Source organism: Notechis scutatus, chromosome 2 (assembly GCF_049901735.1).
Source record: "Notechis scutatus isolate UNSWTSFEM ecotype Mainland chromosome 2, rNotScu1.2, whole genome shotgun sequence".
Classification (NCBI taxonomy): Eukaryota; Metazoa; Chordata; class Lepidosauria; order Squamata; family Elapidae; genus Notechis; species Notechis scutatus.
Genome location: NC_142010.1, coordinates 210545444 through 210617532, shown reverse-complemented (window position 1 = coordinate 210617532; position 72089 = coordinate 210545444). Strand labels below are relative to the sequence as shown.

The window sequence follows — 72089 nt, the reverse complement described above, 5'->3', positions numbered from 1 at the left end:
AATTCCCGAGCTAACATGACTGGAGGAGGAATTCTGGGGTTGAAGTCCACAAGTCTTAAAGCTGTCAAGTTTGAAGACCCCCGGCCCCTAGACGACTGGAAAGCGTGGGAAAACGGGTTTATGACGGTCAAGCTCTCCTTTGCCGAAAGGACCAGTAGTATTAAACTTTTTAATATTGTATTAACGGATATGATTATACCTAGTTTCTATTTAAGCATCCAAACAACCATTGTATACACAGATATACGTTGTTTCTTTTCAAACATTCAGGTCTTGTTTACTGGCTTAGCTTTGTCAAGACAGCAATCTCCCACGTCATCTGAAAGATACCGCGTATCTCTCTTTCTCTCTCTGTCTCTTTCCGTTTGTTAACTGGCTTTCTCCTCGCAACCAATTTGCTTGTTCTCTTCGCTTTTTGCCCCGCCTTCCTCATAAGGAAATCTAAAAGTTAACCCTTCAATTGCACAACTGTGAAGCCGCCCTCTCCTACCGCATCCCGGCCGGGGCACTCGCTCTGTGTTCCCGGTCGGACTAAGGAGGTCCCTCCGCCCTCCTGCCCGGCCTGGGCGCTCCAAGGAGAGCCAGCCAGCCAGCGCTGCTTGCATCCATCCGCTCGCCCTTCTTTGTCCGGGATTCGCCGGCTTCGTTCGAACAGCCCGAGCCGAACCGGTTGGAGAGCAGCGGAGCGGGAAACGGCCCTGCACCGCCAAGCGACAGGAAGAAGCGGAGGGCGGTGCGGCGGTGGAGTCGCCTCCCCTTACTCCCCGCGCCTGCCTTCCAAGCCCGCGTACAGACTCCTCGTAGCAGCCGCCTCTTCGGCATCCACCGAGCAGGAGGGGTGGACTCGCTCTTCCGAGCTGCAGAAGGCGAGAAACTGCGAGGCGGCGGCGGCGGCGCCGAAAAGCAGCAGCAAGAGAGGAAGCGAGACAAAAGAGGGCGAGGAGGTGAGGGACAGGCGGAGAGCGGGTTGTAAGCTCAGCTTTTCTGCGCCTCGGGCTTCACTGCTAACCGGGGGTGGGGGGCGAGGCCAGGTAAACGTGTTCTTCTCTCCCCGCCATCCCGCTGCCGATCCTCCCGCCTCAGCTTGCAGCCGCTGAAGGACGGGAGCACTCGCGGTCCTTCCCAGCTAAAGGCGATCGGGGACAGCGCCGGGTGGTTATGGAAGGGGGTGGCGGCGGCGTGGTTGCAAGGCTGGACACGTGAAAACAGAAAGTGCTTTTCGGAGGAGGAAGAAAACCAGCCCTGGCTGATAGCCGCATGATAAAGTGCGAAAGGCCTTCCTGCATGCCTGTCTGTTACTGCACTAAGTGTGTGACTTACGCCTCTAAGAACCACGCTGGGGCCGATTTATGTTTTCCCGTGTGTTTCAGTTGATTTAATAAATGCGGGGTGGATTTTTGTTTTGTTTTTTTTGCCCCGTGGCGCTGAATGAGAAATACTGAGGTAGCCTGGCGTGAAGTCGCGAAAAAGCATCGAACCACCTCAGGAAAACACTAGAAACAAATAATAATAATAATAATAATAATAATAATAATAATAATAATAATAATAATAATAATAATAATAATAATAATAATAATAATAATAATAATAATAATAATAATAATAATAATAATAGGTTTGGTTGATGGGGGGTGGGTGGAAATGCACAGCTGCTAAACTAGCCAGCCATAGGGATGGAAGCAAGAGAAGGTGGGGGTGTCTCGCAGTGGCAAAGAAGAGGAAATGCCATTTTTTGCAGAAAGCAAAGCCTCATGAATAGGTGGTTAAAAATGTAAGCCTTTGAACGTTTAACTAAGGATGAACAGTGGCCTGTGTGGTTTCCTAACGATGAGTTCAAGCACTGAGAGAGCATGTTGCTCTCCTACATAGATAGTGTTATTTATCATCAGTATAGGAACTAGATTAGTATTTTGGCATTTTGTTATGGATTTAAAGCAAGTGAAAGCACAGAGCATGCTTCTCCCCGTGATATATGGGTACTCTTAATAGGAATTTCAGTCTGGTAAATTGGAAGAAAATGAGAATCTTTGGATACTATGATGTTTATATTTGGTGGGAAGGTACAGTCACCCTTCTTGATACTTTTAGGAGGATATTTTAAAAATTGCTTCTTCTGTCTGTGTAAAAGCAGATAGGAAAAGCTAGCTTTAACAGGTTGTTCAGCACTACAGTAGTATTTATTGGGCTCAAGGACCAATGGTAGCTTTACTTTTCTCTCTCTCTGTTTTAAAAGAGGGTGCGGTACCTGCTCTGTAATGCCGCACTGCTAGCAGCAGATAGCAACCAGAGCTTCTATGCAAGTACGGAATAATATTTCTGCCCCTCTTTCAGACTCTTGTCAGAAGAACAGAGAAATGTTGCCTTGGGCATAATACTTTAAATTTCCTAAGAAATTTTTTTATGAACTTCTGCATAAAATTGAATGCTGAATTAAACCATAACAGAAAATATACAATATGTTTTTTTAATGTTCAAATATAATAATTTTCTTAAAATTATTTTTCTGGTCAACTTTAATCTTCCTCAGCCTTCCATGTCTGTAATAGTCTAGTACTTAAGTGCCTTTATCAATGTTAAAATGTATTAAAACTAATAAACTTTAGTTTTACCATATACTGCCTTTCTGTGATAGGTTTTGCCTAATACTGTTGATTTCAGTGTGATATAGTAGATTTTAGTTTGACAGTGGCCCATTTGCTAGAAGGTTTTGAGATTTATATGCTTTGAAATCAGTGTTCTCATTTAAAAATAAGCACATTTACGTCATGATAGAGAGACTCTGTTGCAAGTACACTTTTGGCCATGGAAGCATGCTGAGTGACTATGGGCCAGTTTCTCTTTCTCAATTCAACCTACTTCCAGGGTGGTTGTATGGAAAAATTGGAAGAATGATTTCAGGATTCATTGAGTACTGATTATATATTGATAAATAGTGACAAGCACTTAGTTAGGAAGAAATGTTGACTATATCACAGCATGGTGCATGCTTATTTTTCTGTCCACTATATTGATTGGGATTTTTTATTCCCCAGTGTTTGCTTAGAAATTGGATGAGAAATATATTGCATTTGTGTAGGGCTCACTGGAGAACAGCCTAATGCTACCCTGTTTCTCCAACAATACGGCCTCCCCCAATAGGAAGTCCCAGCATGTTTTATAGGCATGAAATGAAATTAAGCCCCTCCCCCCCCCAAATTAAGGCCTATATTAAAACATGTGAAATGGGGGGGAATGGTGGGGAGGCTTGCCGTTAGGAAGTACTTTTGTTGCACACCTGGATATGGTGCTGCCTGCGTTGACCCCGATGCAAAGTGCCCCACCAACGCCGAGGTCAACATCCAAGCCGTCGCCGCCCACCCGAAGATGCACGGGGGGTGGGAATTAAGTCACCCCCGAAAAGACGACCTAGCCATTTTTTCGGGGCTCAAAAAAAAAAAGACCCGGCCTTATTATATGAGAAACACGGCAGGAAAGATTGAGGGCAATAGAAGAATGGGACGGCAGAGAATGAGGTGGCTGGATGGAGTCACTGAAGCAGTAGGCGTGAGCTTAAATGGACTCCAGAAGATGGTAGAGGACAGGAAGGCCTGGAGCAACATTGTCCATGGGGTTGTGATGGGTCGGATACGACTTTGCAATTAACAACAACATATGAGATATGCCTACTGTATATAGTCGGGCAAAAAATGATTCTTTGATATGGAACCAGGATTTGGGGTGGATTGCACTAGTTTTATGTTGGAATAAAACATAATGGAAGAAGGCAGTGGCATTTTCATGCTGCTCCCTTCAAAACATGAATATTTCTGTGAAATCACCATGAGATGAGCTGGTGACTTTACTGTTTTTACACAATAACAGGACCTAATCTTTCTGTAATAAGAATAAATGGTTCTTCAAATTAATATTTTTCCAGGAGAGAAAGAAAGCTAGATAAATTCTTAATATGGCCTAAGTCCTGAGAAAGGACATTGGAAACATAAAAGCCTTCTCTGTTAATTGCAATCCAACAAAGTTGCCTTTAAATTTTAATAATGCATTATACATTTGTTGGTAAATGGAGGTAGGGACATCCTCAGCTTTTTTCTTTTGTTGAGTCAATTCTCATTGTGCCCTCATTTTACCTTTTGGCCCTATGTTACGCATAACATTCATGTGATGTGTCTATTGTTGGCAGTGTAAAAGTAACTCATGCTGTTTTTCAGGGATGCCATGCCATGTTCTGGTTTATCTCTAAGCCCAGCACATGATCCCACATGGGTAGAACATTTATTTCCAACTTAGTAGCTTTATTAGCATGGTCTTCCAGTTAGTATATTAGACATGCAAACATTAACCTTAAACTTATGCTTGGTTTAATTTCAACTCAAAGGACATGATGTTCTACCCCTATGTTTTCACTTTTGAGCCCTCTCACCTCTATTCTGATCTGTTCCATTGAAACTATTCATCTGAATATTTAATCTCTAACTGAGTTTTCTACCTCTAATATTACCACCATAAAGTCTTTACTTATGCCAGCTACTACACAATAAAAGTCATTTCTGTTTTTACTTCCTCTCTAGCAGATTTTTTATTTTAACTGAGTTTGCACCATTGTTTCTCTGCAAAGTGCCAAAATGGTGCTAAATATTAATAACCAAACTAGAATTTGATCACAGATTTGATTTACTAATATAGTTTTCATCTGTGTAATAGCGATTGATATATTAATATCAATAAATGCCTCTACAAAAGTTTATGTTTTGTTTACATTTTTGTAATTGTAAAACATTTTTGCTAGCTTCAGTTTAATTTCCATGATTTACTAGGTTTGAACATTTCTGATAGGGTCAATATTTTTCAGAACTTGTAGTATTTCTTCTACTTTTTTTCCCCTTTAGTCTGTCTTGCCTTTTTAAAAAACTGACATCTCCACTTCCTCTTTGCTAGAACATGCAAAGTTGAAGTGTTATAAATCTCAAGTTGTGAAATATTTGCATTTGAATTCTATAATGGAAAATGGATCAGTCAATTAATAATCTCTGTCTTATGCATGAAAGTCTGGTTGTGATAGAGATTACCAATTACTGTATTCTTTACATAATTTTTTAAATATGTGAGTTTTGCTCCCTCCCCCTTTATTATTTCCTTCTTAATTTGTTAAAGTGCATTACCAATCATTTGGAAACTAGATCAGTAATATGACATCTTCATTTATTTATATTAGAATTTTAAACAAGATCTGTAATAACGTTTCAAGTAATTATGCCTGCTTTACAATAAAAGGATTTATGATTGAAAATGAGGTATGAAGTTGAGAGGTCATTAAGAAATAAATAATATTTCACTTCTGTATAAGTATTCTCAGTGATTATCTTTGGCAGCCTGATTTTTTTTTAATTATCTTTTTCTTTCCATTATATAGTACTTATTCTGAATTTGTTTCAATTAATCGTGACAGTAATGCAAAGTACTTTCTTGTTTGATCTACTATGTCAGTCAGTTTTTAAGATTATTGCCAAATGTACATTCATTCTGTCTAACAAAACATTTAAAAACTTCTAAATTCTATTTGATGCTTCACCTGAATTTGTGTATCTGGATAATTTGTGAAATAATCCAGAATGGATGGATATGGAAAGGTAGGTGCATGCTAATCTCTATCTAGCACCATATACCTTCTAATTTAGTTTAAGAATCTACAAGAATAAAACCAGATGGTCCCTGTCTACAGGGCTTGTAATCTGAAAAATACAATTCAGGTAGTCCTTGATTTATGACCACAATTGAGCCCAACATTTATGTTGCTAAGTGAGACATTTGTTAAGTGAGTTTTGCCCCATTTTAGGACCTTTCTAACTACAGTTGTTAAATGAATCATTGAAGTTGTTAAGTTAATAACATGGGTTGTTAAGTGATTCTGGTTTCCCATTGAAGTTGTTTGTCAGAAGGTCGCAAAAGCTGTTCATGTGATCCAGGGACACTGCAACCATCATAAATATGAACCGGTTGCCAAGCATCCGAAATTTGATCATGTGACCATGGGGATGCTGCTATGGTTGTATGTGTGAAAAATGGTTATAAATCACTTTTTCAAACTTTGAATAGTCACTAAACGAACTGTTTGTAAATCGAGAACTACCTGTAGATAAGGGACATTGAAAGAAGGGGAAGGGACAACCAAAGCAAGAAGGAGGAGGAGGAGGAGGAGGAAACTCATTCTTAATACTTCAGGGTTCTTTCCTAGACAGGTAGGATGGAAATGGCAGTATACAAGAAGACTTTGGAGATACTGTCATCCCTAGGAGCAGACAGTCCCCCTCTTTCATCATACAGTAGTTGGTTGTGAAGAGACAAAGATGCTGAGCCAAATAAAACACCTGCAGCAAGCCAGATAATGACATTTCATTGTCTGCTGCTTCTCTTCTTCAGATGGCTTTTGGTTCTGATCGCCTCTGTGAGAAATGAATGGACGTGTTGCTTTTGTTTGTGGAGTTTGTAGGATGATTAGCAGTAGAAGGCAACTGCAACTAATCTCTGTCTTAGTGGCTACTTTTGCCAATATGAAGTCTTCGAACTGAGCCTTATTCCTGGTGACCATGTTTTTCATTGGCATCTTCTGCGTTTTTTTCCTCCCCAGCTTTCAAAACTACTGCTTTTGGATTTTCCAGTGGTCCCCCATCCAAGTAGTTACACAGGTATAACTTGCTTAGTTCTTTTCCAAGAATTAGCTAAGTGCCTGTCTGAGATTTTTGCTGGGAAATTTGGTGACATTTACAAATGACTGGTATGTTCAAATGAACTGTAACTAGGGTACATCTAGAGGGAGACTCCTTTTGTCTTCAAGGCATGGCAGGGTAATTATCTTTTTTTAAGGCAGTTGCTAATGTGTAAGTTCTTGATAATCTACTGTGCTTCCAGCATAATGAAACAATATTTGTTGGTGCATTGTCTTATAATTGCAGGGGTGGAAGGAGTTTGAAAGGCTGTGTAAGATTCATTTGGGTTTAGAGATCAAGGTGTAAAATATAATGCTCTGACTGAGGAAGTGGGGTTTTCCAGGTTTCAGTGTTCATTAAAACAAAAAAAAATGCTGACAAATGTATGTACAGGTAATCCTTGATTTATGACCACAATTGAGCCAAAAATTTATGTTGCTAAGTGAGAAATTTGTTAAGTGAGTTTTGCCCCATTTTACAATTTTTTTTGCCACATTTGTTAGGTTGTTAAGTGAATCTGACTTCCCCATTAACTTTGCTTGTCAGAAAGTTGCAAAAGGGGATCACATGACCCCAGGACATGTGACTGTCATAAATATGAACCAGTTGTCGAGCATCCAAATATAAGTCACATGACCATGGGGAGACTGCAATGGCTATAAGTGTGAAAAATGGTCATAAGTCACTTTTTCAGTGCCATTTTAACTTCAAACAGTTGCTAAATGAACTATTTGTAAGTCAAAGACTACCTGTATTATTATTATTCAGGACTTTAAATGTCAAAAGGACTTTGTTGTTATTTAAGATTGTTTATCCTGAAAATTGGGCTTAGAATGCTGTTAATATTAAAACAGGAGAGTTATGAATTTCCAGTCTTCAAATGCCTTCTCCTGTCCGAGGTCAAAGATGAAAATTGAAGAAAAATGTTACAAAAGTAGTTTTATAGCTTAACGGGTTATTTAAAACTTGCATGTTAAATGGCTACAGTGGAGCGTGAAAATTCTGTAAAGTACAGAAACTGTGATCACGAAAACAGAAAATTGTAAAATGCATTTTGAAAGAGAACGATACCATATTCACATGACCTGCATGTGACTGGAGAGCTTTCTCCATTTCCAGCTGCCACTTACTTTGTTCAAGGTTATGCTTTCATTTGCCTACAACTCTTCATCTTCCCACTAACCAATGAAGGAAACACACAACAGCCAAAAGAGAAGACGACTAAGTTCTTCCCCCTATAAGGAGAACTTCCTACATCTTTGGCCTTCCCTTAAGGAGAAGTATGGTGTTTGCAAGTTGATTTTTGATATATGGTATTATCTGTTTATCTCCTACATTGTATGTCAGACATCTGTCCTTGCATGAAACCAGGCTTACGAAGTGAATATCCCAGATGACCTGCATTTAGCATAATAACATCAATTCTTTTGTGTGGGGAGGGTATGCATGCATGAATGCCATCAAATCAGCTTTAACTTCTGCCAACTGCCATGATAGGTCCATGCAGTTTGGGGGCATTTTCAATTGTGAATTACCATTACCTGAAGGAACGACTGATCCAAGGTTACTGGTGCCCAAGCTGGCTTTGTTTCTAAGGTACAACTAGAACTCATGACCCTGGTTTCTAGTCTGGCTTCTTTATCCATTACACCAAATTGTCTTTCAGCATTAGTTGCATTCTAGATAATTTCTCCAGAGGCCTGTTTCTTTTCCACTAGTCAAAGAGCAATTAATCTCTTGAAATGATGGTTGCACTGAATGGTGCACCAAGTGAAATTTAGCACTTTTGTTAGAAAGTGTGCAGGGTTTCTTCTTGCTTTTTGTAGTACTGTATGAGCCACCTTCTGGGACCTTGAATTAGTTTTTCCAGGGTATCATATGATTCTGCTTCAACTTGTTAATAAGCTAGACCAGGGGTGTCAAACTGGCTGCCTGCGGGCCGGATGCATTACATGCAGGCCACGCCCACCCCAGCTCCACGATGGGAAAAATGTTGCGAAACGTCACTTGACGGCAACAGGACATGGCGAATTTCACACCCATGATGTGGACTATCATTTAAGGCACCCCTCTGCATTCCTACCTGCTAGGAGTACAGATAATCCTTGATTTTCAACAGTTAATTTAGTGAAGGTTTAAAGACACTGAAAAAAATGACTTATGACCATTTTCCACACTTATGACCGTTGCAGCATCCCCGTGGTCTTGTGACCAGAATCCAGATGCTTGGCAACTGGTTCATATTTATGACAGTTGCAATGTCCCAGGGACATGTGATCCCCTTTTACGACCGTCTGACAAGCAGAGTCAATGGTAAAGCCAGATTCACTTAACAACCAATAACTTAACAACTATAGTAATTCACTTAACAACTGTGGCAAGAAAGCTCATAAAGTGGAGCAAAATTCACTTAACTGTCTCACTTAGCAGCAGGAATTCTGGACTCAATGATGGCCATAAATTGAAGACTATCTATATGTGCACTGTAGGACTTCTATATGATGGAATAATGTTTTTGACTTGACACTTTTTAGATTCAAAGGACAGTAATTCTCCACTAGTGGGTTATGGTCTGCTAATTTTTGTTTCAGTTTTCTTCATCTCAGAAATAGAACACTGGCGTTTTCACACTTTGGCTATTTGTAGGTCCATAAGCTCTTCATATAATGAATTAATGTGTTGGTGCTAAGACAGTAGTCCCTTTATTTTCTATAGGCTGGGGAGACATGGGCAAACTTAGAACCCTAATATACTGGCATTGGAGAGGAGAGTATTTAGCTTGTAGTTCAAGACCTGGCCAGTTTTTTTCAGGGTTTCAACTCATTCTTTTGTTTAGAATAACAGAGTTGGAAGGGACCTTGTAGGTCATCTAGTCCAACCCCCTGCTCAAGCAGGAGACCCTATATCATTTCTGACAGATAGCTGACCAGTCTCTTCTTGAAAGCTTCCAGTGATGAAGCATCCATACAGTGGTGGGATTCAAAATTTCTTACTACCGGTTTTGTGGGCGTGGCTTGGTGGGTGTAGCAGGGGAAAGATACTGTAAAATCTCCAGTCAGAGATTTTTCCGGTTCTCTGAACTACTCAAAATTTCTGCTACCGGTTCTCCAGAACTGGTCAGAACCTACTAAATACCACCTCTGCACCCACAACCTCTGAAGGCAAGCTGTTCCATTGGTTAATTGTTCTCAATGTCAGAAAAATTCTCATTTCTAGGTTGAATCTCTCCTTGATCGGTTTTCATCCATTATTGAGAGAAGCCACAGTTTATGGCAGTGGTCGCCAGTGGTCCATGAGAAAATTTTGGTGGTCCGCAGAAAAATGTCACCCCCAAAGCAATTAATCCAGGCTGCATGGGAACACAAGCCTCCCACATGGCCCGTGGGAACACAAGGCTTGAATCGCTTGCATTGCAAACAACTCGAGGTAGTGGGGGAGGGTGGAAAGGGAGGAGGGTGGAACTTGTCCCACTCACCCCACGTGCCTGGCCTAGCCACTGGGCTGCTTCTTTCTGCTTCTTTCTTCTTCTGCTTTTGGCTGCACGCAAGGAAAGCAGCAAAAGACTTCTGCTGCTTTTTTTGCTTTCCTTGCATGAAGCCAAAAGTCTTTCTCTCCCTCTGAGAACAGCTGTATCCTGCCATCCCAAATAAAGAATGATCAATCGGTAGGAAAATGAGGTAGGCAATTTTCCTGCAGACTTTTTTTTTTGAGATTTTCCCAGGCTTTCTATTGCTTCTGCTTTTTCTGCAGAGACCCTGGGAAAATCCCCCCAAAAATCTGCAGGAAAATTCCCCACCCCGTTTTTCTACCGATCAATCATTCAGGATGACCAAAGGGCCAGTCTTATGACTACCGCAGCTCTGGAATATGGGATCGACTTTCCTACCAACATCAGCAAGCCACCGTCCATCAAAATTCATATTAGTGGTCCGCGGGATTTAAAATTACAAGTTTGGTGGTCCCTGAGATCCAAAAGGTTGGCAACCCCTGGTTTATGGGACCCAGGAATCTACTATCTTCTGCAGGATAACTATGGGATGGTCTTTGAGCCTTTTTCCACTGCTTGTCAAAACAATATCAGCTAATGTGCTTGCTTTTACATCCAAAGCATTTCTTTGCCTTCAGGTACAATGAATAACCCGAATAGCCAATACTATGGATTGATATCAGGAAGAGAAGGTCCTAACTTAACTACAGAAGTTTCAGAAGAGCAGTTTGCTATATAGATGCTCCATGTTTCAAATGTGTGAAAGTGGTGATATATAAAACAGAACAATTATATATTAAAAGGGCATTGATATGAGGTGGCTTTGGCTCCTTATTAATTTTGGGCATACTGGTTGGGTTTTTTTGTACAAGTTCTGAATATATTTTAGTGTTCTAGCAAATAGATCATTTTTGGACCTTTTCTCTGACAATTTGATTCAATCTACCCATGTATATTTACTACTTTTTCTATCTCTGTGCATCTAATGAAACAAGCTCTTGTCCTACAAAAATTCTGGCCACACTAAACTGAGTAGCCTCTATGGTACACTGATATTTATAGCTCTGTTGTGGGCCACTGGCTTCCATGAACTAATGTTATTTTTCTGGAGGGGTAGCTTGCTCAGAATTACCACTTAGTACTTGTACTGAACGTTATGGTATGTATCTTCACAATAGAGTAATTGCAATAGTACTTTAAGACACAAGTAGGGGCAAAATATTTAATTCTCTGCAGCTATTTTACAGCAGAACAATAAGCTACTTGTTTAAAACAGGATCCAAAAACAGCAAGTCATTTGTTTGCCGAATAACTGAAGGTCACACATGGATTCTAAACCTACTAAAGCATTATATGTTTACCATTTAAAAATATTTTTGGGGGAAGGATAAATTTATTTTTTCCCATGCTTCTCCCCAGATTCAGTTTTTGTAGCAAACCAAATCAGTAAAGCTAAAATCTTCAGAAAGAAAGTAGGCGGTGATATGTATGTGACATAACATTAACATTCTATCAAATACATCCATTTTAAGATGTGTATATGGTGATTTAGGTATACTGTATATTAAATGAGATAATAAAACATATTTCCAGATATCCATTGATATTTTAGATACTGTTGTGTTAGAAAAATGTTGTCATGGGTCTATTAAGTTTTAAAAGTTTGAGCCAGTGCTGTGCTTGTAACTAGTAGAGTTGTACCAAGCTTTCAGAGGAGTCTTATGCCCCTCCTGAAAGTTTTAAGACGGCCGCACCTTTCAAAATGCTGCCCATGTGCATCCATAGGCTCTTTGCTTCCCTGGCAGTCCCAGTAAAATAACTCTACAAAGGACTCAAGAAGACTCCTTAAGCAGCAACATATAACTTTCTGAAGGACACTGTTACCATGTGGCTTTGAACACAGGACAATCCATCAGAAGTTTTGCACATCTGTCCTTAATATCATATTTAGTCTGATAAAAGTTACTTTGTTCATAATGTCACTGATGGTGCTACATCAACAATTAGAATGTCAATTTATTGTAGAAGTTTCTGTTGTATAGATAGTTACAACCACAATTGAACCCAAAATTTATGTCACTAAGCGGAACATTTGTTGACTTTTGCCCCATTTTATGACCTTTCTTGCCACCGTTGTTAAGTGAATCACTGCAGTGGCTAAGTTAGTAACAAGGTTGTTAAGTGAATCTGGCTTCCCCATTGACTTTGCTTGTTAGAAAGTGACAAAAGCTGATCACATGACCCCAGGATATTGCTTGTCAGAAGGTCGCAAAAGGGGATCACATGACCCCAGGATAAATATGAACCAGTTGCCAAGCGTCTGAATTTTGATCATGTGACTATGGGGATGCTACAGTCCTAAGTCACTTTTTTCAGTGCCCCCCCCTACACACACACATTGATGAGTAGAACTCCAGGACTGAACCTGAACCTTATGTTACTCCCACTGTTACCCCACTTCTGTTTGATGAGAAATCATTGATAAACACTTGTTGCATATAATTTGCAAGCTGCAGTATCTGTAGGCAGACTATCCTGAGCTTCTACATGATTTGGGGAAAATGCATTCAGTTAGAGGTGCAGGCATGTGCTAGTTTCATATCCACGTGTACTCTGATTTCTTTGAAAATGAAATGCTGTACAACTCTACTAAGTACCTACCAAATTATCATTTCAGCCAGCCTATAATTAAATTTCTTAAGAGCCAGAATGTTATGGACTACTTTGCTAAATGCTTTGCTTAAATCAAGACATATTTATTGCATTTCCATAATTTACTAAAGAAGTATGAGATAAGTCTGGCAAGATTGAAAAATGCCTGCTGGTTTCTGATAATTGTTCCCAGTTTATTTAATCTCTTTACAGTACAACCTGCTTTACAATCTTCCGAGATGTCAGTATCAAAATGACTCGTCTGAATTTTCTGAGATCCTTTTCTCCCTGTGATTGGAAATTATGAACATTTGTTTTCTGTTCATCTGATAGTTCACAGGTCTCTAGAATTTTTACAAATAATATGTCTAGCCAGGCATCATCAAATTCGTTAGGATGCAGCTTGTCCAAAGGAATAGATATTTATTTATAGATATTTATCATATTTTTGTTAATCTTAAATTTTAAGACTTTTTTTTATTCCCGTGTTCATACTGGCTTTTTAATTTTATTAAAGTTCATAAATACAAAGATAAAAAAGTGAATACAAATTAAAGAAAATATAACAGGAAAGAAAAAGAAAAGTGAAAAGTAGAAAAAAAGAAAAAATAAAGGTATATAAGAGATGACTTCCTCTGTCCCCCAGATAAGTATGAACAGTTTAGATAACATCTTCACTAAAACTTCAATTTAAAAATGGCTTCTTCCCATATCTCATCCCTTAGCAATAATCAAATTGCAAAAAACATCATTCAGACATAATCATCTAAAGTTCATTAAGAACTACCCCAAATATTAACATCATTTAATTTTTAAAAAATGAATTTTATAATCTAAATTTACCACTTTTTCTTAAAAAAATAGAACAAAAGAAATTTCTTTCTGGCCTTCATAATAGCTTAATTGAACTCATGCCTTTCTGTTTGAGGAGACTGAGCCGAATAAGACTGAAGTAACTATATCTTAAGTATACTTAATGGACGACTAATATGATTTTGTAGTGTTTTGTCATTTTTAAAATAGTAGATTCTACAATGCTTTCATGGCTTAGTTTGAATTACTAAATGTGAAAGTGTGCAACTTCCACAAAATCTCATGCTTGTGCTTTCTCATCTTTCTTGGGAAGAGAGAGAAACAAAGAAAATTGAGTCCTATTTTTGCAGATTTTTAACTTGTCATATGTTCTGTGACTGATGTTTTAAAAACAACTTAGTTCAATCTTTAAAAAGTCCCCGGTAGCTTAATTGGAATATATGAACTTTTTTTCCCAAATAGACAGCCTTGGTGGCGCAGTGGTTAGAGTACAGTACTGCAAGCTACTTATTTATTTATTTGATTTGCCAATTGTTTACAAGATAATAAGTATAAGTGTATACATAGTTGTGAATACATGAAATGGGTACATATAAGAAAAATAAAAGAATAAGAGAAACAATAGGACAGGGACGGTAGGCACGATGGTGCGCTTATGCACGCCCCCTACAGACCTCTTAGGAAAGGGGTGAGGTCAATAGTAGACAGTCTAAGGTTAAAGTTTTTGGGGTTTGGGGAAGAGACTACAGAGTCGGGTAGAGTATTCCAGACATTGACCACTCTATTGCTGAAGTCGTATTTCCTGCAATCAAGTTTGGTGCGGTTTACTTTGAGTTTGTATCTATTGTGTGCTCTTGTGTTGTTATGGTTGAAGCTGAAGTATTCATTGACAGGTAGGACATTGCAATGTATGATTTTATATACCATGCTTAGGTCAGACCGAAGACGGCGTAATTCAAGGTTTTCTAGTTTTAGAATTTCAAGTCTGGTGGCATAAGGTATTCTACAACGAGTAGAAGAGTGGAGAACTCTTCTTGTGAAATATTTCTGGACTTTCTCAATTGTGCTAATATCAGATACGTAATGAGGGTTCCAGACTGATGAACTGTATTCGAGTATTGGTCTAGCAAATGTTTTGTATGCTCTGGTTAGTAGTGTGATATTACCAGAGAAAAAGCTACGTAGGATTAGGTTAACAACTCTTAATGCCTTTTTGGCTATGTAGTTGCAGTGGGCTCTAGCACTTAGATCATTAGAGGTGAGTATTCCAAGGTCCTTTACAGAGCTTGGGTCATCAACAAGATCTTGACTATTCAGCTTGTATTTTATTTTCTGATTTTTTTGCCATTATGTAAGACAGAGCATTTATTTGTTGAGATTTGAAGTTGCCATTTGTTTGACCATTCAGATACATAGTCAAGATCTTTTTGTAAGGTAGCAGTATTGTCTGTGGTATTGAACAGCTTTACATCATCAGCGAAGAGAACGCAATTGCTCTTAATATGATCACAGAGGTCGTTTATGTAGAGTATGAAGAGAGTTGGTCCTAGAACACTGCCCTGGGGACACCGCTATTGACAGGTACTGGATTTGATAGAACGCTCCCGATTTTGACCATTTGTTGTCTGTTTGACAGGAATGCTTCTATCCAGTTATTCAGTTGTCCAGAGATACCATAGGATTTTTATTTTTAGGAGTAGTTTGTCGTGTACCACTGAATCAAAGGCTTTACAGAAGTCTATGTAGATTGCGTCAATTGCTTTGCCCTGGTCGAGTTGTTTCGTCCATATGTTTTTGCAGTGTAAGAGTTGCAGATTACAGGATAGTTTTTTCTGAAACCAAATTGTTTATTGGAGAGTAGGTTGTTTGACTCTAAGTGGAGGATGATGGATTGGTTAATAATTGATTCCATGACTTTACAGGTGACGCAGCATAAGGAGATTGGCCTGTAATTTTCAACTAGGCTTGGGTCTCCTTTTTGAAGATGGGGATGACTGTGGCTTGTGACCATAGGTTAGGCAAGGAGCTGGTCCTGAAAGATTTTTCAAAGATTATGCTTAGAGGTTTGGCTATGGCAGTGGATAGCTTTCTTAAGAAGTAGGCACATATTCCATCCGGTCCAATAGATAGAGATGGTTTTAGATTGCGTAGTGATTTTTCGACATTGTCTTCTGTGAAATCGATATGTATTAGATCATTGTTGTTATCTGTGGTACGGCTAGGAAATACTGGGCATGATCCATTGCTGTTTACAAATACTGAGCGAAGAATGTGTTAAAGATGTTGGCTTTAATGGTGTCCGTGCAGTCTTTACCATCAGGTCCTATCAAGGGAGGGATGGACCTTGAGTCTTTTAGTTTGTTGTTTACAAAATTGTAAAAAGCTCGGGTGGAATTGGTGCTTAGAAGGTTTTCCTCTTGTTTAATGTGATAATTGGTGCATTCAGTCTTTATCTGGTGGCATAAATTTTTGTATCGGTTTTTGAAATTGGCAACGTGACCAGATTTGTTTTTCCGCCAGAGTGATCTCTTTTGGATTGAAGTTTCCTTATTGATATGGGTAATCTGCTTTTTGTTTTGTTTTGGGAGTTGTTGTTGGAACATATAGTTTGATGACTCTTTTGACTTCAAGTAAAAATATGTTATAATGGTCTTCAACGGTATTGCATCCAGTGAATAGAGATTGCCAATCAAGGGATGAGAGATCGTTGTCAATAAGATCATAGTTGCCTTTTTGAAGTTACAATGGGGATTACATCATTGTGGTGATTTTTGTGTGGATGTATGTTGAGACAAAAGTCGATCATATTGTGGTCACTACTGGAAAAGGGTTCTTTAGTTTGTATTCCGTAAATTAGGTTCAAACTGTTGCAGAAGATGAGATCGAGGCAGTTGTTTAGTGTTGTTGGTTACTAGTTGTTCCAGTCCCAGATTTGTAATAGCATTGTAGAAGGTTGTGTGTATGATTTCAGTTGTACAATCATTTAGGGTCCAGTTAATATGAGGTAGATTGAAATCACCAAGAAGGATAAAAGGGTATGGGCAGGATGCAGCCCATGTTAGTAATGTATTTAGCTTGTTTACATGTTCGATGTCATAATCAGGTACTCTGTAACATAGTAAGAATCGAATTGTGATATTTGAGGATAGTTCACAGATGATGGTTTCAGGAAGGCAAGCTCCTGGGTAACTTGGATATTTTTAGATGTAAGGATTTTTTATAGAATATAGCAACACCACCTCCTCGACGATTTTCACGATCTGATCTGTAAACATGATAGTCTCTTACTGTGGTAATGGAGTCGGGGAGAGATGCATTGAGCCATGTTTTACAGACTTCTACTGCAATTTGGCAGATTGAATCACACCAGGCTCAAGGTTGACTCAGCCTTCCATCCTTCCGAGGTGGGTAAAATGAGGACCCAAATTGTTGGGGGCAAACCGCTTAGGGAGGGCTGTAAAGCACTATAAGTATATAAGTCTAAGTGCTATTGCTATTTGAAGTTACAATTGCCGGAACAACATCTTAGGGAGATATTTACATGACCGAGATTCGAACAGCTTGACACAATGGTCAGATATGGGAGATTCCATTCTATACCTTACAATGGACACCTGCATTTGTGGAGCAGCAGAGGAAGAAGACCTGGCTCACATCCTATTTGATGGTTGCCTATATAAGAGATGAGAGACAGGTACCATGGTCTGTATACCGAACGAATGACCCATTGGGATTCCCATATCAAAACAGCTTGCTTTATGTGCAACCAGAATCTGAAAATAACATTTAACATAGCACAGTACTTAAGCAAAATGGTTCGGTTGAGATCTGCATATGCAGGACTGATTGGGATCGATTGTAGGGATAACACAGAAATACAATTTCATCATATTTTATCTATATCTTAAATTGTTGTATTTTATTTCATTTTAATCTTAGAATGTATTTTATTCCAATTTCATTTTAAGTCTTATGTTATTCCAATGTCATTTTAAATTGTATCTTATCCAATTCAATTTTAAATTGCTTTTATCAAATTTCAGTAATAATTTGTTTCTAGAACTCTGCACTTTGATATGGCCCAAGGGCTAATCAATCAATCAATATAAATATGTATAAAGAACATATTGTTATTGTTATTTTAGAATCTCGAAGACCTTATGTATTTCCATTCCCTTTTTATTTGTACTTACTTGTTAAACGCATACCTGCCCTACACCGAGACATTTAAGATAACATATTCACTACTCAACAGTCCTATGAGTTAGTTGAGATTGAGAAAGAGGATCAGCCAAATTACCATTTGATGAGTTTCTGTGATTTAGCATGAAATTGGCCCTATGCCTTTGTGATCATAATCCAAGCCTCCTGACTTTCCCTAATTTCATTTTCTGCAATAGGCAGATAAAGCTCAAAGAATTTTATAATCCATTTTTTTAACACTGTCATTTTCAGAATTATTTGGATCTCTATCTGAAAAGCTTTCTTAATTATGTACCTGTGTCGAAAATATCTGTTGGTTCTTGTCTGCAGCATGTCTCCTTTAATAAATCCCCATTCCAAAAGCATATCACCCATTATCTGAGCTCCTGTCCCCCCCCCCACCAGAATTAATGTGTACAAGTCACTATGGGTAGCCTTATCTATGCTTTGCAGATTATAGGTTCTAGAGGTAAGTGCTCTGTTTGGGCAATGAAAGCATGTGTAAGTGCTTGATTTATTAAATACCACACAATCCTCTTGCTGAGTGATGAGACTGCTCAGCTAACATTTGCAGTGTTTTGCAAAACTTTTTCAAACTGACATTTAAAAGTTGGAAACTTTTATGGTGTCAGCTTCTCTAGGAGAGCTCCCAGTTTTTACTGAGTATCCATCAAATGTTCGCCCAGCTAATCTTCCAGTTTGAACATGTACAGAATCTGTGATACAGTCTGCACGAAAGAGATTATTTTGGCAAGCAGTATTTAATTTATTCAGGCATAGTGTTTCACATGAATAATATCAGACTATTCTTTTACTGGTTATGGTCTTTCCTGATAATCCCTGTACAATGATTTGGTGCTTATGTCCAAGGTCAGTTGAAGATTTTTTGCTATATGTTCTGCCTGAAGTGAGCAGCACTCCCTCGTAGTGTTACAGGGCATGCTTGAATAAAAATTCCATGACAGGTATAAATACATGTTTTGAGATTTCAGTTCAAGTTAGTGTCATTGCAAGGCTTCTCAGGTGTACTTTAGAGTACTAAATTAATTGTCATGCAAGCAATTGGGGGTTTCTTTGTTTTTTGCACATTTAGCCCCACCAGTTGTGTAGCAAGGCATGCTATACAATTTTCCTTGGGCACTGGGTAGAATGCAGATTATATTTGTATTATTATAAAGACATGGTCATTGAGACAATATTCAAGAACTTAGTTTGGATCTCATTAGTTTCTTTAATATAGCCTAACCTGGATTTTTAAAACATAGTTTATTAAATAAGCTACAGTGACTGAACTCACAAAGTACCAAAATATAACCCATGAATGAAATGCCGCAATATCTGGGTGCCTTGTTCTTCTATTATATTAAACCATTATGTAGTTAATTTTATTTGGGAGTGTATAGAGTACCATTCCCCAACCTTTCCAACTTGGCAGACCAGCGGAGGCAGGGTGAAGGGGAGAGGGGATGATTTCACGCGTGTGTGTATGCCACTTTTACAAATGCAGCTTCTCACGCCTGCCACTTCCACAGCCCAGTTCTGAACGGATATGGCCCATCAACAGGCTGCAGTCTAGGAGTTGGGTGCCCCTGGTATAGAGGGAACCCAAGTACGGTAGTTTATAAATCATGGTTTATATAAACTTGTGTGAACCATTGGTTATTCAAACCATGACACAACCACGACCTAACCATGTTTTTTGCAGGTTTTGGAAATCAGAATGGAAATGTGTTACATGTGTTTGATTTTTTTTCTTGATTTTTCTTAAACTGCTCCCTTTATTTATGTTATCACTTGTTTACAATTTATTATAGGGCTCAATCACAGTTGTAATAATTAGCTTAGACTACTGTGTCTCATTGGAAGTTGTTTTTTCCAGTTCTTTAAAATCTTTCTGTGTAGCAAATGATAATATTAGCACATTACCGCAACTGTTTGAGGAATTGTCTGACATTCTGCATAGGCACTGTATTCTTTAAGCTGCTAAATAATGTTAAAATAATATTCGGATTCTTTCACTTTATCTAACAGTTAAGACACTCAGAGTTAGGAAGTTTGTGTCTTTTTGCTAATCCTGGAGCATAACGTCCTTAGTAACATATTGAATTGTCCATATATTATTATTTATCTTTTTCATTCAGATTACTTTGAGTGAAATACTGTGAACATATCTAACTTTTACATAATGCAAAAGTGTTGCATGTTTCATCAAATGTGATTCCTCTGTGACTTGGGATGTGACTGCTTCTTGTTGTACTTTAGCTTTTGAAAGAATAAGCCAGTATTACTGTTTGACCAGTGTTCAAGAAGGTAGATCTCATTGGGACATGGCAACATAGGCTGCCTGGTCAAGAGTGGCTTCAAATAGGTTTGATAGCTAGACAGAAAAAATATATATGTAAAGATAACACAGCTTGTGTGTATGTCTATTTATGAGAATATGTGTCTGTAAATAGTTGCCATAGGAGGCCTCAGTCATATATGACATATGAAGACCAATACAGTCTTTTTCTCACAAATCCAGTTTCTAATATTCCCCTACCTGCTAAAGACAAAATCCTGAAAGGGAAGCTGCTCACAAGGCAGACTGTAATCTCCTTTCCTTCATATTTAAATATTAATATCACTGTGATTCAAATTATGATAAAAGTTCATGACAGAACATAAATCATTAATAGTTAATTACTGTAGTTAATAACAGTTAACAGTAAATATAACATGATTAATATTAATTATATGCAGTTTGTTCTGTAAAATTCATTGTGGATTATTCAGTCAATTTTATTTTCAAGATGCTAATAAGGGTAACCACTGGCCACAAAATGATGGCTGTACCATTCTCCCACTGTGGGTCTTTTATGAATAATGAAGTGTTAAGATCTTACTGGAGTCAGTTGTCCCCTGTATATAAAAACTTTCTATATTGCATTCCTTCATTGAAAATGAATTGTGCACACACTCTTTTTAATGCAGATATATTCACCCATCTTTTCCAATCTTGCTGCATCTTTGTTGATGTACAACCATTAGCACATTAACTGCCTCTTATGCAGTTCTGAGGAGGATAGCAGTCTGCCATCTGTGCTTGATATTTTCCTGTTTGATCCCTGAATCAAACTTACTAGGAAAATCTGACACTCTCAACATCCTTTAGTAGCTTCCTAAGGTGCTTCTTTCGATATTGCTAAGATATTCCTGTCCTTTTTCTAAACAGGCATGATCAATGTCGCTTGTTCTGAAGGTAGTCCTTGCTTATTGACCATTCATTTAGCAACCCTTCAAAGTTATTACAGTGCTTAAAAATAACTTTATGGTGCCTTTACAAGCAATTAACAATATTTGCAGCATTCCTCAGTCACGTGATGGTGATTATTATTACCTTTATTGTCAGAGTACAACATGTGTACAATGAGATTGGCTGAGCCTCCCTTCCTGCACCCCCCCAACACAACTCACAGTGAGGACAGAAGTCCCTAACTCAGTCCCAATCTTATTACACTATGTGACCTTGTTGCTCAAGGTGCCAGCCCTGCAAGCCTATCATGCTATGAAGTTATTTTCCATTCAGAAGTCTGGTAGCCCACGGGTAGAAACTGTTCTTCAGCGTGTTGGTGTGGCTGGCTATACTTCTATATCTCCTACCCGATGGTAGGAAAGTGAAGCCAGGGATTGAGAATCGCAGGCATGCTACACAAACAGCTGACAGTATTCTCTTGAAATCTCATTCTCTTCAATCTCTTCCCTCTGGGGTGAGGTGGGGAAAGCAAGCGATTTCTGTAGGCATCTCTCCTTTGCCTAACCTTTTTCCCACCAACAGAGCAGAGGGATTGAGGAGAAAGAGATTTAAAGAGAACAAACTGTTTGGTCTTCTACGCATAAAGAGCAATGTGATTATGCCAACAGCTGGGAAGGTTAACTGAGAGCTTATAACATCATGTTACTTAAATACAGCTTGCTTCTTTCCCACAGTGAATGTACTTTACAGCTACTTTGAGTGCTTTATCCTTTTTATGTATATTTGACTAATCCATTTTTTTCACTTTCCCATTTTCATAATATTTAAATTTGTTCATAAATATATGTGTATATTTTACAATATACTTTTAAATAATTTTAAATAAAATATTTAAAAATATACTTTTCCTGTATTATATTATAAGTTACATGAGCAATTTATTAGTTTGATAAATGAATAAAAAATAGAAGAATCTAGGTATGTAGTTTTTAGCCTGGAGAAGATTAGATTATAAAGACCTGTGCAGAAGACATGTGACATACCTGAGCAGGAATTAACTGAGTTTTAAAAGCACCTGAAGATAAAGTAGATTATTACACTTGTATGGCAGCCCATCTCGGAACCAATCTCTTACAATAAGAGACCTTGATAACTAGTGTAGAATGTGTCTTAAATAAATAAAATAAAAGTATTCATTGTATACCCCTGTGAATATAAATATAAATCACTTTTAAGGTAATGCTCCATTTTAAAATTAGCTGGAAAATCCTTTGTTTTTGGTCTTTCTTTTGTCAGTAAAATATGAGAATGTTTTCCTTCACAAAATATTGAAGTCATTGGGTCTTCTGCGGAAAAGGATCAGAGTATCCAAATACCTTTATAAGGATTTGAGAATCACAAACTTCATCATCTAAGCCTGAAGCATTTCCTAGAAGGCTACTTGGGTCTAGTTAAGTTCACTTGGACCTTTCATTCCCATTGATTTACTGGTGGGAATATGAATATGCAGGATTGAAATTATTTAAATCTTAAATTAATGTTTCCAGACAAACAAACTATCATTTTCCTGCAACTTGATAGACTTCACACAAATGGGATTTTTTTTTCTAGCCTTTTCTTCAATCTCTTTCACACATTTCTGTTTTTTTAGCTTTTCAAAGCAGTACTTTGATGTATTAATGCATTTTTTTTCTGTAGTGTTTCCTCAGTGTAGGTTTTTCAATCAAAGAGAAGAGGGCCTGATTATTACTAAACTTTGCTGTTTATATTAGTTGGTTGAAGAACTATTTCCTTTTAATTCTGCAAATTATTCAATTAAATAGCAAGAACAGATGGGAAAGTACATTTATCATAGTACTGTGCTCATCAAGGCATGGCAGGGAATATAACCTTAAATAGATTGGATTTGGTTCCATGACATTCTTTCATGAATTTCTAAATAGTGCTTCAAGTATCCCTTAGGAAATGAACCCCTCAACAGCAGTATGTTGGAATTATGATATGCAAAATATCTTCTGTTTCTACAATAAGAACATACTTATTAATATTCATATATAATACAAACCTAAATTGACAGAAGGTCCAGGTGTTTCATGACCTTCGTTAATTGAATGAATTACTTTTGACAGTAATTAATGCTTCTGTTTCCCCACTAGCATTATTTATAGTATCCTGCCCTAAAATGTAGAAACATACATGATTCTGGGTTTCTGTTGCTTGTTTTTTGCAATGAGAGGAGCAATTCAATTGTCTATAGAAGACCGAAGTTCATTGCATATCTCAATATTTCTTTAAAGAAGAACTCTTCCATGATAACTTATTTTATGTTGCAACAAGTGTAATTTAATAGCGGGAATAAGGAAGAATTTAATATAAAAATGCTATTTTTGACTTGATTGTTACCAATTTTATTTTTTTAGAAAATTAGCTTCACATTAAATTTTTTTCTTTTTCCTTATTTCTGCCTTTGTAATTTAGAAAATGCAAGAGAAACTTCGTCAAAATATTAAATAAAAAGTAGGTCTCCTCCTGTCTTAGTATCAAGTTGTTAAATGAAAGTCATTGTCCCAATCAGTACATAAATGACTGTCTAGGACAAAACCAATAATAGCTCTGTTAGTTTGACAGAGTTGGAGAAAAACTAAAAGATCATGAGATCTGAACTGCCAGTCATAAGTGAAATGAGGCTTCCAAACAATCATCAAAATTATTCACTCTCTGGCATCTTGCTCTGATGTGTTTGCAAGTTGACTTTAGAATCGGTTATTTGAACACACTTCATAGATAATCTTGCCTTCCAGCTACGGATAGGCAGATCGGTTAACAATGCATATTTTTTTCTTATGTATAACTTTAGCCTTAATGCTAACTCTAAAGAATAATTGCTTTTTCTTTAGCTATCATTATTTATTCAGTGTTGTTTCTTCAGAAAATCCTGGTGCTAAAAAATAGTCTGATATTTACAAATTATGTTTATGCAAATATATAGAAATAGAACATGTACTATCTGCATCACAGTGTCCTATGATATTAGGACACTGTGATAATAATATTCTAAAAGAAACGAGGCCTATTCAATTTTTGTTGCAAAAATTCAGTCATCATTCTCATTTTACATCTAAAGTATTTGTTCATTTGCAAAACTGCGGTACGTCTCCAAGTGTGCTACACTGATGAACTTCCATTTTTCTTTTTACTTCCCCTATACTCATAATAACTTTTAAAATGACTAACAGTTGTCCTCAATGCCACTATTAAAGAAACACCAAGAATACTGGGTGAGCAGGCAAGCCTTCCCACTAGTTACCCAATTAAGGAGGATATGCTCCCTCCCAAAAAATCTGAGCATCCAACAGTTTCAGATCCTCATTTTTAATTTGTGTTACTTTTCTTCTTGGCCAATTTAAAATTAAAATTAATTTTGGCCATTTAAAAAAAACAAAACTAGTTCCTTAGGCTGAGGTATAAACCCTTCAAAACCGTTCAGCTGCTTGGTGTTAAAGGCACAAAGAGAAAGGAATGTCTTAGCAACTAATAAAAAAACAACATAAGAAATCAGGATATAGTTAGAAGGTGAAATGAAACAATTTCTTTTCAATAGGAACCTGCTTACTTCCAGTGTTCAATTGCAAAGTTATATTTGTAGCAATTTTTTGTACTTTAGCAAAGCTGGAATTTAATCAAATTTGCTGCTCTGAGGAGGAAACCACGAGCGGGGAGGGCATCTCCACTTACCAGTGATAGTATCATGTGTACAATGAGATTGGCTGAGCCCTTCCTGATGTGAGGACAGAAGTCCCTAACTCAGTCCCAATCTTATTACACTATGTGACCTTGTTGCTCAAGGTGCCAGCCCTGCAAGTCTATCATGCTATGAAGTTATTTTCCATTCAGAAGTCTGGTAGCCCACGGGTAGAAACTGTTCTTCAGCCATTGAGAATCGCAGGCATTGTGAAATCTCATTCTCTTCAATCTCTTCCCTCTGGGGTGAGGTGGGGAAAGTCAAGCGATTTCTGTAGGCATCTCTCCTTTGCCTAACCTTTTTCCCACCAACAGAGCAGAGGGATTGAGGAGAAAGAGATTTAAAGAGAACAAACTGTTTGGTCTTCTACGCATAAAGAGCAATGTGATTATGCCAACAGCTGGGAAGGTTAACTGAGAGCTTATAACATCATGTTACTTAAATACAGCTTGCTTCTTTCCCACAGTGAATGTACTTTACAGCTACTTTGAGTGCTTTATCCTTTTTATGTATATTTGACTAATCCATTTTTTTCACTTTCCCATTTTCATAATATTTAAATTTGTTCATAAATATATGTGTATATTTTACAATATACTTTTAAATAATTTTAAATAAAATATTTAAAAATATACTTTTCCTATATTATATTATAAGTTACATGAGCAATTTATTAGTTTGATAAATGAATAAAAAATAGAAGAATCTAGGTATGTAGTTTTTAGCCTGGAGAAGATTAGATTATAAAGACCTGTGCAGAAGACATGTGACATACCTGAGCAGGAATCAACTGAGTTTTAAAAGCACCTGAAGATAAAGTAGATTATTACACTTGTATGGCAGCCCATCTCGGAACCAATCTCTTACAATAAGAGACCTTGATAACTAGTGTAGAATGTGTCTTAAATAAATAAAATAAAAGTATTCATTGTATACCCCTGTGAATATAAATATAAATCACTTTTAAGGTAATGCTCCATTTTAAAATTAGCTGGAAAATCCTTTGTTTTTGGTCTTTCTTTTGTCAGTAAAATATGAGAATGTTTTCCTTCACAAAATATTGAAGTCATTGGGTCTTCCGCGGAAAAGGATCAGAGTATCCAAATACCTTTATAAGGATTTGAGAATCACAAACTTCATCATCTAAGCCTGAAGCATTTCCTAGAAGGCTACTTGGGTCTAGTTAAGTTCACTTGGACCTTTCATTCCCATTGATTTACTGGTGGGAATATGAATATGCAGGATTGAAATTATTTAAATCTTAAATTAATGTTTCCAGACAAACAAACTATCATTTTCCTGCAACTTGATAGACTTCACACAAATGGGATTTTTTTTTCTAGCCTTTTCTTCAATCTCTTTCACACATTTCTGTTTTTTTTAGCTTTTCAAAGCAGTACTTTGATGTATTAATGCATTTTTTTTCTGTAGTGCTTCCTCAGTGTAGGTTTTTCAATCAAAGAGAAGAGGGCCTGATTATTACTAAACTTTGCTGTTTATATTAGTTGGTTGAAGAACTATTTCCTTTTAATTCTGCAAATTATTCAATTAAATAGCAAGAACAGATGGGAAAGTACATTTATCATGGTACTGTGCTCATCAAGGCATGGCAGGGAATATAACCTTAAATAGATTGGATTTGGTTCCATGACATTCTTTCATGAATTTCTAAATAGTGCTTCAAGTATCCCTTAGGAAATGAACCCCTCAACAGCAGTATGTTGGAATTATGATATGCAAAATATCTTCTGTTTCTACAATAAGAACATACTTATTAATATTCATATATAATACAAACCTAAATTGACAGAAGGTCCAGGTGTTTCATGACCTTCGTTAATTGAATGAATTACTTTTGACAGTAATTAATGCTTCTGTTTCCCCACTAGCATTATTTATAGTATCCTGCCCTAAAATGTAGAAACATACATGATTCTGGGTTTCTGTTGCTTGTTTTTGCAATGAGAGGAGCAATTCAATTGTCTATAGAAGACCGAAGTTCATTGCATATCTCAATATTTCTTTAAAGAAGAACTCTTCCATGATAACTTATTTTATGTTGCAACAAGTGTAATTTAATAGCGGGAATAAGGAAGAATTTAATATAAAAATGCTATTTTTGACTTGATTGTTACCAATTTTATTTTTTAGAAAATTAGCTTCACATTAAATTTTTTTCTTTTTCCTTATTTCTGCCTTTGTAATTTAGAAAATGCAAGAGAAACTTCATCAAAATATTAAATAAAAAGTAGGTCTCCTCCTGTCTTAGTATCAAGTTGTTAAATGAAAGTCATTGTCCCAATCAGTACATAAATGACTGTCTAGGACAAAACCAATAATAGCTCTGTTAGTTTGACAGAGTTGGAGAAAAACTAAAAGATCATGAGATCTGAACTGCCAGTCATAAGTGAAATGAGGCTTCCAAACAATCATCAAAATTATTCACTTTCTGGCATCTTGCTCTGATGTGTTTGCAAGTTGACTTTAGAATCGGTTATTTGAACACACTTCATAGATAATCTTGCCTTCCAGCTACGGATAGGCAGATCGGTTAACAATGCATATTTTTTTCTTATGTATAACTTTAGCCTTAATGCTAACTCTAAAGAATAATTGCTTTTTCTTTAGCTATCATTATTTATTCAGTGTTGTTTCTTCAGAAAATCCTGGTGCTAAAAAAATAGTCTGATATTTACAAATTATGTTTATGCAAATATATAGAAATAGAACATGTACTATCTGCATCACAGTGTCCTATGATATTAGGACACTGTGATAATAATATTCTAAAAGAAACGAGGCCTATTCAATTTTTGTTGCAAAAATTCAGTCATCATTCTCATTTTACATCTAAAGTATTTGTTCATTTGCAAAACTGCGGTACGTCTCCAAGTGTGCTACACTGATGAACTTCCATTTTTCTTTTTACTTCCCCTACACTCATAATAACTTTTAAAATGACTAACAGTTGTCCTCAATGCCACTATTAAAGAAACACCAAGAATACTGGGTGAGCAGGCAAGCCTTCCCACTAGTTACCCAATTAAGGAGGATATGCTCCCTCCCAAAAAATCTGAGCATCCAACAGTTTCAGATCCTCATTTTTAATTTGTGTTACTTTTCTTCTTGGCCAATTTAAAATTAAAATTAATTTTGGCCATTTAAAAAAAAAAAAAAAACTAGTTCCTTAGGCTGAGGTATAAACCCTTCAAAACCGTTCAGCTGCTTGGTGTTAAAGGCACAAAGAGAAAAGAATGTCTTAGCAACTAATAAAAAAACAACATAAGAAATCAGGATATAGTTAGAAGGTGAAATGAAACAATTTCTTTTCAATAGGAACCTGCTTACTTCCAACGTTCAATTGCAAAGTTATATTTGTAGCAATTTTTTGTACTTTAGCAAAGCTGGAATTTAATCAAATTTGCTGCTCTGAGGAGGAAACCAGGAGCGGGGAGGGCATCTCCACTTACCAGTGATAGTATCCTTGGTGCCCTTTGATGAGATGTAATAGCCATTTGATTGTGAAGAAAAGCTTAAGTTCTATTTTACACTAATTGGCCTTATTTTACAAATGCAAGAAACCATCATACATAGAATGCAAATAGGCCTAAAATAATGAAATAAAATTTCATTTTTAACACATCTTAAAGATTTTCTATGTCCAGAAAAGGGGCTTGGTCCAAATTGGATGTAATGTGCAATGGACATAGGATGAATTTAAAGAACCCTCTAAATTCAAACATCTGTTCAATTTTATCCCAAGACATCTCATGCGATATCATTCCCAAGGTGATAGCAAAATTAAAACACAAAAACTCTTGAGAGAAAATGGAAGGAAAATAATAAATTAGATATGCAATAAATGCAAATATATTTGTGAGGAATGGAATGGTCATTTATTTAAAGTCTGCTTAATAGATTAATTGAGTTTTGTTGTTGTTAGAGGTCCATTAAACTGCTAATAATATACAACCATCTGTAACAATGTAATCTACAGGGATGTTCACAGCCATCTGTATTTGTGTTTTAAGAGGACTGTTGCATCTACCAATCAATCATTAGTTATTTATAAATCAGATAGATTATCTGGAGATGTGTATATTAGTATATGTTAAAATTAAAAAATACAAATGATAATATCAAATCATTGACTGTAAAAATGTTTAGATTTTAACCCATATATAATTTGGTGAATTATTTAAAAATAGCATATGGATGATTAGAAATTGGATCAGATAGAATTTAGCACATGTTAGTGGCTTTTAGTAGAAGCAAACTCACTTATTTTTCTTTCCCTGGATGAATTTTAGTATGGGGAGAGAGACTCCCAAATTCAGATGGAAATATTTTTTGCTACCATTAATGGAAACCTTTGAAACTTTACTTAAGTTATCCCTTCCTGTAATAGAAAGTATAACTCCTGTCATGAGGTAGGATTCAATCAAACTTGTCCATTTGTGATTTACATAATAAACAATTTCTCAGATATATTTTGAGTTTGATGGACTGCCATATGTTTTTCAATACCCTCTGAAGCATTTGTTTCAACTAAAGTTTAGTTTTGTTAGTGGTTTAAATGTACCTGGAACCTAATAATATTTGTAAATTTTGATATTACTGAAGAGAGATAAGGAAAAACCAAGCTTCAAGAGTTTTACAACCGATATGGATTTTGGAAAGGCTGAAATAAGACTTCCTAAATTCCTGAACAAAGACAAATAACTAAGGAGATTATCCATAGTTATTCCTGTGCTGTCCAAATCAGGACTTTCATGGCATTTAACTTAACATTAATTTGGACATTCTGTAATCTGATAGGCATTAATTTGTGGTATGTGTGTTTTAATTTATTATTTTACTGTTTTTAAAATGATGACAAAAAAGAAATGAAACACCCTCATGAAGATAATATATATATACATTGTAATAAATACTAATTTGTGTGTTTAATAACACCATTTTTTATTTCTTTGAAGATTTCAGAATTTTAGTATTAATATTAGAAGAAAACACCCATAATGTCCCATAGCAGCTTTTTTCCCTCAAAAGCCAACTGGAGTTTGTTTTTTGTTTTCCTTGACATTTCGTTTCTCATCCCAAAAACTTCTTCAGGAAAGTTACCTTTTGAAAGAAAGAAAAAAGCATCTTTGAGACAGCCATGACCTGAATGACTGAGAATATCCATAGACATAACACCTATAAATATGTTAATAGTTAAAAGGGAGCTCAGGCTGGACTTTAAGGATAATGTATTCACATTTTAAGTAGTCTTCCCAAATTATGATTAAGATAATTAATGTTTTAAAACTACATTTTAAGTCTCCATATATAAAATTCTTGCTTTGAACCAATTATTGAAACAAGTTATAGTATTATTGATGATAGTTTTAAATTTTTAAGATTACAGTTTCCAGTTAGCTGTGTCAGTGAAGAAAAAAGTATATAATTTCTATTTCATTGGTCCTAATTTTTGTTATTTTTCTTCCAAGTTACATACTTTCTACTCTTATTTCTCTTGAAAAATGGCCCTTTCCCTTTGTATTGTAGTTTTACCACTAGTACAAGTGAAAATTAACTGGTATTAATTTTAATTAATTGTAAGTGGTTAATATCTCTGATACAGTTATCTTTTCTGTTTACTTTGTTTTTTTTAATTTTTAACACATTTTTCTATGGTAGTCTTTGAAACCAATTAAACATTCTGTAAAAGTCTATTTTTGTCACTAATTTCTGTATTGCCCTTTTCAGGTTTTTTTATTATTAATGTGTGAGTTTGCCTGGTAAATTGTTTTCAAATATTTCTGCAAACTAATTTAAGTGCCATCTTATGGATGAAAAACGTCATGCCACTATTGTGTGTCTGGCTTTAACAGTAGCATTATTAACAACTGCATCTTTTTATTACAACATTTTAGAAATTATTTAACAATACATCAAGGTTGAAAATGTTAAAGTTGTTGGGTTCTTAATGAATGGACCTGAAGAGTGCTTTGATTTCTGAGAACAACTTGTAGCAGACACACGGTACAACTTTTGAAATTTGTACAGGTTGGGTTTTTTCCCCCTTCCATGGCTCTTCATATGTAAATGGGCATGATTGAGTGGTTGGAATTATTCAAGGGAGAGTGGGCCAGCAAGAGCTTCATTCTCTCCATGTGAGTGCTCTGAGAAAAGATAATGAAGCCCTTTGTACCCCCTTGAAAGATCTCCGTTTCAGCTGGAATTGGCTGAGCAGCTGGCACCTTAGCAACCAGACCTAGCAGAAAAGAATCAGAGCAGTCTTCCAGAGTGCTAGGCAGACAAAGTGGTCACAATTTGAGATGTTAAGCTTTATAGATAAGCAAGACCACCATCTTCTGAGGAGGGTAGATAGTAAATGTTGGAATTTTTAAAATCTGTTTTAGACAAATGAAATCATTTCTAATGACAGCTACTAGTGCCTTTAAAAATATTTATCAACTTGTAAGACTGAAGTGGAGCCTGAGGAGTTTGCGACAGCAGGAATTGAATTTATACTCATATAAAAGTTGGAAAATCCTTGGTTGATTTCAGGCGTTTTGTTTTGCTATTTGCTTTTAAATTTTCAGCAGCATGTAGGGCCATAGTTGTTTGAAGAAATTGACTAAAAATATTTCAGTAGGAATAAGATGTGTGTCCTCACTCATGTGATTTGCTGTTTGCAAAAGCTCTGATTTAATCAGAATAATGGTGCTGATGCGAATACAATAGACTTCATTAATCACCCAGCTGTTTAGAGTGATTCAGCTAGCTCCACCACAGTCTTGCTATGGGTGGGGGGGGAAGAAGACAGCGAATAAGAATACAGATTTTTTTCCCCTTAGACTAAGTTTCATATTTAGTAATGTGTATCAATTTTTTTATAGATTGGCACATAGGTAGATTTTTGGATGGTCAGTAGGAAGGGAGTCATGTATATGAAGTAGTATGTGATATACCCCCAAAATGATTCCTTATGCTGTCCTTCTAACAAGCAGGAAGTTGTGAATAACTTATAGCACAGATAAAAAAACTCCATCAAAGACCACATAAAGTAATATGTGGAGAGTTCTAGTCACATCCTAATGGTGGATAGGCCTGAAGAAAATGGTGGATGGAATCACCATTCTTTCTATTCCTACAACCAATTATCTTTGCCAGAGGATTTTTGAAATTAAACTGAAAATTGTGTACAAGCCTGGGATCATAGGCTTGTATCATCTAGATATAAACCTAAACTTTGTGAAATAGTTATTTGGATCTTAGATAAATGATCATTATTATTTGGGTTATTTTTCATAGTATCTGCTCAAAATCACACAGTGATTTGATCAACAACTGCCATTAATATTTGTAGTCTTCCTTGATGGTAAACATTTCTAATGCTTAATGTTGTGGATATTCTCACAAAAGGCAGCAATAGGAGCCTTTTCAAAGACGCTTGGGACTAAAAAAAAATAATGGGAGGCATTTCTATAAAATTGGGGGTATTGGAACAGCATGTAAACATTATTTGGCTTGCGTGATTCACTCATGTTTCATCATCAGGGCAAGAGCAACTTGTACAAATCATTACTATAAATTGTACCCTTATTGAATTAATGTGTTTAGCTGTCAGTGAAATCATTAATAAGAGATAATTTTTACAGGATATGGCAGCTTCTTTTGTACATTTCTATTCTGCACCCCAAAATTGGAATAATTTCCATTTAAAAAATGGGCTCTAGATTCGTAGTTAATGTATTCTAAATAACACTGTATACAAAATTTGTACCATTTTCAGGAAATGGTGAGCGGCATGATGAATGGTTCTGTGATATATTTAGTTCTTGAAAGACACAGAAGTTCAGAATCAGTGTGGTACAAAGGAAAAAAACTGAGGCAATTACTTCAAAGGGTGGAGGTGAGGGCTGTAATTTTAGATTAAACAACTTTGTTTCAAAAACAAAAAAAGACATTTGGTATTTATATATTGTATAGCATCACTCTAAAACAAAGATAAAGAAGAAAGGGGAAATCCATCTTTTTATTTTGTGCATATCACAAAATCTCTTTATAGTTAGGCTGAAAGCTGAAAATGTTCACAAAGCAAGAGAAATCCAAAAATAACCACATGCCTTACAAGGCCTTAAATAGTCATAGGCTTGTTAGCTGCAAAGGAAATTGCGTGGGAGTAACTGAGCATGATGTGTTTTCTGAAGGAGAGAGATCTTTAATTTGTAACTTTAAAATATATTAACTGCTAAATAACTTTAATGAGAAGAATTGCATTTATTATGCTTAAGGAGGAGCCGCACTTATCTAGTAATAATGAAAAACCACCGATTCAATCTTACCTTATACTCTAGTCTAGTGGTACAAAAATCTATTTATAGCTTTATGCAATATAGCAGCTCAAGAATGCTGCATTTTGTAATGGTTTATTTATCAGCATGTTTATGCCACAGAACAAAAACTTGCTGTCTGATGCCTTATTATGCATGGGTTATGCCAAGTATTTAATGGATATCAAATTAGGTGATATGATCCTAATAGGGAGCAGGAAATTTACATAACGGCAATTCATCTATGATAGTTAAAATAAATTGCATGACCCATTAACACTGGTACCATCTGACTCCAGAGGAAAAAAATACTGCTTGATATTACAATGGGAAATCCTAATTTTTGTTATGTGCCAGAACTGCAACAGAACAAATAAACTAAGTTATCTACTATCATTCTTACTACCCTCTTGCCGGTAAAGCAGTACCATCCCCAGATAATGCTAGTTTTACATGACTACAATGCAGCTTTTATATATCAATCAGAAAATAGATTTCTTATATGTCCAGCGGATGGCTTAAGAAATTATCAATATTACATGCTTATAGTAAAAACTCATACATAACATAATCAAGACATTAGGATGGTAAGATTTCTTAAAACATTTGTCATTTTCAGGTACTTCCTGTATATAGTTTATAAGAAATACAAGTTAAAACACATGTTCATATTCACATACTCAGTTTTCCACTCTTTTGAAAATACGGACTACATGATGTTTTCAAGCTCTCTCGCATGATAACCAGAAACAATACTGTATGTGTACATTTACATGTAATTAATTTTATTATAAAACTTTTAAAGCAACTACCTAAATAGGCGAGGAAACAGCAGACTTGTAATAAGGATACCTGCTAGTATGTTAGTCACAAAGAGATTTCCAAGCCCAATCAAAACTTCTTAGAGAAGAGTTGACTGCTTCAGATTTTTTTTTAGTAGTGCAACGTGATGATAGCATTGCAAAGGAAACAAGAATAGATAATGATGTCAACTCAAGAGACCATTACATCCTTGTATAAGAGTACCCCTCCAAATACAAGAACCTGCATGCTGTATTTTTCTGTGAGGAAAAAAAACCCTCAACCAGTTTACAAATTTAATTACTGAAAGAGAAATGTGTACCAAATGGATCATCTGAATTAAAGATTTCAAATGATTTAACATCAGCCTTCCTTAACTCAGGAATTCCCTAGCTTTTTTGAGCTATAGTCTCTACCATTCTCAAACCTACAGTTGCTGATAATGCTAAAATACCATATTTCAAAACTATTAAGTTGTAGACAGACTTCCACTTTTATTTTTGTTAAATGTTAGATGTTTTCTGGTTAGGGTTAGGTTTCCCCATTGATTTTGCTTGTGGGAAGCTGGCAGGGAGTGTCACAGAAGGTGAGATGCTGCAATCATAGCCTTCATCCAAAAGGGACTCACTATTAACCTTGCCCAAAAACCTAGGAAAATAACTACCGTATTTGCCGAGCGTATACAGGCGACTTTTTGCCCTAAAAAACATGCCTCCAAGTGGGGGGGTCGTCTTATGCGCCGGTAAACATCATTGTCACTCGGTGCAAGAGCGATGGGGGCGGAGCTCCGCAGCTTTGCGAAGCCCTTCAAGCCCAGCCGAAGTCTCTCTTCCTCCTCCTCCCACCCACCCACCCACCCTCCGCCCGGCTCGGGCGCTGCGAGCCAATCTGGAGGTGGGGTGGGGGTGGAGCGGGAGGGTCTCTGGCGGGCCGCTTCTCCCAGGCCAGCCCCGAGCCGCGCAGAATGGCCCGGGAGTGGGGGGAGAAGGTGGTGGGGTGGACTGTGGCGCCCCTCCTTCTGGGCAGCGGGCGGGGCGGCAATTTGCTCCTCCGCTTCTCCCTCCCTCTTTGAAAGACCGGGAGGGCTGTGCTTGGGGCGGGGGATGTCCTCAGGAAGTTCCTGATGGGACCCCGCTGGGCAGGGCCACCCGGCTCCCGAGCTGCTTTCCAGGGTCCCCTTGGGAAAAGGGTCCGGTGGGCGGTGGAAGAAAGGCGAGCGCCCTCCTCCCGCCCCTGTCCCGTCCCGTCCCTCCTCTTGTCCCTCCCCTCCCGCAGAGAAAGATCTGCCCTGCGAGCCCACCGCGCTCCCGGCCAGCGCCGACGGGACGCCGGAAAAACCGGCCGAGAGCGCCCCCACCCACCACACAAAGAGAGAGGTGCAGCTGTCCATCCCCACCTTGGGTCCCGAACGCCGGGGCGCACAAAAGAGAGGGCCAGCCTGAGAAAGGAGCTGCCTCTCTAAACATTTGGTGGCTTGTGTTGGGGAAGGGGTTGGGAATCAAAAATACCAGAAACCCCAAGGTTACAACTACGTCGGCGGAGCACTTTTTCTTGAAAAGCATGCCTCCAAAAAGTGGGGGTGGCTCGCAAGACAAAACATTGGGAAAGTTGGGGCTCTTACCCCAGTGCTTGACTAAGTCTTTATTAGCTTCCTGCGTATTATCACGATGGGTATAAACTTTCCTAATTTAAAGCTCAAGAGATTGTAAATTGGCCACACAACAGTTTAAGGGACTTTTAATCATACATTCTGATACTGTGTAGCTTTCTATAATATATTTTGACCATAGCATAAAAGAATATGGGAGAATATGCCAAGCAACTAAATAAAAGCAGTAGAATGCCTCATTAACTTTAAAAAAAAAATCTAGGTTAGAGATTAACTATCCCTTCAGTCTCACAAAAGTATGGATGGAATCTTGTGTGCTTCAATTTTTCCACTATAGGAGCTTATCACCTTTTAAGGTAGCAGTTCAAAAATAGACTATATTTTGAAAAGTCCCTTTCTTTCAGCAGTAGGGTAGCAATAGACAATTTATGTTCGTCTAATAGCATGTCAGCAAGAACACAGCCAGGTTGCTTAAATACACTTAAATGTACCTGGATTATTTAGCAGGCCAGTGACATAAACAAATACTATAGAGATAGAGGATATTCTAACAAAAACTTAACTGAAATAATAAATAAGGTTGCTGTTAAAGAATCAGGAGGACTATTACTGTGTCAAATTATGATATGCAGAATATGTTCACATGGGATATTTAATGTGGGCTTTTTTGGTGTTTGAGAAGTATGGAAAAGGAAGGAACATGCTCTGAATCTCTGCATATTTGCAATTTATTCCTTATGGGTTTTACTATAGAAAAAGCAATTTTATATTCAGTTCTGTATAGCATATAACTTTGTAGAATATGGAATGATTAGCAATTAAAACCCACAAACTATTATGTAACAAATTCTCATTGTGTTACGAGCAATACATATTACATTTCTTTCATTTTCTCTTTTTTGCTTTTCTTCCAGGATTTTACTAAAACGCTAATAAATGAAGGAAATTATTGGTTTGGTGATGCTGCAATCAATACCTTGAGAGATAAAGAGGAGAGCTACGTGGACACCAACTTAATTCATTTTGTAGACAAAGAAGCTTAAAGGAATTTTATTTAGCTACTGTGGGACCTCATGCATACTGATTATTAGGGCAAGATACCTTTCAGATTTGAAGTGTTGTGTCTTGCTCCTGAGATTTGCACTTTGAACTGTTAAAAAAATGAGTGAGTTCTGGTTGTGTTTCAACTGCTGTATTGCAGAACAGCCTCAGCCTGTAAGTATGGATTTCAGATTACTTTCCATGGTTGAATAATGTTCCTTACATTTTATTTTATTTTATTTTATTTTATTTTATTTCTTTTCTTTGTTTTTAATCATTTTAGAGATCAAAATATTCCTATTGAATTATAAGAGTAATTAGTTTGAAGCCATTTTGTGATGTATGCCTTTAATTGATCATTTCTATGGTAAATACTGCTAAATCTGATGAAAGGAACAGCAATTGACCCTTCACCTCATAAGATAATTTTGTATCTGTGGTATTCTTTAAACTTGAAAAAGTAGTAAATGTGGTTAGAAGTGTTCTCTTACAACCACAACTGAGCCTGGAATGTTAGTCATTGAATGAAGCAGTCATTAAGCAAAATGCTATGTAACTACCTCATTCAATAGCCACAATCCTGGCTCACCCAATCACAGTCATTAAATGACTGCACAGGTCCCTAATGGAACACCGGGGAGTGGGCTCAGCCCTCCTGGGCATGGTGAAACAGAGCACATGGGGCTCCCACTATACTTGGAAGGCCCAGGCCCTCTCCCTACCCCACTGGGGAGAATAATTATGAGAATGATGGTGTTTGGAGGGAAATCTCTCAGCACACTGAAGAAACAGATCTCAAATCTAGTGGAAAGTGAATCTCATTCAGTGCTGTCATTCCCTTGATTAGAGGACTGGAGGCCAAAACATGAATGGTTATAAGAGATTGGTATGTCTAGTTTAATAAAAAGAAGGACTAACAGTGTTCCAGTATCTAAGGGGCTGTCACAAAGAAAAGGGGGTCAACCTATTCTCCAAAGCAGCGGTTGCCAACCGGTGGGCCAAGAAAATTTTGGTGGGCCACAGAGAAATCTCGCCCCCAGAGCATCCCCCCAAAGCAATTAATCCAGGCTGCGCAGAAACACAAGACTGCGCCACCCACATGGCCCGCGGGAACCCTCCCCGCCCACTCACTCCTTACCTAGCAAACTTGCCTCCTAAATTGCTATTTTTCCTTTTTCCTACCATCAGATGTTCTGCTGTGCCGGGAGCTTTAGATTAGCTAGGAAGCAGGAAATGGTTGGATTTCTTGCTTTCTAACTAGTTTTTAGATGACAGACAGACAGACAGACAGACAGACAGACAGACAGACAGAAAGAAAGAAAGAAAGAAAGAAAGAAAGAAAGAAAGAAAGAAAGAAAGAAAGAAAGAAAGAAAGAATACTTTATTGGCCAAGTGTGATTGGACACACAAGGCATTTTAAGCACAGCAGAACCTCCCTTAGGACTGAAGGTTCTATTCAGTGCAGACTCACGGCAAGCTAGCTGATGGCAGATAGACAGATCACTGAATGATTCTGTGAGCAACTCAATCTGCCTGCCTGCTTTACCTGATTTTGGGTCTTTTTTATAAAAAAAAAAAATCAATATTTACATACATGTTGTGTTGTGAGTTAATTTTGTGAGTTTGCTTGCAAGCAAATTTTATGTGACAGACTGCGCTAGCCAATGGCAGATAGATCTCTGAATGAATCTGATTCTGTGAGCAACTCAGTCTGCCTGCTTGCCTGCTTTGCCTGATTTTGGGTAAAAGTTTCTCTTTTTTTATAAAAAAATTCAATATTTATATAAATATTTATAATATTAGATACAAGCCATGCCCAGCCAGTCACATGACCACCAAGCCATAACCACAAATTAGACCACACCCACAGACCCGGTTAATGGTCCCTGGGATTTAAAATTATGAGTTTGGTGGTCCCTGAGGTCCAAAAGTTTGGCGACCTCTGCCCCGAAGCACCTGAAGCCAGGACAAAAAGCACTGATGGAAAATAATCAAGGAGAGAACCAACTGAGAACTAAGAAGAAATTTCCTGATAATTAGAACAATTGGTCAGTGAAAGGACTTACCTCCAAAAGTTGTAGACGCTCCAATCTTGGAGATTTTTAAGAAGAGATTGGACAACCATTTGTCTGAAATGGTGTAGGTTTTCCTGCTGGAGCAGGGGGTTGGATTAGAAGATCTCCAAAGTCCCCTCCAATTTTGTATCCTGTTCTTCATTCTGGAAGGCTCAGATTAAATAATCAAGAGATTATTGTCTCCTGATAATAATCCTTGAAATAATCTTTTCAGTGTGATTGAAAGGATTGAACTCTATCAGGAGCAAAGATGAGAAGCACTTAAGTTAAATAAACAGGCAAAAAAGTCTGAGGTAATGACTCAAGTTTTAAGTTACACATAAGCTGTAAAACTGCTTTTAAAGTCAGAGTATTATGAGGAACCCCCAAAGCAATTTGAAGCTATTTTTAAATTAAGCTTTTCTCATGTTCATTAGTGGAAAGGTCAAAAAAATAACCTGTCACTCAGTTACAAACACATTTTTGTAAGACTAACTAGTATAGTAAAATAGATGCACAAATATTCTATGCAAATTTTTACAAAATATATGAGTCACTTTCAAGCTGAATAGAGAGAGGAACTAAATCCTGAGGCTGCTTGAACTTGTAACCAAAGTTCCATGGGTAGTAAAAGTTAGCAATACCTTTTTTCCCCCCTTGAAATATGATAGCATGAAAACAAAAATATATGAAGCAGTAAACTGTCTGACCTAAAGAAAACCTGAGCTGGGTTGGAATATTTGGCCTATGTCAGGTGAAGACAGATTATCAGAGGATATATTAAATAGGTTCACTGAAAGTTTGAACTGTATATTAGGTCCTTTCTGCTCCTGAAGGGGGATGGATCTGGCAAAGGTAAAATGAGATCTAGTAAGATAATTGATCTAGAAGATAAATAATCATTCAGTAAATGTCTATAAAAAATACCTTTGCGTTAATTTAATAATTTCTCAAATATTTTTGAAATTAAAGTTTAGATGCACTGCTGCGATTGGCAAAGAAAGTAATTTTAGGCATGCCAATATATTTTCTAAAATGTGAATATTTTTTATTAATTACCGGACAGGCTACTCCTCCACTCTTTAAACTGAAAATGTGACCAGATGCTCACTTTAATAAGAAAACTTTGGGAGGATTTCATATTTTGAATGCCTGAGTAGGGAGTAAATGCCCTCTTAAAAGTCAAGTGAAAGTTTAGAAATGTTAGGGCTGATCTATATATATATAAAATATTGTGCAGTCTTTTTAAAACTGTGTTGTTTCATATTACAGTTGATAATTTCATAGAGACATGCACTCAAACATTTCCAGTGGATTATTTAATGTTGCACAATATAAACTTTTGCAACATTAAATAATCCACTGGAAATGTTTGAGTTCCACATTCACATTTTCATTTTAAAAGTACAAAATAAGTGTTAAGTTCAGTGTCTTCACTTGTATTAATCTTCAAAGTTTCATTTTTGTAGTTTAGATGTTCAATTATTTAAAGCCTTTGTAAAGAATGTTTAACAAATGGTAAATTTATAAAATTATAAATGGTCATGAGGACATGTTTTTGCACAAGTTCTTCAAGCAAAATATTAGCAATGTTTTTAAAATAATAAAAATGCCAAATCCCATCTAAACATCTAGTTAACTGTGAGACGAACCATAATACTAAACTGTAATAACGAACACCAACAAGAAATTACTGAAAGTTTAGTTTTACACCATTAGGCTAGCAAAAGCCAAAAGGTTTTCCAAAGTTCTATGTAATTCATGCAGACTTATCGAGATATATAAAAAACTAGTTAGAGCGTAAAGCCTGAACAATGAGGCAAAAGTTAGTAACACAAGATGTAATAATAGGAAATGATAGGTAACCAGCAATAATTCTGGAATAGAAAGAAACTCATGGAATTACGGTACATTGGAGGATTAGAGAAAAGCTTCCATTGGTAATGCTAATCCTTTTTAGCGTCAATTCACTCTCAATACCTAGAAAAAAAAACTGAAAGCAAAGCATGCAAACTTGCAAACATCTTTTTTTTAAATCTGCAAACGATGGATTTTTTTGTTTGTTTGTTTTACTCTCATTATGTTTAAACATTTGAGCCTGGCTCATTTCCCGACATCCTTTATAAATATGCACACTCAAATTACACTGAAAAAGAAGGATGTGGATTGATTATTTAAACAATTTTCTTCAGATCAGGGGAAGTTATAATCAGGGAATTAGAACTTTGTATATGCAGTCACATCTCTTTTTAACTGTGATTCATCTTATGAATGATACAATTTACAACCATAATGGGCAGGCTCCATTTGGTTATAACTCAAGGACTATCTGTGCTGCACAGAGACTGTTCAACTTCAAGGACTGTTGTTGTAAGTACATTTATTCAGCACTTTCATAACTTTGAACAGTCGATCAATGCTGAGGACTAGCTGCAATAGGGAAGGAAATAGAAGTAACTGAAATATTGAGATAAATTGACCATTTAATATTTCTTGATTTTAGGGGACATTAAAACTGTCATTTTCCCCCTAAAATCAAAAAATGTTAATTAAATGGTCAATTTATCTCAATATTTCAATTACTTCTATTTCCTAGTGAGTAGATAAATAAGTACCACTTTGGTGGGAAGGTAACAGCATTCTTTGTGCCTTGGTGTATAGTCATGCTATCTGTACGACCACGGAAAGGATCTTCAGACAACTCTGGCTCCCTCCGCTAAGAAATAAAGATGAGCACTGCCCCCTAGAGTCAGATACAACTGGACAGGGAAAACCTTTACCTCTTTTTTTTTAAAAAAAAACTGTCATTGTACATTTATATTGGAGTTTGAAAAACTAGATAGAATAAACTCAAAACAACTATGGTCTGTGCCTGGAGATGGTAATAGGAGAAGAAGCTCAATATCGGTGAGTTCTTGAAAAAAGATAATAATAGCATAATTGCAAATAATTCAATAAGAAAAAAAAATAAAAGACAGCAGGAGAAGCTAATGTGTTTACACAAAGTTCAGTGAAAATCTGAAAATAAAGGAAGTTAGAGAGAGAAAAAATCACTATGGAAGAATACATAAGGGTAGTCTGGAATTGTTGAGATTGTAATAAAGATTAAATCTCAAAATGAACTGAGTTTGATGAAGTATGCAAGGACAATAAAGACAACATTTTAAGGTACAGTATTTTTCAAGTACATAAAAATGGAAAAGCAAATATGGTTATCTGCTAAGTGAAGATTTCAAATTCTAAAAGGGAATAAAGACAGAATTACTCTTGAGTCTATACCTTTCATCATGCAATTGTGAAAAGCATAAAAAAGAGGCACAATTGAAACTTGAGATTGATAGAAACATGGTTAAGAAATCCAAGTTTATTTTGAATGAGTTGAGTAAGTCTCCAGTGGCAGCTCCAATTGCATTTTAGGGTACTAAGAGAACATGATGATATATTTGAGAAATATCTTTTCATTATATTTGAGAAATCTTAGGAAAGAGGAGAAACCTGGATAACAGGAGGAGGGCAAGTGATACTCAACATAGAAAAGTCTAGAAATGTGATATTTTCTTATTTTATATTCTATAGAAAGCATAATTGGTAGTGGGTTAGAAAAAAACCAACTTTCCCCTGGTATTTTGTTTTAAAAAGCTTCTGGGAGAGTTTGTGAAAAATGCCATTTCATCCTAAGTGGTAAATTTACAATTGTTCTAGATAAGCATCGCTGGTAACAATGTGTATATTCATTTTTATTATTTTATTACCATTATTATTGTCCTTTGTGTTGATTAGAATCCACTGAGTATTGTATCCAGTTCATGGCATTATGAAGGAGTTTATAAAAAATGGAAAAAGTTAATACAACAGCAAACATGTTGTGAGCTAGAAACTAAGGCAACCTATTGGAATTGCCTCCTTGTCATAGGGCTTTTGTTAATTTGTAGAAGTTGAGCCAATTAACTCTTGGCTTAACTCTCTCTCCAGAGGAATCACTGCAAAAATGTGTGAGCATTTCCCATTATTTGGTACTTGACATATTTTCTTATTAATCCCTGTCATATCTCAGCTTTCTCTAAATAAACAGATCAAAGACTTCCCTATTTTGGTACAATCAGGGATCAAAAGTAATATGTCTGAGCAGATGCAATTATTGTGTAGGTGTTATACTTCTTTCTTAGGAAGCTAAACTGTCCTTTTTGTTCCACATAGCCAGTGTAGGTGGATGGGGTGGATTTTTAGACAGATACCAGCTCCTCCTTTATCTCCCTGTTGTCCAGTTAAAATTATATGTCTATACCTAATATCTAATCACTTTGATGAAATCTTACACTGTTGCACTCCTTTCTAGTTGATGAATTAAACCAATTGAATTCCTTGCCTGTTGAGCTGATAATTGAAACATCAAATTCCCTCTAGAGCAAAGAAATGTTTGAAAATAGCCTAGATATGCTGCAGTTCTTGACTTGTATTTATCTGTTGACACCAATTATGGGACAGAATAAATATTAAATATTCACTATATATCAGTAATTTTTAATATATTGTATTAGTTCAGCTTTTTGAGCTCTGCTTGAATTGAATTGTTGAGCAACTTCATCTGAATAAAGTAAGAATAAAGAATAAAGTTCTGTTTATAACTGAATTATATATCAGTTTGGCAGAGTAGCATAGCAGAGTATTAAGTGATGCTGTTGCTTAAATTTATCCTTTCATGTTAAAGGCCACACTCAAGAGAACTTCACTTGTAAGATTTTATTAACTCTTTTCACATTTCTTACAATATTGTTCTAGGAATCTTAGGAATTGAAAGTTGTGTGAGAAACATGCTAACTATACCACAACAGCTTGTATGGTAAATTTTCTATCAGCTGAGAGGGAAAAGTGTTTCAGCAAGTGTTATTACTCAAGTCTGAAGCAATAGACACATTTCAGACCATTTTTGTTCCAAATTTAATCTTTTTCCACTAGGCTGAAATTCCTTTTTCTGTGAGCTGAAAATCCTAAAAGCAATTGCATTTGAAGATTTAAGGGCTAAAAAATAGATTAGGGCTAAAAAAACAGTTTCCAGTTCCTATAATTTTCTGACTCTTATAGGAAAATGTTAAATATCAGTTATCTTCTATTAGAACAGGAGTTTAAAGAAACCAAATGTTTAACCATTTATGGAAAACAGCGAGGGCTTTGTTAAGGTTTCTTGCCTGGACAAATGGACAAATAGAGCATAAGGAGAGAATACCTGTGATCTGTTATACATGGAAACTCTTACAAACAACAATCTGAAATTTAGAGAACTATCCATAGAAAAGTCAGGCTGATAAAAATGAAAGAGATGGTGCTATCTCTGTCATGATTTATCCTATGGCTGCAAAAAACTGGATTACCACAAGATCATTGCAAAGAAGGTGAGTATCCTGTATGTCTTTGCTGCTATCTCATGGTAATCTGGACTGTTGCAGTCCAGATCGGGTTCTCCTAGCTTCCCTTTATCCTGTCTATAACTTTCAACAGCTTTACATCTACAATCTGACTGAGATTAAGATTAGGAAAATTGTAATACATAATTTAAATCACATACACAATCTTATTTTAAATAATTACATAAAGCTTTGTGTTTTATAATTCCTAATGAGTCTGTCGTATCTGGCTGCTCTAACATCGAAAATTTTGGTTTTCAGCTAAATATAGTATTTGTACCATATGAAAACCATAATCTAAAACATCTGCCAATGTAGTAGCCAACATGCTTATTTTTTGTACTGTGTAATTATATCTGCTCAAAAATGGGGAGAAGGCTAACTATGCAATTAATGGATTTCTATTTGGCTCCTGATACATATGAAGAACACATATGTGAAGGTGAGCCGCAGTCAAATAGAGAATTAGTGTACTAGGCTGTGGATCAGTTCCCAGAACTTTACTAGTTCAAGGATGACATTTATGAAGCAAAACAGTATTTACTCATAAATGGCAAGTAAATGTCCATGTTATTTGATAGTCATAAATATACTTAATTGCAATAATAAGATGGCTATTTGGCACATATTTATGATCCTTGCCTCAGAAGTCATATGACTTTTTCTTTTATATATATATATAGAAGAAAATATTTTAATTTCAAAAGTCTTTTAGAGAACTGTTGAAAATTAAATGCATTTCTATTCAACTTTTATTTAAAACCATATTAACTTTGTTTGTTTTTTTCTTATATAAAAGTAGGCAACTGAAAGAAATATTCAGAAAGGATCTTAAAATATGCTGAGGCTCAAAATGACCACTTTCTATGCATAACTTTTATGGAAACAGTTCCTTAATGAAGCATACGTATACAAGTAGTATAAGATGCAGGTAGTCTAGTATCAATGTAATTTGGACTGAGAACTCCAGCGCTAAGCAACACAGTCGCAAAGTGTAGCGTCCCATGACCACATCAATTTGCAGTTCTGTCATCCCCATTGCTCTGGTTAGGTAAATCCCATAGCCGCAGACCACAGTTACATGATCAGTATTTGTGACCTCCTGCTGGCTTCCCCATTGACTTTGCTTATCAAAGCCAGCAGAGAAGATCACAAATGTGATCATATGACCCCAGGATGCTTTGACATAATTGTGAGTAATCAACAAGCACCCAAATCACAATGGTGATTGTGGAGATGTTGCGATGACTGCAGCTACAAGGACCCATAATAAGTACTCCTCATTCAGCACCATCACAACTTTGAACAGTCACTGAATAAGTCGGCATTACATGAGGTCTACCTTTATTGGTTGACATCTAAGTAAATGAAAAAGCAAAACATTAACATACAAGAAACAAAAACACCTTTAACTACACTGCAACTTAACTCCAACCTTTCAAAGCATTGATACTTAAGAGTAAATGTTTTAAATACAAAAAAATTTCATTGCCAGATTTCAGGGACCAGTCCTACTGCTAATGGGTTCATGGGTCTGGCTGTGATAGCTGGCCACCTGAAGACCTTGGTTTGCCCAGCTTCACTTATCTGTTGTTCATTCAACAGCCATTTTTAGCACTTTGTAGGCTTTGAACTGTAGTGAAAAGTAGTTCAGGAAGAGAGCCTGTTTAAGTAATGTCTCCACTGGTGGTAGAGGAGGGTGAAAGGGTGGGAATCTGATAGGCACAGAGCAGTGTATACTTACTAATTATAATGGTGAATATGTAACTGAAAGAAAAATGCAAAGGTTATAAATGGGACAATTGATCACAGGCTTACTTTTTTCATCAGAATCATAACTGCAAATGGTCACTGTCAAAGAAAATCACTAAACAAGAACTACCTGTATGTATTTCTTATAGCAGCTTGTAATTAATTCTAGTATGACCTGCATCTCATACAGAAAGCTCATTTTCAACCTTCAGCACAATTAAGTGTTGTTTTTTTTCCCCTCCCAGTGCTTTTGTCAAATGAAACAACTCTAGAGAGTTTCTTATTCTGGGCTTAGTAACTTGTGAAATCTTAGTTTGCAATAAAAATTGATAGGATTATGATTGCCTGTCTGAAAATAATGTATTCTGATGATTGTAGAGAACATCCAAGTTTCATAGGTATTATCTAAGCCCATTAGACATCTGGGTATTCTCTAATAAATGTTACTTGGTATTTTACCTGTTAAACGTGACTACTGTGCAATGCTACTATTATGTTATCAAGTGACAAGATTAAACTGATCAGTTATTTAAAGAGGTCCAAAGCAAAGGGCCTTAAAGTGAGGCTTTCTGAATCTGATACTCTAATGCATCTCTAAACATTTGAAGGCAAACTGATCAAATATTGGCTGGTACTATCCCAGGTTTCCTTGATACATCATATATCGAGTATAGTATCCATTTTGTGAGTGTAGCCACATTATGCCTTCAAATCCTAAATGTGAACACTGATAGGAATCCCTGATATGCTATATCTGCTTGAATTGTGTAGATGATAAATAATGTGGCTCAGCAAGATCGTTTGTGAGTAATACAAGGTGGGCAAGAAGTAACATTCCACAGCTCTCTATTTGTGCATCTAGAAGTGACTTTTACAATCGGCTAAGTGATTCCCTTTAAAAACGTATTGCACACATGGAGAAGAAGCATGGACAGGCAGTTTCTGAGTTAAATTTTAGCCATACATTTCCCGTGAATGCAAGGCCAGTTCTCTGCTTCTTTTTCCCCTTTGCAATTGGAAGTGACATTTATTTAGCTGAATAGGAAGGGCTTCACATTGTAAGTACTGACACATATCCTGTCATGGAGCTGTAACATTTCATCATGTTAGTTGACCTCTCTCCAAATATTTCCTGTGTTACTTCCAAGAAGGACAGCAAGTGAAAAACAGGGTTTGCTATCTCCTATACCTATATCATGTTTAGAGACAGCTGCCATTGAACAACAGCCAAAATTATTTATAAATTACCATGTTTTACTTCAAGGTAACATTTCTAATCATTTAGACATTCAAGACTGTTTTTCTAACATTGGAGCATTTCTCATTTGGTCCCTGAGATTGCTCTCAAACAACTTGAGTTGCAGCATTTAAAATTCTATCCTTAAACATTGGGTTCCCTCAATTCTATTAGTTTTTACACCGTTTTGAAGAATAATACCATGCAAGCACTTAAGGATTTTGTAAACAAGCAGCCTAGATGTGGTGAGAAATAACTATAATTCCATGCTAAGCAGTTCCCAATCTGTATCTTTTACCACTGAGTTCTCCAACCTTTCTGGCCTTGTGGACCAGTGGGGGAGGAGACAGGATGGTTCCATGTTCGCGCAGTTCCATTTGCTTGAGTGGTAGGCACCCGCACCTGCTGCTCGTGCAAATGGAGCACTTTTACACACGCTAAGCCGCTGCTCTGGGGATACAAGTGCACAATCGCTCACCTCTTCTGCAGCCCGGTTCCGAATGGCTCAAGGCCCGGTAGTGGGCTGTGGCCCAGGCATTGGGGATCCCGTTTTACAAACATCAATTTGGGTGGGAAGATTTGCTATAGCATGGATAGAAAACTTCAGATTTAAATTATGCTTCCAGGAACACCAACCAACATGAATAGTTGCCACAGTTTACATGAATTACAGTCCAAAATATCTGTAAACCACCATGCTACCTACTGGTGTCTCATAGCATAGATTTTACAGTAATCAAAAACTCTGCAATATTTTGAAATGTTAGTAGTATTATGTGATGAGTAAAATAACATATATATCGTATCGTAATGGTACATTAGGAAGATGCATTATTTACTTTAAAAGATTGCTAAAATGATAATCTGCTAAGATGGCTGAAAAGAAAGAAATTGTGTGGTTTAGGTAAACAATATCCATTTCTGAGATCCAGTTGTTCAGCATCAATTACCAAGGTCAGTGTGATATAACTCAAAATAGATTTGTAATTAATATTCTTCCTATATTTACTATCACTGGGTGTTTCAGTACAAAAAGGGAAAGTCTCCTTGAGATTTTTTTTTTTTTTTTTGAATTTACAAAAGCAATTCTATGAAGTAAGATCCATTGTAAACCTAGGACAGAAAAGAGGATTGCTATGTGACACATTTCCACCAAATGTGTTTCCTGCTTGAATATTCCAGTGAGGGTGTGGCAATTGGTGGCAATTCTTGTGGATGGAGTTAATGCTGTATCCTGCTTTTGCACCAGGTAAGTAAGTGCTGTGAAAGGTCACCAATTAAAGTTGAAAGTTTAACTGAAAAATAGAGAATGGATTCACAGATCTAAGCTGCGAAAAGTGGGAATAAGGTTATGTGAAAACATCTATCCAGGTAGTCTTTGACTTATGAACTGACCCAAAATTTCTGTTAAGTGAGACATTTGTGAAGTGAGTTTGGCCCCCATTTTACAACTTTTCTTAACACAGTTGTTAAGTGAATCACTGCAGTTGATAAAGTTAGCAATTCTGTTCTTAAGTGAATCTGGACCTCCTCATTGACTTTGCTTGTCAGAAAGGTTGCAAAAGGTGATCACATGACCTTGGGACATAGCAACGGTCATAAGTATGAGTTGCCAAGCATCTGAATTTTGATCACATTATCATGGGGCTGCTACAAAGGTCATAAGTGTGAAAAATGGCCATAAGTCACTTTTTTCAGTGCAGTTGTAGTTTTGAACATCATAAATGAATTTCTGTAATTCGAGGACTATCTGTATTGCTAATGGAAAAAATAATCTAAGCTTATTTAGGAATATACACATAGTTTTCAGAGAAATGATAAAATAAGAACACAAATAATTTTTAAAGGATTGAAAAATCTTTATGTGACAAGGAGTAGAAAGGAAAATGTGTGGGAGCAAAAGAGAATACAAATACTTGGAAAAGATCAAACCAAATGAGGGGCCTGTATATATTCTGGCAATGCTGTGTGTGGGTGTAAAGTTTTGTACTTAGCAGTGTTGAAACTTCTGCTAATTTTTCTGTTGTCATAGAAACTAGAGCATCCAGTTTCAAAGATTCGATTTATTTTACTGTTTAGGGGAGGTGTAAACATGGAGAATTTTTTTAAAAAAAGATCAAAGTGGAAGGCTTAATTATTTTCCATTTTTGCCCCATATAATTTACCTAATGAATCCTCCAATTGTTCTCAGAGGACAAGAGTTACAAGGAAACCAAACCTGGCTGGTGTCTCTACAAAATTTCTCCAGGTGGACCAAAGGCAATTTTTCAAAGTTGTAACCAGCAGCTTCCTAAATAAGTTTCCAGTTTGTTCACAAAAAATGAAACCAAGACAGTTATTGAATATGGCAGCCTTTCTCAACTGTTCCCTATCAGATGTACTGTGACTGAAATTATGAACCAACATTGCCAAAGCAAGAAACTGGAAATGTAACCTAGTTTGTAGTAAACATGTTCAGCCTATTTATGTTTTAAATACATCAAAATTTTGCACTGGAAATACGATTTTAAAATAGCATGTCTTTCATTTTTTTTACTGGAAGATAATATTAGTCATAATTGCCAGATCCAATGAGGCACACTAGATAAGACTGCTGGGAGAATCTAAAACTCTCTGTTCTCCCAGCCTTTTCCTGTCTCCTCTGAGGATTGGAAGACTGCTGGCATTGGCTACTACTAGTAAGTTTGAGAAAGGAAGAAAGAAACCTCAAAATTAGGCAAGATGACTTTCACATTCAGAAAATACCACTACAACCCTATTGAATAGACATTTCCATTTATTTTCAAACAAATAAAAGTTGAAAATACTTTAAAATTTTAATATTCAATGCAAAAAGCTGACTCTGAGGGAAAGGAGCAAGTGTCGTATACATCTGGCTTTCCTGATCAGCATTTTATATACTTCTGAATATATTGATGGAAGAGAATATTTGTAGCTCAGAATTGAACTATGTGGTCCTCGGTGCTTTCTAGATTGATTGATTTCTTGCAGATGTTTCACTATCAAACAAAATAACATCATCAATACTAGAAGGGTATGGTGTTTGCTCTCATTTTATATACTAGTGGTTTCCTCTGTCAGTGTTGGTGGGTGTGATCTTAGTAGTTCCTTGATTTGGCTGTTGTTTATTGTTAGGTTACTTGAACCTGAGTTGGTAGTTTGTTGATTAGGGTATTGTTTACTTCTTGATTATTGGTCCAGTGCTAAGTTACAATGGCACTGAAAAAATGACTTATAATCATTTTTCACATGATCATTGCAGCATCTTGGTGGTCATGCGATTCAAATTCAGCTTCTTGGCAACTGGCATTATTTATGATAGTTGCAGTAACCCAGGATCTTGTAACCTTCAACTGCAGTGATTCACTAAACAATTGGCAAGAAAGGTTATAAAATGTGTCAAAGCTCAATTAACAACTGCCTTACTTAGCAACAGAAAATTGGGACTCAGTTGTGGTTGCAGCTGAGTCTGGAACACACATGGTACTAAGCCATAATAATCATTTACAAACCCCAATCAGGCAGTTCATACAAAATACATGATCATTTTGCACAATATAGCCTTTATATTTATTTTCAGCCATCTGATATTATGATGTTGATAGATACATATTTGAAGCAAGCAACGATGTCTGAAAAATTTCACCAGTCAGCTTATTATGTTTGTCTTTTTCAATTGAACTCAGTACATTGGGTTTAATGGGCTAATGTATGTATGTATATATGTACCGTATGTACGTACGTATGTATGTATGTATGTATGTATGTATATATGTATGTATGTATGTATATATGTATGGGCTTGGTTGATAGGGAATCATAGTTGATCATTCATAGACAATCAGCAATTTCTTGATAACATTTTATTACAAAGTCCAGAACGGTTAATGGTATTGGCTGGGTACTTTTAAGCATGTAAGAATTGCATTTTCATTGGAATCAATGGAATGCACATACATTTGTTTAGGATTTTGTGCTAGCACTTTCTTCTGCAGATTTGGCATATTTTTAAAGATGCTTGCTATTTATGAAAAAGGTTCAACTATCCTGGTGTGTTTGTTATTCAGAAAAAGTGGAAAGTCTATAGCATGGGCATGTCTGTTGTGGGCTTGAGATCATTCTTAACAGATCTTGCTTTTATGGGCTATAGACCATGATGTATTCTCAGCTGTGGCTTTGATTTGCAGTGACTCAACTAGGGCAGTGTTTGGACAGCAGAAATCCTGCTGATGAGATGAGTAAACTTCCCCCCAGAACTCTAGGTGGTATTACCAACTCCTCGCATACCATATGTAGGAGGATGCTGATTCCTTAAAATATGTGATGGAGAAAATGCTTATAGGGATAGTGCTGAAGGGGTCAAGAAACCTTTTCAGGGTAATGGAAAAACATTTAAACTCCTTTTAGTAATCACTTTTTTTAAAAAAAAATCATCTGTGTTATTTAAGACTGCAATTTTTGCTTTGTAAGGGAAAATTTTTTATTCGATATTAGGAAGAACTCTTAGGAGACCAATTACTTCTTGGGGGGCCAAAAGTATGAAGAAGAGAAGCTTAATTTTTTTTAAAAAAATGTCTAGTTCTCTTCTATCCTTTAAATTAGAAAGCTGGTTTCTGTTCAAGGAAGTTGATCTTGTACGGTTAGTATCAGCTTTATCTTAGAAAAATAAAAGAACATATCCTTTTGAAATCTCCCTAGCTCAGGGGTCTCCAACCTTGTGAACTTTAAGCCTGGAGGACTGCAACTCTCAGAATTCTGGGAGTTGAAGTCATCCAAGGCTTAAAGTTCACAAGGTTGGAGACCCCTGCCGTAGCTGACATTCCCAACTGGATTCCCTTCCTATATGTGAGAACCAAACTGGAAAAAAATACCCGTAATGGAAAAATGGATCATAAAAATATTAGAGCTTGCAGAAATGGCACAATAGCATGTTTGATTAAAGAAGGAACAACAATTAAGATTTAGAAGACTGTAAACCATTTATGGACTTTATGCCAAAACGGATTAAAATGAATTGATGCCTTTGGGATTCATTAATTTAAAAGGGTTGTTTATGGAAAGAAAAGAACCATGATACGTAATTTGGAAGGATGGAAATGTTTATAACTGCTGCAAAGGAAGATCAGAGGTTGCTTCTATAGATTTCTTTCTTTTTCCTGTCCTTTTCCTGTCCTTTTGTTGTCTTTCACTTTTACTTTCATTTTTTTAATATCAGTCTTTTTTTTTTTTTTTACTTTTTATGTTTCTGTAGTTTTTTTTCAATCTTATGTAAAATGTGCTTTGAATAAAAATTACATATAACAAACCCAAAGCCTCTAATGGAAATACCCACACATAAGTTTAAATGTTGTTTCCTTCTGAGTGGCACCATTGAGTTGTGTTTTGCTCCTTTTTCAGAAAAGGCGGCGGCGGATCGATCGGAGTATGATTGGTGAGCCAACAAACTTCGTTCATACTGCTCATGTTGGTTCAGGAGATCTCTTTAGTGGAATGAATTCGGTAAGTGCATTTGCCAAAAATCCAGCAGGGTTAGAGACCTTATTCTTGAATGTTATATTTTGAAATAATATTTCTGTCCTGCTGCCATGCAGATATGTTAGATTTCAATCTCCATAATTTCCAGATAGCTTTTGTCATACTTTCTGAAAATCATCAGTATTAAATTCCTACATCCAGATGGTTTCACAGTGGAAAAGGATGTTTTAGAACATTATACCTTTTAGATTTATAACTGTATCTAGAAGGGGAAAAAATGAAATCCTTTGCAAATGGGACAGGAATTATTAATAAAGAAAAGGAGAGAGGAATTTTCAGCGCAGTATAGGAATCCATTTATTTAGGAATAATGTGTTTCTAATCAAGAAATGCTTCTCCAGAGGCAACTAAAAAATATATCCATGATGTAATTGCATTTCAATTTTTTCCTTTTGTTTACTCTGTTGACATCACTGAGTTCAGTGGAGCTTACTCCAAGGAATTCTGCATCTGTGTGTGGTGTATTAAAATTGTTGTAAAAACATCTGATAATAAATTTGTATGCCAAAATTAGGGTATGCTACTATGTAGAGTAGCCTTCACATACAGCAAAGTCCTAAAAGGATACATTTCAATCATCATTTTTAATGGCATTATAAGTATGTTGAAAACAAGCCACAGCAAGTGAGTTCTTTTGCTCACCTCCTTTCGTGTAATATTGCCACAAGGAAGAATTTGAAAAGTTACCTGCTTGCTTCCCTAAAATGTTTACTTTTTTTGTTAGCAATATTTTTAAAAGTATGATTAATGTCATTTGGGATTTATAAAGTAAAATGTATATAGTTGGAGCCTAGCATATTTAAGAAAAATATCATTACATTAATCATAGTTTAGGGCTTGGAAACATGCTAGGATTTAAGAAATCTGTAGACTGCTGTCTGTCTGATATAACAGAGAAAGTGTTTTACAGCCCTATATCTGTTGTTTATGTTTATATATATAGTCTCTGGTTTCAATATCAGGGAATAAGGTGTTGGTGATAGGTCACACATCCAATAATCATATATATACTAAATCATCCCTCCTTGATTACAGTACTTACGTACATGAATTCAAAAGTTATCTAGCCATTCTTCTGGGACCATCTTTTAAAGTCATGCAGATTGGTGGCGTATAAAAAAATAATAAATAAAAATAAACAAATAAATATGTCCAGTGTGGCTATCAATAAGTTTTTGTGCAGTATCTTAGCCCACAAAATATATAAGAAAATTTATGTACAATAAAATCACTTGTTGAGTTCTTGAGGTCTCCCTCGCCGTTACATGTGCCCGACATATAGACAGTTAAGAAAGGAAACAAGGAAAACCCAGATGATCTTGCATGTTGAACCACCAGTCTGTCCCTTAACAAAACACTCATACAAATAGCATGCAAATAACCTTTAGTCATAAAATAACGTGCATGCAGCTGTTTGATAAAGCTGTAGAAGAGAAATTGCAATAGTAAGACATTACTTTGGAGCTAATTAAGTTTTGGGACAGCAAAACTATTAAGTTGAAATTACATGAAAAAGAAAAGCATAGAATTCTGCAGTATCCTTTTCTTACATGTTTGGCTGTATATATTAATGAGTAATATGGTTGACTTTGTACAAATTTTGCACTGATCTATGGAATTCAAGAAGTATCACATTATAGTAGACCACACTTTCTATAACAAACAAAACCATCGTGATTTTGTTTCTTAGGTGAACTCAATTCAAAACCAAATGCAGTCCAAAGGAGGCTATGGAGGAGGCATGAATGCAAATGTTCAAATGCAGCTCGTGGATACAAAGGCAGGATAACTGGGGCATCTTTCCAGTAAGTTTTACAAAGTCCACATTTTAACAGCTTTCTCTTCTGACTTCCAGAGACACAACAGTACAGGACAGCACAGTCATTCATAATTGTTATCTCAAAATTATATGCAATATACATTCTGGCGTATTAAGTACTGAATTCACATATACATTTATCAAAAACCAGCATTAGCTATTTGATCTTCTTATTTCTTCAGTATTTCTCTCATACCAAAATCACACGATCAAAATTAACGATGGAGGAAGTTGGGGGAGGCCATTGTAGTAAAACAGCATCATGTTGCAGACCTCCATGGCTTCTACATCATAGGAGCAAACTTTCAGCTACTTGCTTTGGTGTTGGCTTGCAGTTCTTGCTCCTCTTCCACTTTATTCACCCCCTCCCCAAAGGCAGCAAAGGCAGCTAAAAAATTCACTGCTGTAATGACATATTATCACCAGATGGATTTCTGCAGTTTCTAGCAAGTCAGGAGATGAAGTTGTACTCCTTAGCCACTCAATACAGGTAGTCCTTGACTTACAACCGTTCATTTAGTAACCATTCAAAATTACAACATCACTGAAAAAATTGACTTTCGGCCATTTTTCTCACTGCAGCATCCCCATGATCATGTGATCAAAATCCAGGATGCTTGGCGACTGACATGACGGTCACAGTGCCCGGGGTCACGTGATTCCCCTTTTGTGACCTTCTGACAAGCAAAGTCAATCTGGGGAAGTCAGATTAATTTAACAACTGTGCTCCTAACTCAACAACTGCAGTGATTCACTTAGTAACCGTGGCAAGAAATGGGGCAAAACTCACTTAACAAATGTCTCACTTAACAACAGAAATTTTGAGCTCAATTGTGGTTGTAAGTTGAGGACTATCTGTACTCTCCATTTCTGCCTTACATGGTAGCATAAAGACAATGCAAAGATTTTATACTTTCAGATAATAGAATCACATGACCATGTACCATGACAATATCCTATATACTTTCTTCCTCTTTTATATTGGGGGTGGAAGATGTCTGGCCTGTAGATTACTCCTATGTAGTTCAATTAAGTCAAGATGCAGGTCTCTCTAACTCCCCTTCTCAGAAAAGTTTGCTGCTGCATTTCTTCTCTGTGTATAGAGAAAGGGACTGTTTCTTCAAGGATACAAAGAAGAAGGAGGTCCTCATCTTGTCTTCCTCTGTCTTTAATTTGCTTCTGTATATACATCCCTGTTTGGAGAAATGAACTAGAATTTTCTTCACATACAAATACCATATTCAGCAATATTTTTGAACTATGTGTATAACATAGTATTGGACTCTAGCTCTGCGTACTGCTAGTACTTGGCCACTTTCTGCTTTTTCTGGATGCCACCATAATCATTTCGGCAAACTATTTGCCCAATCCATTCTCAATATATTACTTAGAGCGGGGAAATAGAAATTGTATAATATCATTGCAATGTGGAATAAGTCACAAATGGTACGACAAGGGGAAACCCAAGCTATCCTTGATGAACTTGAGGACTGTTAGGGTCATTGGCGCAATGAACGTGAGTTTGGGAAGACTCCAGGAGACAGTGGGGAACAGGGAGGCCTGGTATGTTGTGGACTAGGAGGTCATGAAGGGTTGGGCATGATTTAGCGACAGAACAACAACTACTATAGTTCTGCCCTACTTAAAATTGTTTTATTCATTCTTTGTTCTATTTTTCACAGGTACCTGCAAGTTTCTATACTTTGTTCCTGTGTCCCTCTCCTTTATGCCTTGGTGACTGCTTCCTGTGCTCATGATAAAAGAAGTTCATGGCCCATCATCCACCCTTTATGATTATTATGCCATTCAGACATTCCTGTTCTGTTGTGAGGCTGACATTTATCAGACTGGTTGTGCCTTTAAAGTGGCAAGCATACATTTCACTACCAAAACATCTGTGGACATAGTACTGGTTGACTTGTTTTTTTTGAGCTTCTAAAACTTTTACTCTCAATATTTCAAAACAATATTTTGAGCAATCTAAATTCTGAACAGACAGGTTTGGTGTTGGGTTGACCCTCATTTTGTACTTCCTCTACAAACCCTTGATTATAGCATTCTCATCTTTTTATTGTTGTTATTACTTCTTTCTTTGTAATTAGAAGCAAGCAAGTTTCTGTTAATATCTTGAGTCTGTCATTGTTGATATAGATCTATTTTTTTTAAAGGTCTGGGACCTGCAAGCACAACAAACATTTCACACAGTCAGAAATCAGGAGTATATGAGTGTATGACCGCATGCTATGTGAATTTGCTTGATATGGTGGCCTGTTGGATGCCAAAAACATTATTTTTATTTTTAATGCTTGTTCTTGGAGATGGGTGATGCTAAAGTTGGTGGAAAAAATGCAGTGGTTCCAGATTATGCCAATCTCTCTAGGGAAAAATGGACTTGTAACTCTTAGCTGCTTTGGAAATACGTCTTAGATTTTTAATCCAATTCATCTTGAAATAATAAAGAGAGAGTCTGCATTCAGAAGACATTTTGTTGTAAATGTTCAATATATTTATTTTGGAAGAGCTGACCTCAAGATTGTAAACCAGTGTGGTAACGTACAAAGTAAATATTGTGGTGGCGCTTTTGTCTAGTTAAGAGGCATTGTTATGTTGGCTGCTTTTTCTTTCTTCTTTTTCAGTGCTTAATTTTAGGCTGTTCCAGCATTACCAGTAGCAGCATGATGAACTGCCTTCAATATTATAGCTGGAATTTAGTTGAACTCTCTAAATAGTTGGCAGTTTCCACATACTAAATATTTAGGGGCCCATGTAAGTTGCTAAGAGCAACATAGTAACCTAGCAGGAATGGATATCAGTGAAAACAACATACAGGGTGGCTTTTTGCTATATTGGTGAAGAAGCCTTTTGCTCAGGTTCCAAAGCATGTTTCTTTCACAAAGTGTGAAAACTGTGTTTTAATATTGCACTGTTCATTTTTTGATGTTATTTTATATTTTGTTAAGTGGTCTATTTTTGTCTTCCCCATACTCATGCCTCCTTTGTCATATTAAATTAAAACAGTTGATTGAGTATTAACAACATAATTTTAAGACACATTTAGAATCTTCCTCATGCATCATTTTTTAATATCTTAACTGGCAAATAGAGTAACTGAGCCTAATTGGAGAAATTCTTAGCGTTACAAGTATTTGCTGCATATTTGGGGAAACAAGACCATGCAAGAACTTCATGCAGTTGTCCCTGAAACAAAAGATTATATAGTAGCATTGCCTTGTAGTTAATGCTTATTGCTACTTTCTCCACTGCCATTTATAGTTTGTAAAGGGAGACTAGAGAATGAGGGAACAACATACTTACAGCTTTTTATTAAAAAAAAATATCCCTAACAGTTTTGAAATCATTAACAATTGTTCAATGGAAATGGTAGAATATCCTTACCTACAACCACTTTTGAGCCCATACCCACTGAGGAAGTAATCTATGTAAATATATCAGAGTCAAAGCAGTAGTTGAACAAAATATATGAAGACTGCTGCTGCACAAAAATCCATATTTATGGGCTTGGTCCAGAAGACATTCCTGTTACAGGCAGCCAAATAATACAGGTGAAAATATAATTTTGTTGGGGAAATTTTCATTTCAGGGAGTCCAGGGAGATGCCTTTTATTGTTGGGGCCAAATACACAGGCAGCTTAGTAGTTGCCAAGATCAGGATGTCAAATGCATACATTTTCAAAAGTGCTCTTCAAAGTACTCTATGATATCTTTCCATGTAATAGCTATCTAAATATATTGGACTGCACATTATCCCTGAAATCATAAACATTAGCTACCAGTCAAGGGAACTGTAGTTCAAAAGAGAGCATCAGGTTGGGGAAGACTGTCCTGGGGTTTCAGACTAAATTTCACTTTATTCTTAACTGATAGAAAAGAATTCTGAGAAGAATTTTTGATCAAGAAAAAAATAGTCATCATCTTCAGCTCAGTCGCCAGAAAAGAGAGACATATTTTTATAACAAACATACATTTTTGTACATTATGTTCATTCTTAAATAATGTAAGTTCAATGTTGTCTTGTAGATATTAAAAGGAAAATATTGACCTTTGATTCAATAAATGTTTTCTTTCAGTTACTGGTTTTCCTATTTCTTTACCATAATCAGTACCTATTTGCTTGGACAAAGAGATCTGAAAAACGTCATTGTTTCAGATTTTTCTCAACTGATAGTATGGTAAAGGTGAGAACTGTATAGCTGTCCTCTTTTCACATATGTGGACACAGTAAATGGCACACATTTTTTAAGTGACCCTTAAAAGGAAGGAAGTTCAATAAACAGTAAGTCAGTTTCTTGAACATAAATTCTCAATATTTACAGATAGTCCTCGATTTACAACAGTTTGCTTAGTGACCATTCAAAGTTAGAACAACACTGGAAAAAATGATTTATGACCATTTTTCACACTTATGCCACTGCAGCATCCCCATGGTCATGTGATTTACATGCAGATGTTTGACAACTAACTCACATTTATGACGGTTGCATTGTCCCGGGGTCATGTGATCATACTTTACAACATTCTGACAAGCAAAGTCAATGGGGGAGCTAGTGTGATGACCCAGAGTGTAACATAAATGTAATAAAATCCAAAACGTAAATAAATGTCCAACTTGGCCCCACTGTTCAATTCAAATCCACAATCTCAGAAAATTAGAATATTGTGAAAAGGTTCAATATTCTAGGCTCAAAGTGTCCCACTCTGATCAGCTAATTAAGCCATAACATCTGCAAAGGGTTCCTGAGCCTTTAAATGGTCTCTCAGTCTGGTCGGTAGGAATCACAATCATGGGAAAGACTGCTGACCTGACAGTTGTACAGTAAAACATCATGGACACCCTCCATAAGGAGGGAAAGCCTCAAAAGATAATTGCAAAAGAAGTTGGATGTTCTCAAAGTGCTATATCAAAGCACATTAATAGAAGGTTATGTGGAAGGGAAAAGTGTGGAAGAAAAAGGTGCACAAGCAGCAGGGATGACCGCAGCCTGGAGGGGATTGTCAGGAAAAGGCCATTCAAAAGTGTTGAGGACTTTCACAAGGAGTGGACTGAGGCTGGAGTCAGTGCATCAAGAGCCACCACACACAGACGGATCCTGGACATGGGCTTCAAATGTCGTATTTCTCTTGTCAAGCTGTTCCTGAACAACAAACTGTCAGAAGCCTCTTACCTGGGCTAAAGAAAAACAGAACCGGTCTGTTGCTCAGTGGTCCAGTCCTCTTTTCTGATGAGAGCAACTTTTGCATCACATTTGGAAACCAAGGACCCAGAGTCTGGAGGAAGAATGGAGAGGTACACATTGCAAGATGCTTGAAGTCCAGTGTGAAGTTTTCATGTCATCTGCTGGTGTTAGTCCACTGTGCTTCATTAAGTCCAGGGTCAACACAGCTGTCTGCCAGGAGATTTGGGAGCACTTCATGCTTCCTTCCACAGACGAGCTTTATGGGGATGCTGACTTCATTTTCCAGCAGGACTTGGCACCTGCCCACACTGCCAAAAGCACCAAAACCTGGTTCAATGACCATGGGATTACTGTGCTTGATTGGCCAGCAAACTCGCCTGACCTGAACCCCATAGAGAATCTATGGGGCATTGCCAAGAGAAAGATGAGAGACATGAGACCGAACAATGCAGAAGAGCTGAAGGCCGCTATTGAAGCATCCTGGTCTTCCATAACACCTCAGCAGTGCCACAGGCTGATAGCTTCCATGCCACGCTGCATTGAGGCAGTATTTGCTGCAAAAGGGGCCCAAACCAAGTACTGAGTACATATGCATGCTTATACTTTTCAGAGGTCCGATATTGTTCTATGTGCAATCCTTGTTTTATTGATTGCATGTAATATTCTAATTTTCTGAGATTGTGGATTTGGGGTTTTCATGAGCTGTAAGCCATAATCATCACAATTATGACACATCACGGCTTGAACTATTTTGCGTTGCATGTAATGAGTCTATCTCATATATTAGTTTCACCTTTTAAGTTGCATTACTGAAATAAATGAACTTTTGCATGATATTCTAATTTTTCGAGTTTCACCTGTACAGCCTGCTAGATTGATAGGACTTCTCAGTGTTGGTGTGTTGGTGTCTTGAAGAGGCTGAGTTTTAAGTATGCTTCAAAAGAGCTAATAAAGCTTGAACAGTATAACCTCAGACCAGAGGGTAACTGATCAAGTTTAGTTTTACCATCAGTTTTGTACAGTATACATATTATATACCTGTACTCAGAATTTAAAACACAATATCATAGGAAGTACTCTTAAGGTCAATAAATAAAAGCTCCAGCCTTAGAATGGGGAAAGATATTATACAAGCTAAGATACATGCATAATATTACAGTGGCTTCTATGATAGAGAAATGAAAATTACACCGCAAGGACTTATGAATGTAAAAGCGTATCAATTAGAAATAACATATTAACTTATAATCAGAGCAGTTGTTCCAAAGATACATTATCACAAAATATAACACCGAATGTTACTACCATATATCTGGCAGTCTCTTTTTAAAGATGTGCTGATAAGGAGAATTTATATGTGCTGATAACAGCTGTTTAGTGCAAAACAGAAAATTGGAATGCTGTTTCATTCCAGTGTAACAGTAGGAGCTCCTCCACTTGAGTTCATAGCAAACACAGGCATATATTTCTGGCCTACTTTTGATGAATTTTGACCTACTTGTGACAACTCCTATAAAGTACCACCAGAGAAACAACATACTTTACTTGTGCAGCCCCGATATGCCTTGGGTGGTTCTTTTGGGACATATTTACAAACTATTAGAAATTGAGAATATGCTTTGGTCCTGGGGGATCTAAGCCAGTGTTCTCCATCTTCCTATACAAGCTATATAAATGGGGGCTAATAATTTATTGTTGCATTGACATCCCATCTTTTCTATGAGAGCTGATATTGACCCCCAGACACCCAGTTTATTCCCTTTCCGTCCATCCACCCCAGAGAAACTTGTATAGTAGAATGAGTTGAGGGTGGGTGATCGATGCTGAGCGGGGTAGGGGGGACGGGGGATGACAAAGGGGGCTGGCGATGGGGGAGAGCAATGGGCAGCGGCAGAGAATCGGTCTGCGAAGGAAGGGAATCACCAACAGAGGAGAAGCTGGGACTGGAGAGCCTGGGGGTGGGGGGGAAGTGGGGAAAGCAGGCACGGCGGGAAAGGAAACAGCTACAGAAAGGGGCCGGGGGAGAACCGAAGAATGGTGGGAAGGCGCGCAGACAGAAAAAGAGGAAAGGCGGCGGGGGGGGCGGGGGGCGGGGGAGGGAATTGTTGAAGGAGTGCTAGGCTGCTCTGGCCCCTTCAGGAATGAATGAATAAGCAATCCCGGCCAGATCACCTTTTTTTTTTTTAAATTCCCAGACGGACCAGGCATTCAGAAGCTAAAATCAGATGCCTCTGGGAAATAACCAAGCTTCAAGTATTTTGAATATGCAGTGATAATTAAGGAATCAATCAGCCACTTAATTAAGAGGAATATGCACAGGTTCACGAATATGCACAGGTTCACGCCTAAGGATAGAACAGGAGAGCCCTTCCATACCTGGCCCCGGGGCAAGGATTCTCTGAGACGGCATTTAAGGAATTGAACTGAATTGAGATGCTCTCAGCGATAAAAATCACAGATCAACTATCTAAGCTTGTCCTGACATTATTTAAAGAGTACTTTATTTAAAAAAAAACATTTTACCCTGCTTTTTTTTCCCATATACCACTCAAAGCAGCAAATATATCAATACATTTTCCTATTTTCTCCAATCCAACACTCCTGTAAAATGAGTTGGACTGAGAGACTGATCCAAAGTCCCACCCAGCTGGATTTCCATCCAGTGATGATAAATATTAGCAAAAAAAAAAATTAGAAGTGACATGAGTTAGAAATCAGCACTCCAACATGAGTTACTCATCAATATTTTTAACACAAGTGCATTTACCTTGTTTAAAGGTTTAAAGACTTGCAGGTTTCGAATACTGAACGAGCAACCTGCTAGTAAGGCTGTCAGGTGCTCTTGACATTTTAACTCTGAACAGCGCTGAAGTCTTGGGAGAGACAGCGCTCCCAGCAGAACGATAAATTTCATAGATTGGGGGGGATGAGGAAGAAAATACAGGAAACCTGTATATTTTTACCAGGATTGACAGGAGCCACAATAATTTAAAAAGCGCAGGTTTTATGAAAGCATTGATTCTTTACTGCGAATCTGCATTTCACAGCTGCTGTTTTTTGTTTTAATGAGAACATTTCTCTTAAAAAAATCACAGTAATTTCTGCTGACATGCTGTGTTATCTGTTTCTAACAATCCCCACCTCCTTTTTATTTTAATCTCTTGTGAAGGCTTTGAGCTTGAAAAGCAACAGGGAGGGGGATTTTTCTCAAAAGTTCAATGCCAATGTATTTTCCACCTGAGGTTACTCTAATCCTTTCAAGCTGAATGGCATCAGCATACTATCCCCGCAAGGGATTATACAGAATAAGCAGTGGGAACTAATGAACTTAAAATACTAGGATCCCTTTTAATGCAAATGAGCTTAGCCATAAAGAATGTGGGAGAAGAAGTAAAACCTAACAGTAAAAATGTACATTTTTTTTCCAGTTAGGACTCAAGTTTGTTCTTCATTAATTCATCCAACCAGGTCAAGTTTGTTTAAAAGTTATTTATGTTAACTGCTTATGGTAAAACAATCCTTTACTCTAGTACTGTTTTGCTAAATTTGGTGTATTGAATTTATAGTTCTATTGAATTTGTGCCTGAATAAATGCATTTCAGAATTCATCCCTTTAATGAAACACATTATAACTTAATATAATATAATATACAATATAATGGTTCTGATTTGAAAACCATAGTATTCAATACAAGCTCAAGAAATTTTATATAAGACAACTATCTTTTAATTTCTATTTTTCACCACATTTTATTTCTTTTATTAAGACAGTGGAGTTACAATGTAACTATGAATTTATATTCTTAGTCCTATAGAAGTCTACTTGTTTAGGCTTAGTGAGCGATTTACACTATTAATTTGTTCATGCTAAAGCTATTTGACAAATTATTATTCACTTTCACTTTCTAAATAGTAGAGACAAATTAAACTTCCAAATTAAACTTGATCTATAGTAGCTTTTTACCAAAAACTTAACTTGGAGTAAACTTGAAAATTCCCAATGGCAATTAGTGTTGGTAAATCTATGCAACAGAAAGAAGACATCCAATTAACACAGTACCTGTTGTATCCCATATCTGGAGAAGCTTTCACACAAAAGTTGTTACAAATATGATCATTATATTGCACTAGGTTTGTTCTGTGATGTAATGATTTGTCTCCCAGGCTGAATAATAGAAAAACACTATTTTTAGTATTTTCTCTACATCCAAGGCTCTTCACTGAAAAAATACTTGGGCCATGCACAGATAGTCTTCAACTTACAATCATTTGTTTAGTGGTTGAAGTTACAATGACACTGAAAAAAGTGACCATTTTTCACACATGACCATTACAACATCCCTATGGTCATGTGATCAAATGTCATGGGGTCATGTGATTACCTTTTCTGACAAGCAAAGTTAATGAGGAAGCCACATTCACTTAACAACCATGTTACTAACCTAACAACTGCAGTGATTCATTTAACAACAGTGGAAAGAAAGATCGTATAATGGAACAAAACTGACTTACCAGTGGCAATTTTGGCCTTGGCTCAATTGTGGTCATAAGTTGAAGACTACATGTACTAGTTTTTTCACTTGCAACATTTCCTGCCAGCATAATATTCTGTAAATCTCATGAAAAAAGGATGAAAAGATTCAGCCCTATTCCTGTAGTGATAACACACCATCATTAAACAGACTCCTGTAATTCTTCAGAAAGGCGGTAGCCTACCTCATCCATCAGTACAATCAAGGCTGAGTCAGCTCCAAAGTCATGTTTGTTCTAAAATAGGCTTAATTCATTCATTCATTTTCTCCAAGGGCCACTGCTGTGATTTTTTCTGATATCTTTCCCTAATGTTACTTGCAGATAATTTCCCTGGCTTCCTTTTAAGATACTAAAGTATTGCCACTTCACACACTGATATATCCACACAATAGGGTCAGCCCTTTGGGCTATTTCTAATTGGAGAGACGTTCAAAAGAGCACATAGTTAGCCTTACCCCTTAGTGCTTCAGATATTGTCTATATTCAGGTCCTATTCAAAAGGCCACATGGTGTATTGAACCCTATCTCAATCTGTATATAATAACCAATTTATTGTTGAACTTGGCAACACACCTCCGTAGTGGATTATTGAGGTCTCTGGACTTCATTTATCCAGTCAGGTGTCAGTAAACCCAAATCACAGGAAATGTTTCATTAGATACCCACTTGCGCTACTGTAAAGTTCACTGCTATGCGTAGACATTATTTCCAGCAGCCATTTGGTTATTTTTGTAGCAAGATCTTATCAGTTATGCCTTTGCCATTGTTCAGCCTGTTCCATTGTGCAAATAAGGCAATCCCAGTAGCATCTGCAGCGGGGGCAGGGTTGGTAATGGGAAGGGACAGAATTACAAAAGCAGTATGACAACACAATTTTTATATGTGTGTTGTGACATTGCATACAATAACGTTTGCAGTTGATACTCCTTTTGGCATTTGGCAAAAGCAACAAGATCCTGTGGATGTTTGTGTTCTTGAGGGATAACCTCAATGGGTAAATTTTGCTAGTAAAATATTTTACTTTTTATTTTTCAGAGGAAGATTTTGGTTCCTTACATCTGTTTCATCCTACCTTTTTATTTCACTTTTTACCATGCTTCCTACAATTATAGCATGGGAAAGAATGTTAATTGTATAGTCTTTACCTTAATTGGTATTTAGTTTCTTGGGTTTTTTTTTTTTTTGTCTCAGGCATATAGACTGATGAACTTATGCAGAGTTTGCTTTTTTCTAAATTCTCCAAAGATTGTTTGTCAGGGTTTTCTGGCGCTATTCCACAGCTTGGGGAGTATTCTTTTTATAAGAAAAGCAGTAAGACATTCAGAAAGTATCAGGCACTCATCCCATTCCTTGATCCATAAAAAGGTTAACAACATTTCAGTTGGTTTGGGAGTTTTGAAAGTATTTAAACTTCTAAATGGCCTGTTCTGAAAGCTCCAGCATGACTGGTAGTGTACCAGTTCCAGAACAGTCTGTTCCAATACTGGAATGTTCCATCACATAATATTTTGCATATTCTATGGTACATTGGAGTACTGGTAGAAGAAATTAAAGTAAAATTTACCAGGAATTGGCTGAACAAGCTAGGTTCGTTTTCTTTTTTCCAAGACTGACATTGTTTTGTCATCAAAATGGGATTAAAATAAATCCCATCTTATTACATACAAATACAATGACATATTACCTTGATTTTTGAATACATATGATTTTTATTAATTATTTGTTTCCAGACATCTTTTTGGGAGATTAAACCAGAAGTTGAATAAGTTTCAACAAATTTAGAATAAATTCTACTACTACATTTAATAACAACAGCTGGTTCTTTAGATATAAACTTTGTCTGGCCAAATGTTTGCTAGCCACACTGAAAAAAATAAGGATGATTGGGTGTGTATATATGAAGAAGCTTCATTTCTTCTAGAAATGATAAAATATGAGGTAAACCAATTTCTGGGAATATTAGTTCATTTTAGTTCCCTTTGATTTGTATAATACTTTACCATTGAAAGTAAACAGCAATTCCATATCTTTTTATTACCGGTAGATGTAATGTACTCAACTGCTTTGAAACTCATCAAATTTGGTACTCAAGGGTCCACCATGGCTCACGTGGTAAGACGCTGGGCCTACGCACCACTGAGGTCGGCAGCTCAATTCCCGTGAGCGAACAAACTGCGTACAGACAAGGAGCCTTCCCTGATTGTCTACCGACATTCAGGTGTCCCATGGGTAAAAATAACACTGCCTGAAAAAATTCCTTTCATAGAAGCAGCCAGCTACCTCGGTGATCCCTGGTGATCCTGGCTCACGTGCCATACACTAAAATAAAATAAAATGGTACTCAACACATTTTGACATGAAAATGTCCCAATATTTATTGTTTGCTTGGTACTCAATGCACAAACTATAACTTGTCATTTTTGGCTACTTTGTGACTCAGAACATTATTCCTTATGGGAAAATGTTGGTGACTCATCATTTTTGGTACTATTGTGCCTCCTGGAACCAAATAATGATGAACGCTGCAGTACCACTGTATATTTTTTTTTTCTTAAGACATCATAGTGATGTCTTAACAAATATAAGACATACATGTTCAAAGAATAAAATTTGTTCCAATAATCTTATTTATGCTAGTAATGTAAAAAACTCCAATGAATTTAAATTATATTTCTGTTATATTTGTATTGGATTTTACAAACAAATCTAGAACCAACAATACAATAAACAGCAAATCACACACACATAATCTAATTAACTTGGTATTCTTCCAGTTGGACTCCAGTAAACTTAGTCAGCATTCCCAAATTAATCCATAAAGATTTTGAAAAAAAGATTCTGGAAGCTGAAGCCAAATAACATTAGAGAGCACCAGATTTGGTGATTGTTGTTTTAATCAAATAATAAATGAACTATTGAATTTTTACTTCACAACTATATAACAAGCCAGCTTTGTAGTTTGATTTTCTTGAAGGATCAGCTTTATATGTATATTGAAACAGTTGTTTTTTTTTGTTCTGCTTCTGATTGTTATATTTTATTCCTGCTATTTTTATAATTTGAATAGCTTTAAAATCCATCCAGACAGCTTGTCAGTGGATAAATTAATAATATAATACAATCAGATATATGGCTGAAGGGTAGGAAAGCTCTTCTGTATTGGAGAAGGAAACAAATGAAGGAAAGTAGATTTTCCTCCTTTTGTTAACTTACAAAATAAATACAAAATAAAGCCTTGTTAAAATGTAGAGTGATATTGATTATATAATAAAACTAGAAATACTTCAGGAAGGTAGGAATCTTTCCAGAAAATCAGGTGCTTGAGATCAGTGGAAGAGGTGTTTATAATGCTTCACACCTTCACATATACACATATATACAGTACTTCTTCCTTCCTCTCCCTTATCTTTTGACCTGCAAGGCACATACAATTCTGGCAGAAGATTTAAGAGGCAAGTTAGCCTGAGGAGCAGAAGTTAGTATGGAATTTGGCACAGGAAATGGAAAGCCAGTGACTCCTTATTCATTTAAAACTCTGATTGTTTTGTGCTGCCTGAAGCTTTGTATCTGAATCAGATTAGAGGGAACCCTCTGTAACTAGCACTGTGACAATATCAAAATACCACATCTTAAAATACAAAAATAAAGCTAATGAAACCAAAACTTGTGCAGAATGTTACATATAATATAATGCAGTATTACAGGTTCTGGTTATGCTGTAGTGTAGTGAGCAGAGGTGGTATTCAGTAGGTTCTGACCAGTTCTGGAGAACCAGTAGCAGATTTTTTTTTATTGGTTTTTAAGACGAACATAGACAAACAAAACATAGAAACATCAAGCCATCTTCCATATATATACATACAGTGTGCCAGTTGGTTTACAAATTGTTTTGTGCTTCCATTTCGTAGTCTTCAATTACAATTACATTGTATATACTCTCATATTTTCAATCAAGTATTAAATATATTAATATCGTTGTTAATCAATCATTTGACTATACTTTTATTCATTCATGTTTTATGAAATAATCCTATTTTACTTAAATTGTTTTGTGACAGTTCATATTATCATCTCAAATCTATCCTACAATCATTTTGTAGATGTGATAAGAAAAGAATACATCTTTATATATTTATTATTTTCTAAGAATCTACATATTTCATTACCATGTTTTATTGTCTAACCATTGATAGAATAGATCCCAGATTTTATAAAATTGTTTATCATCTTGTTCTCTGATTTCAAATGTCAATCTATTCATTTCAGCACATTCCAATATTTTCTTAATGACTTCCTCCTGTGATGGTATTTTCTCATTTTTCCAATTTTTAGCAAATACAATCCTAGCTGCTGTTAATACATTTACAATCAGGTATTTCAATTCTTTACTATATATTTCAGGTAAAATTCCCAATAAAAATATCTCTGGTTTCAAATCTATATGCTTTTTTATCATTTTTTCTAACCACGTGTGGATTTTAGTCTAATATTTTTTAGCTTCCGCACAAGTCCACCAGGTGTCTGATGACATTTCCAACATTTTTCCGATTTGTTCTTGAACATTCTTGCTATTCTTGTCAGGGGAAAATGCCACCTGTAAAACATCTTATACAAATTTTCTTTATATGCTGTTGACATTGTCATTTTATAATTTTGAAACCACAATTTTTGCCATTTCTCTAGATCAATCCCATATCCAAAATTCTTCCCCCAAGCAATCATTGTTTCTTTAACTTGTTCTTCTAGTTTAATTTCTAATAGATATCCATACAATTTGTTAATCACCTTTTCATCAGTACCTGTCAAAATCTTATCTAAATCAGTCAATTTATCACAGAAACCTTCTGTTTTAGAATCTTTATCATCCCTTGAATGTATTTGCGCATATGAAAACCAATTCATCTTTATACCTTGTTCTTCTAATTTTTGCATAGATTTAAGTTCACCCTTTTCATTCAACATTTCACCATATCTAACTGTTTGTTCCTTTTTGTATATTATAGGACAGGAAAAAGCTTCAATAGTCAGTAACCAGACTGGAATTTTCAAATAACATTGCCTTTTAGTCTTCTCCCAGTTTAACCACAGACTCCCGTATATAATGTCTTCTAAAATACCCCCATGTTTTAGTTCCTTTATACCATAAAAAAGCATGCCACCCCAACAACAGATCATGTCCTTCTAATGTCAACAATCTAGCATTTCTTAATGTTATCCATTCCTTAACCCACATCAAATTTGTAGCTTGGTAGTACAACTCCCAATTAGGCAAACCAAATCCTCCTCTTATTCTAGCATCTTGCAAAAGTTTTAATTTTATTCTCGCTTTCTTACCTTGTCATATATATTTCAACACAATTTTATTTAAATCTTCAAAATAATCTTTTCCAAGCCTAATTAGAATTGTTTGGAACAAATATAAAATTCTGGGTAGTATATTCATCTTGATTGTTGATATTCTCCCTATTAATGACAGTTGTAAATTTTCACATTTCACCAAATCTAACTCTATCTGCTGCTTAAGTTTGATATAATTATTCTCTTTTAGTGTATTGCATCTTACTGTCAAATGTATCCCCAAGTATTTAATCTTATTTGTGACCTGAATTTTCAATAGATCTGCCAGTTCTTCCTTTTGTCTTTATAGCATATTCTTTGTCAAGATCTTTCTCTTATCTTTGTTTATTTTCAAACCAGTCACTACCTATTCTGGACCATGATAAATGTCTATTTGAATAGAAGGTGTATTGTTTAGTTTTAGCATTTCTTTCTCTCCATGTATCTTTTAAATTTATTTCATCTACCATTTTAAAAAAAGATTTAGGGAGAGTCTTTCTGTTTTGCTTTGCTGTTTTCTGTGCTGTATAGTCCAGTTTATTATCTACAATTCCATTAAAATTTCCATCATAACTATATTAGCATAGTCAAGTTCAATTATTTTCATGTGTAATTTTTTATAAAATTCTTCTTGATTGTCATTCGGGGCATAGATTGCAATCAGGAGTGTTTTCATATTATTGTCCATTATTTCCACCATTAGTGTTCTTCCATCGTCATCAGTATAGATCAATTTCGCTGGGATAATATCTTTAATGTATAAAACCACTCCTCTTTTCTTGCATTGTGTCAAAGAAGTAAATATTTTCCCTAATTTTGGCTCTATCAACAGTTGTTCATGTTGCTTTTTGATATGTACCTCTTCTAGGCAGATTATATCAAATTTTAATTTCTCTAATTTATGGAAAGTTTTCCTTCTTTAACAGCTGAGTTAAGTCCATTTATATTAATTGTAATCAGTTTTTTCTCTTCCATGATTATATTTTAGATAGCAGTAAAAACTCAAAAATGGAAGAAAAAAGCATAAACACACACAAAAGAGAAAACATTGTTAAATCCTGAAAAAGGCAGAAAAGTAAAAGGTAAAAAACTAAAAAGGAGGAAAAAAAGTTCTTCAGGTTCTTCAACACCTTAATCCAATGAAGAGGTCTCAGGAATAAAAGGATGCACAAGAAAAAAAAGAAAGCCAAACACACACACAAAAAACCCCCAATATGTAAGGTAAATAGAGAGAAAAAAATACAGGGGAGGGAGAGAGAAAATAGAAAAGAGACTACTCCCTTAAAAAAAAGGAGAGAAATCATTAATACTAAAGCTTTTCCTTTAAAATAAAATGCAAACATAAAAATTTGACTTCAAAAGACAAAAAGAAAGACAAAAATCAAGTTCCAAAAGGCCAAAAATCCAAATAGCTATTACGAAAAGTAAACTAGTAAGGAGGGGGTTTGTAAAAGTAGGAGATAGCGCAGCTTAAAAAAAATAAGAAGAGCACACTGCATCTTGTTTGATTGTCCAAGGCTTTTGTTAAAATTTATAACTCTCTTTTCCAGAGTCTTATCACCCTTTTTTCCCTATAAGCTTCAACACCAGACTCCAGCTGTTGATAGAAACCCAGAAGAGCACCTGCAATAATACTCTCCCATGCTCTTCCCTCTATCTTATCAAACAGGCAATGTCCTTGAAAAGAAGTCTCAGTTCTTTCTCAGCTTTGTCTGGTCAAGAAAAAATAAAATAAAATATTTCCAAGCCTCTAGTTGGCAGTGTTATAAAGTTTCTTTTGCTTTCACTTTCCCCCTCCTTTTCCAAACAAAATATAATGAAAATTAATTAAAAAGGGAAAAAGATATTTAAAAAATGACTAAAAGGGAGTCTCTAGCCTAAAATATTATAAAGTCAAAAAAGAGAGAAAGAATAGGTGGAAGAAGAAAAAAACAGTCCAGTTGCAAAATATAAAATCATGTATAGAAAATCCAGCAATGAGGAAAAAAAAATATTACTTTGACATTCCTGTTTAAAATCGCCGCTTAATCACTTCTGTCAAAACTTTTACAGATTCTTTCTTTTCCTTAGGGTGTCATTTCAAATCTTAAAATAAAGAAAAAGTTCTCACCAAACCGGCACACATTCTCTTTCCGTTCTCTTTCGTTTCGGAGCTGTCCCAACTTCAGCAGCTTTAATGGCTGCCTCTCTGCTGCTGGCAAAAAGAGCTTCTCCTGGATCTACCAGGGACTTTGCGATTTCTCTGGAATTGACAGGATGCGCTCTTTACATTCACCGTCTCTTCGGGATGGTTTAGATCTGATTGGACCATCCAGGAGCAAAGATATCGGCAGCGATCTCAGACCTCCAAGATCGCATGCCGTATCGTCGCGATGCCAGCTCCGCCCTCCCCAGTAGCAGAATTTTTGAGTAGTTTGGAGAACTGGGAATTGAGATTTCACAGTATCCTTCCTCTGCCACGCCTGCCATGCCATGCCCACCAAGCCACGCCCACAGAATCGGTAGTAAAAATGTTTGAATCCCACTACTGGTAGTGAGACAGTAATATCCAGCAGTATTTCATATCCAAGCCCTGAGAGTAAGACATTAACATTTCTGTAGTGGTCAGTGAGGAATC

General features: G+C 36.3%; 1 protein-coding gene across 1 annotated transcript; it reads left to right on the top strand.

The window, feature by feature from the left end:
• The first annotated feature begins 36479 nt into the window (after positions 1-36479).
• CDC42SE2 (CDC42 small effector 2) lies at positions 36480-58498 on the top strand. Its single transcript, XM_026673984.2, has 4 exons — positions 36480-36782; positions 52451-52552; positions 54279-54393; positions 56090-58498. Exons 1-3 carry the CDS (start codon positions 36729-36731, stop codon positions 54375-54377), a joined length of 255 nt encoding a protein of 84 aa, XP_026529769.1. The 5' UTR covers positions 36480-36728; the 3' UTR covers positions 54378-54393; positions 56090-58498.
• The last annotated feature ends 13591 nt before the right edge of the window (positions 58499-72089 follow it).

Excerpts from the sequence above, each read along its gene's own strand:
- CDC42SE2 (XM_026673984.2), top strand. The coding sequence starts at position 36,729 with ATGAGTGAGTTCTGGTTGTGTTTCAACTGCTGTATTGCAGAACAGCCT. Across the intron at positions 36,783-52,450 it reads TTGCAGAACAGCCTCAGCCT|AAAAGGCGGCGGCGGATCGA; the intron begins GTAAGTATGGAT and ends CTCCTTTTTCAG. Across the intron at positions 52,553-54,278 it reads TCTTTAGTGGAATGAATTCG|GTGAACTCAATTCAAAACCA; the intron begins GTAAGTGCATTT and ends TTTGTTTCTTAG.